Source organism: Lactuca serriola, chromosome 1 (assembly GCF_051521515.1).
Source record: "Lactuca serriola cultivar US96UC23 chromosome 1, Lser_US96UC23_V15, whole genome shotgun sequence".
NCBI lineage: Eukaryota > Viridiplantae > Streptophyta > Magnoliopsida > Asterales > Asteraceae > Lactuca > Lactuca serriola.
Genome location: NC_136408.1, coordinates 249,152,175 through 249,224,263, shown reverse-complemented (window position 1 = coordinate 249,224,263; position 72,089 = coordinate 249,152,175). Strand labels below are relative to the sequence as shown.

Genomic DNA, 72,089 nt, shown 5'->3' with positions numbered 1-72,089 from the left:
GCATTCAAGTAATCATATTAACATGAGAATAGGTTTATAATGTTACCTTGATTGTTATGTAGCAATAACAATCCCAAATCTCCTTGTATTGACTTTGGAAGGCTTAGAGTCACAAGTGTCACTCCTCTAATGGTTCACAAACACCATAAGCAAGAGGATGAAGAGGAGAGAGGATGGAGGCTGCCCAAAACGTGTTCTAACCCTAGAAAACAAGTTCCCCACGTTTTTGAGCCTTAAGGGTTCTTTATATAGTGAGGCTATTAGGGTTATCTAACAAGGAAACCCTAATTTGGTTGCTTAAGCCCTAAGCAACCTATAGACTCCTTTAATCAAGCCCTTGGACGATTTCCTTATGGGCTTCACATAAGAATTCGTCCACCTCTTGATTTAAGACAATCCATGGCCCAAATTGCAATTATCTTATAATTACAATTCCAATCCCTTAAGTTTAATTAATCTCTTTTAGTCACAAAACTAATTACAAATTAATTCTTGACTAATATTAATTAAACAATATGACTTCTCCTTTAATATATTATTCCCATAATATAATAATAAATCATATTTAATCCTTTCTCTCCATAATTCATCCTATCAAGTTGCTTTGGTGAAGGCAACCCAAAAGGACCATGCACCATCGGGTCAAGTACATACCAAAATAGTTATGGACTTAGACACTAATCCAACACTTACATGGTGGCTTTTGGTTCTTTGAAGTGGAAGAATGCTCTTGTGGTGCTCCATTTTGGCAATCTAGCTTCTACCTAGTGGTCTTGCAGAGCTTTTGGACCTTAGTAAGTCATAAAGCTCTTACATTTTTGCCTCATGCATGCAAGATCTATGCTTTGGAGCCTTTCTTTTCATGGTTCGGTTGTGTAACATGCATGAGATCCATAAATTTGTCAACTTTATGGATCATCGAGACATTTCCTATATGTGAGGCCTTGGATATGAGTTTTGGTGTTGGTCGTGGACTCCAAGCATGAGTCTTGATCTTATTACCTTTCTTTTGATCTAGTTAGTGTCTAAGTCATGAATTGGACATGAATGACTAAAAACCTACGATTTTTATATTCCTTAGGGCCGAGGAAGGTGTTCTGGAAAGTCCTAAAGTATGTCTTAAAGGATTTAGAGCTTAATGCACAAAGTTAGTCAGAACTGATCTCACAACATGTGAAATTAAATCTCACAACATGAGCAAGGTGGTTGTCCCTATCTTAGGATTTTGTTGGATGAGTGTGACTGAGTCAACTCGTTGAGTGTAACTAGGTCGATTCTATCTCATGATGTGAGCCTTAGTGGTCACGATGTGAGGGTGAACTAAGGGGAAAGTTTGACCTTTAACCCTAGGTGTTGCCTTTTTATTAGAGTTGACTTTTGGTCAACACTTGGTTTTGAAGAGTAGATCTAAGGTTTGCCTTGCATGATTATCTAGGTGTGGAATAGCACTGGTGTATCTGAATGTGAGATCAACATTAATTGATTATCGATCGAGAAGTGAGTTTCCTTCACTGTATTTTTAGGTCGAAGGCACGAAGCCTACCCACTAGTTTATGTTGTAGTGTGATGATTGTCTTTGTGACAACTGTCAGTCATGCATATATTTTCTTGACGGCTTTGTGATTCTTTAGTTAGGATATTACGTGGTAGTGGTATGGGTGAAATAGACCTGGTATCCTATTGAAATGGGTCGAAGGGGTTGCAAGCACCCATATATGCTTGAGTATATCTGGTTGAAATAGAACAAAGAGGTTGCAAGCACCCAGATATGCTTGACTGTATCCAGTTGAAATAGACCTAAGGGGTTGCAAGTGATATGTGTATAATTAGCCATATGTTTAGTATAGATTTTTATTAATTTTTAGCTAATTATGTGTATAATATGGACAAAAGGTACTTAATAAGGTCTAAATTGTATTTTCAGTCCAGAAGACATGCTTGGAAGCAAAAAGAAATAAGGAGAAGCAGTTAGAAGCTAGAGAATGAAGAAAGTGGAGAAATGTTGGAGCTACTCGGCGAGTCCATGCACGTACTCAGCGAGTTCCGAAGAATGTTCGTGAAGTAATGTCCAGAATCCTTACCGCACACGGATTTAACGAAGGTACTCGGCGAGTTGGAGAGCTACTCGCCGAGTTGCCCCTGTTTTGAGATAATTATAAATAAAGGATCTTATTCCGAATTGGGGGACTTTCTAGCTTTTTGGGAGGATAACCTGCGATTGAAGAAACCTTTGGAGACCTGAAGAACCCTAATCTTTGATCTCTTGAAGACTCAAGGCGAATTCGGTTAAATTTTCCACTTAATCTTAGGATTGAATCATGTCTAGCTTAGCTAAATTCGTTTTTGAGCTTGTTCTTACTGTAATCATGAGCTGAATTTATGTAGTTTTTATTTAGGAAAAACCAAGTTACTCCTATGGTTTGATTTATACTTTTATTGATTGATTATTGGTGATTTTATTAAATTAAGTTTGTTAAAGAACCTTATGCATTAACCATAACTATTTTCTGTTAATTGGAAGACAATTAACATCTCTTAATTGTTAACCTCATATGTTTTATGTGAACACTTCATCATATGCCTAGGATTAGTGAATATGAAACTAGGATTAATTAGAGAATGGGTAAATTAATGTGTGAGCTTGTTTGAGAAACCAACAAACAAGAGGTTAGTTGAATTACGAATTTGATTAACCAATTACAAATTTTATTTAATCCAAATAATTGAACTATGGAGTTAATTAGTTTAAACGATTGGCCACTTCTTGAATTGATTAACTTTCTAAGGGTTAGTAATAGTGAGTGCGAACCTAAGCACTATAGTTGGTAACCAATATCAGTTAATTTATCACTTTATCATAATATTAACCATAGGAGTGAATTGGTTGGACCTAAACAGATACCCTTTATTAAATTTGGTGAATTTTTACTTGTTTTTAGTTGTTTAGTTAATTACTTGTTAGGTGGTGTGTTTAAGTTTCCAGTCTTGTAAAACTAGAGAAAAACCCTTTACTTTTATTACTTGTTTAGTTAAAATTAGTTATTAGTTTAATTTCCGTTCCTTGAGTTTGACACCCTACGTATCCAACTATACCACTAAAAGACAGGTTCACTCCTTTGTGTGCTAAATTTATATTTTTAAAGTAGGAATAAAACTAGTGCATTTTACACACATCAAGTTTTTGGCGCCGTTGCCGAGGAACGGTTCAAAAATTAAATCTAATTCCTAATTTTATCTGTAACACCGTAAAAAAAATTGAAACAATTTTTCACTTTGAAAACCATAAATTAACATTCACATTCATTTTAAAAGCATTGTATCTGATGGGTTTTGGTCATAAGACATCCTATGTGCTCATACAAACCCTAATGCTCGGATCTAGGTTTCTCTATTGTACATGCAAGTTATCCAAGACTATAAACCCTAATTCTAACATATGGGAATCGATATTAACATATAATTAGGTTTAAGATATTACCTTGATTGTTATGTAGTAATAACAATCCCAATTCCTCCTTGTATTGACTTTTGGAAAGATGAGAGTCACAAGTGTCACTCCTCTAATGGCTTACAGACACCAAGAGCAAATGGAGAAGATATAAAGAGATAGGAGAGGTATAAGAATTCGTCCCTAAGAAGCCTTGGGAAGGTCTGGACGAAATCATGAGTCAAAGGGGTGTTTATATAGGTGTAGAGATAGGGTTTCAGTCCTTATCCTTATCTAGTTGCTTACTCACCAAGCAACCCATAAGATAAGCCTTGAATCCTTATCATGGTCGAATTCTAAGGCCTTATCATCTTAAATTCGTCCAACATATCCTTAGGATAATCCTTACCCTATTTTGTAACTATCACATAATTACAATTCAGCCCCTCTAGTTTAATTAATTACATTTGATCACAAAATTAATTCTTAATTAATTATTGACCAATATTAATTAAACAAATATGATTTCTCCTTTAATATATTATTCTTATAACATACTAATAAATCATAATAACCTCTCTCTCTCTATTTATTTCTCCAATCAAGTTGCTTTGGTGAAGGCAACCCAAAAGGACCATGCACAATCGGGTCAAGTACATACCAAAATAGTTATGGACTTAGACACTAATCCAATAGTCTCCCACTTGGATAAGTCTAATAACTATTATGCGTATGACTTCAGATCCTGATCCGTAATCGTAGCTTTCCAAAACCGTTGTCAACTCTGATCATATCAGATACGTGTGTCCTTTAGATAAGGGATCATATATTCCTCCATTCTAGATATCATATGAGATATGATTTCAAATCATTCTCTTTATACTATATCTCGATTCCCGATTTATGACGACTGACTAATTGAACAAATCAAATTAGCCCTAGCCTGACCGAGCATTTACATTAGTCATCACTAAATCATCGAGGGGCCCAAAGATATCGCTTTTATCCTACTTTGGATGAAAGGAACGGATAAACTTTGATACAATGCTTGCTTGCACTCACTCACCGAATCGTACACAACAATATATTTTATAACACCAAGTTACTAGTGCATTTACATATTATCAATGTGCAACCGATTTGCAAGATACAACTCACACATCTCGGTTTCAAGAATATAAGATGTTATCGTCTCACCAATCACTCATGATACAATTCATGGAGTGATCCAAGTGAGCATGGGTTTAATCCAATGCTCAAATCATATTCATAAGCACTCATGAACGTTGCAGCAAACATTTGCTTATGTCTAATACTCTTTTAGACAATCCACACACCAATTCACGACAGTCTTCATTCATACCTACTTCCAACATATGAATGACTGTGGCCCGTTCGAATAATTTGACTGTTCTTAACCAATTAAATTATTCTGGAAGTCAAAACATGCAAATGTGAAACACAAGAATAATACTAATACCATATGGCCTCAAACCTTTGAGTAAAAATAAAACACCTTTTATTTATCACCATATCGATTACTCATTATTTGTCGTTTCGGGTAATAAACTTCTTACTTGAATTATTACACTTGTCCCAAGCTCTTAGCATGCACACAATGTTTACCTATGGTTCTTACTTTGTGAAATAGATCACATTGAACACATTTCCAATCATACTCATTTCACAACTCCAAATCCTTTTTCATAAGTGAAAGAATATCAAATTCTTGCTACATATAAGATATGCTAGATTCTAACATTTTTATGTAATGATACTTTCGTAATGTCACTGCACCAAAGTCACAAAGACTATTGCCAATGATATTACAAAGTCCTCTATCGGAGATTGTTACAAGACAATTCCTTAGATATGATGTCTCTCATTCAAAGTACATTCCTTTGAACATCCTTTTGCATAAAAGTTTCTAATCTAGACATAGATTTTCAATATTCAATTCCCAATATGGACACGCTTCCATATTTTCCATATGACAAGTCATTCTTAATAGAATCTTATCTATTCATAATAACGTCGATATGGTCCATCCAATATCATGCTTCCAACTACTCACAAGCAACCAATCCTCGTCGAATTTTCGATTGTCCTTTGATAGTTGTTTAATTATTTTAGTCAAAACCAATTCTAGTCCTTTTTCCCTCTAAATGCGCTGTACATTTGGAAAATTTTAGAATGGTCAAATGTTATAGCATTTGCAATCAATCCTATACCCGAAGCGTATGGGACACGATGCATAATAAAGATTTGATACTTTATCAATCTTCTGCCATAATGTTTTATTTTCTATGTTCTCAAAATTCGAATTGTGAAGAGGAATGTCGTAATCATAATCGAAATTTTAAGAACACACTATGTACCTTTGACTAAATTTATTAACATTTCTCAACCTAAGGCTTTAGATTTGAAATGAAGCATAATATTCTCTCCCTTAATTATAGCAAAACGACTTTATAACCCTTACTACTTTGCAAGGTATAACTCTTGTTTTCTATAATTAATATTTCCAACTTGCAATACGTGCCTTAATAATCATACAATCATAACATTTATGCTCCCACTATCATGATGATTATTATAAAACATAACACTTATGCTCCCAATAGCTTCAACATGTATTCATAAACATCTTAACTTTCAGAAAAACAATGCTTATTGAATTTCTTAAGTTCATGTTTCTAATAGTTAGTGCTTTGATAATCTTTTATCAAGGCTTCTTGAACTTATACACCTTTGCCTTCGATAGTTCATATGTGTGTCTAAAAAATTAAGACTAATTGCCAAACCTCACAATTCAAATCATGGAAAGGGATACGGTAACCATAATTGAATTTGAGAATGCAATTTTACAATTACTATCTTCTTAAAATCTCTTTTAGTGAAAGCATTTCCTCACAGTCATTTTCATGAAGGAGGAAATCTTATGACACTTAGATTTAAACGGTGTATGTGTTCCTATCCATGTGAATTTGTTAAAACCAAAGTTTACGACAAATTCAAACTCATATGGACCGAACTTTCATAATCTTGATTTCTTGCCTTATCCTAGCACAACTGCCCACCATGTCTTCCAAGTAGTTAAGCAGCTCACCCTTTCCTATCAATGTACCTTTCATTGATTAAGGTGCTTTGCCTTTTATGCGTTCAAAATGAGAACTCATTGAACTCACATGCATAATTAACTCGATTGGATTGGCACAGAAACAAAATAATGTCATCACGATAGGTTGTAAACCTCAACTCGTGTGCTAGTGATGATCGATAAGGTTTATTTGATTTGTTCTTGAAACCTTTCAAGACCATTAAGACTCCCACTGACTCCTTGACATATAAGATTCTCTTGTCAATAATCATTTCTTGACAAACAAATATTCAAGAGTTAGTGTAGTTTTTATCAAAACACTTCATAAATTGGTCCTAGTTGGTCTTTGTCTTATCCAAGACATCACAACTTTCCACATTTAATGAATGTTATAAACCTTCTTTATACTTATCAATCAATGTCACAATCTTAACTCTGAGACTTGTTTTGGAACGAAGTATGATTGACTTTTTGATTTAACCATTTCTTCAATTCTTGATTCCTCTTCTTAGACATATAATTGTACTAAGACTTACTTAGAGTATCAATTGATACATGGTAATTAATCATTAAGACCTATCATAAAGCATAAAAGGTACTCTCCCTTCTTCTTAGAATGGAGAAACTTTTATCTTTCTGCCTTCTTGATTCTTCTTATTCGTTCTGCTATTGATTTAAACTTTTTCAATCAACTAAGAATTACACCTAATCTTATAAGTATAATCATATTTACTAATCCTTTAGTAAATCATGATGAATATCTTTGTTACCCTTGTGGTGGACTTGATCAACACACAACTTTGTTTACTCGATCTCCTAGTCTTTCACTTGACGCTTTGTCAACGAATTAGTCTAATTTCCAAATATGAAATTTCTCATTCATCGTGCAGCCACGTTGCATGATTCCAAGTTTCTGTCCAATTTGAAACTTGGGTGATGAGAAATTTTCCCTATTTGGTAAATTCCTGACATTTCCACTATTAACATAATTAAGAATCTTATCCATTTGTTGTAGGAATATGCAAACACCAATTTTCATAACGATTTCATTGCAAGGAAATAAATAAACAAAATTTATTTTATTCTATAAAAGCAGCAGAAAACATTTGTCCTTACAATGCAAAATCCATTGAAAACTATGTATTTCAAAAGAAAATTTTCTAACAACTCTATCATAATTATCTAAGCTTAAAATCTAATCTTCAAGTCCATGTGATCAAGATCCATTCCTTGTGATTAGATTCATCTTGCTCTTTCACCAAGCTTCCTTTCTTTTCACCGATCCTGCAAAACATTCAAATGCAATCTTATCACATTATGTATTAAGAATCAATGAATAAGAACTTAATGGAGTTAGATAGTGGATTTTACCTGAAGCGCAGCCATACTCTTTGACTCTCCCATCTTCTGGACTCTTCAGGCTCTTTGGGCAGACTTGTATCCAACGCCCTTTCTTTTGGCAGCAAACGCAGGTCGGTTCTCCTAGAACGTCCTCGGAAGCATGGTTGGTTGACTTTCCCAACAAATACGCTCCATTGCTTCGCCAAATCATTTCTGATTCAGCAGCAATGAGCATGTAAGTTAGGTCAATCAGGTTTTCGTCATGATCCATCATATAATACTTTCTTTTGAACTCATTATATGATTTAGGAAGTGATTGCAAAACCCAATTCACAGCCAACTCATCTGGGAATGACACACCCAACATTATCAACCTATCAATGTGTGATTTCATTCCTAGAACGTGGGCACACACGGGTTTACCATCTTCATGTTTCATTTCCAATAGGGCTTTAGTGATATTGAACCTTTCAATTCTTCGATCTTGTGGGTTAGGGAGAACAATAGGAGGAGGAGGAGGAAGTGAAGCATGATTTCTCGTTCCTCGATTGAATCATGGAATACAATCTTCATGTGGAATGCTTGTTCCACAGGATTTGGGAAGACCATAATTGTCGAACTTTGACATCTACAAAACAGGAGAAAACAAATTCAAGTTAGTTGATTTATTGAGTCCTTAGTAAATCACCCAAATGAAATACTAAGGCTAGGACCCAACACAATATTCCACAACTCGGGAGAGGCATGTCGTAACCCTAATTGTAGAACATTTGAAGGTAAGTGAATGACGATTCACTAATTTTCCACCATCAAAACGAAAAAGAAATTTAAGTTTTAAATCTATGAAAACTCCTAGATCCTTTGAGATTCATTGAACTTTCAATGGCATGTTTAAATCTCGATATGCCCATCATGTTTGTGACTGGGATGCCAAGGATCACAACGCCGGTGTGAATAACCATGCAAACTTTCATGGTGCCCTCACATGTTACATTCACCTATTCGATTTGCCGGTAAACCACACACGCTCCACCGAACTATGACAAACATTGAGTCACCCTTTGCTACCTTTGCTTAGAACCATTTAGTGTGCCAGTAAACCACATACGCTCCACTAACGTCTTCACAAGGGCACGAAGTGTAATTTCATGGAGTTGCATCAATTCACTTTTGCCTAAGTAACTAAGATTGGGAATTTTATGAAAACATTTAGTTACTTTTATACTTCATTATACTTATAATGGAAGGTTTCATCCTATCCTACCCGTTCGGCTAACGACCCTCCACTAGTCAAGAGTGCGGTGGGTAAGAGTGGATACCTATTCAATCGCCATTTTATAGGCAATTTCCTTAAACACCCCTTATAGACCAGCTTCGTGAATGAAGCCTACTAACGGTTAGACTGACTTTTACTCATACATATATATAATGTTAGACTTTTAATGTTATATATAGTATAGGGTGTATTTTATACTTTCAAAATACTAGGTGGTCTAATTTAACAATTATACTTTTAATTCAATTAAATTGTAAACCTAAACATTTATGGATTTATTAAACCTCTTTTAACTATACACCTTAATTAATTAATAAAACCATAAGGGTGTGATTTGAACTTTTTCAAAACAATACTAGAGTTTTAGAATTTAACATTCCTAATTATACTTTTAATCAACTTTTAAATTCCAAAACTTGAGGGCAAGTTTTCAAACATTTCAAAACATTAGGGTTTAGAATTTAAATATACATCAAATTAAACTATTAATCAAAATTTAAATTCCAAAACTCGAGGGCAAGTTTTGAAACCTTTTTTCAAAACATTAGGGTTTTAACTATTTAAATTTCAAAACAACAAAACTTTTGGGTTCAAATTTAAACTATAAAACCTAAAGGGGAAAATATGAAACATTTCATAACATAAGGATCAAATAACAAATAATCTAAATTAACAATTAATCACATAATTATCCATATTTGATTTATTTAATGATTTCTTGCAAAACAATTTACCAATTTAATCAAAATAATTAATCAATTATCACATAAGGAAACAAATATTTTATTAATTGATAGATATCTTCAATTAGATTAAGAATATAGTCAAATATATCATAAAATCGGATTTATATTGATCTAATATGATAACGTAACTATCCATAAACAGAAACAACAAGAAATCAGCTATGGACGCGGCGAGTCCAGCCTCCAGAAACCAAAAATTCGAATTTTTCAATCATATCAAGCATCAATACAATAGAAACCAGTCTAGGCTCTGATACCACTGATGGGTTTTGGTCATAAGACATCCTATGTGCTCATACAAACCGTAATGCTCGGATCTAGGTTTCTCTATTGTACATGCAAGTTATCCAAGACTATAAACCCTAATTCTAACATAAGGGAATCGATTTTAACATATAATTAGGTTTAAGATATTCCCTTGATTGTTATGTAGTAATAAAAATCCCAATTCCTCCTTGTATTGACTTTAGAAAGCTGAGAGTCACAAGTGTCACTCCTCTAATGGCTTACAAACACCAAGAGCAAATGGAGAAGATATAAAGAGAGAGGAGAGGTATAAGAATTCGTCCCTAAGAAGCCTTCGGAAGGTCTGGACGAAATCATGAGCCAAAGGGGTGTTTATATAGGTGTTGATGTAGGGTTTCAGTCCTTATCCTTATCTAGTTGCTTGCTCACCAAGCAACCCATAAGATAAGCCTTGAATCCTTATCATGGTCGAACTCTAAGGCCTTATCATCTTAAATTCGTCCAACCTATCCTTAGGATAATCCTTACCCTATTTTGTAACTATCACATAATTACAATTCAGCCCCTCTAGTTTAATTAATTACATTTGATCACAAAATTAATTTTTAATTAATTATTGACCTACATTAATTAAACAAATATGATTTCTCCTTTAATATATTATTATTATAACATACTAATAAATCATAATAACCTCTCTCTCTATTTATTTCTCCAATCAAGTTGCTTTGGTGAAGGCAACCCAAAAGGACCATGCACAATCGGGTCAAGTACATACCAAAATAATTATGGACTTAGACACTAATCCAACAGTATCAACATTGTATCAGTACAAAACCCCAAGATCAGAATATATATAACTCCAATGTGTGTGTGTACGAATCATGTCGGCGCCTTCCTGCACTCATCACTGGTACCTGAAACACATAACACAACAACTGTAAGCATAATTGCTTAGTGAGTTCCCCAAAATACCGCATACAACACATACGCCACTCGAGGCTATAATACAACCCTCTGGTCATTGTGTCTCAGCGGGACCCTCCAGTCCCGTAGCTCGTTGGACCCTCTGGTCCGGTCATAGCTCATTGGACCCTCTGGTCCGGTCTAAATCATCATACAACATACATATATCAAATAGCACATAATCTCATACATAACACATAAGACCCTCTGGTCAACACATAATACCACTCTAGGTAACGTTTAGTGAGAAGACTCACCTCGATGTCTCGGTAAATATCTGACTCGAAAGAAATGTGATCTAGCCTCCGCCTAATTACATAAAGTAATACTCTCATAAATACAACTGTACTCAACCCTAAAAGTCAACAAGGTCAACGGTCAAACTTTGACCCGAATCGTCGAGTGCACTAGGGCGACTCGGCGAGTCTACACGTGTCCACTGACTCTCTTAGTCCCTCTCTTGGCACGTCGAGTACTTCCCTTGACTCGACGAGTTCCACCTGGCATGAATCGTGGGGCCACCCTAACTCAACTCGCCGAGTCCCAAGAACAACTCGGGGAGTTCCGCCTTGAACTCCAGTCCCCCTGACTCTCCCTGAATCACCGAGTTATTTCTCAACTCGGCAAGTCCACTCACTGAGTGATTTACGGAAACCCTCATCCTACTCGCCGAGTCTGTTCCTCGGACTCGGCGAGTTCATGCCATGCACAAACTCCACAGGCCTCCTGAGGTCATATCTGTTCCATACATTCATAGATCTGGCCTTCCCAAGCATGATAATCACGTCAAGTTTAGACCTTGACACTCATATAACATCTAAATGGTCTAACTTGGTGATTTAGCCCCAAAAATGACATCCCAAGCTCATGGCTCCCAAAATAACTCATAAAGCTCCAAGGGTTAAGGTCTCTGGACCTCTTTAGGTCCAAATCTAGAACATAGACTCAAGAAGGGACCAAATGCTCCACTTATTCATCCTCTAAAAGGGTTAGAAAACCCTATCACTAAGAATCAACATCAAAACTGAAGAAGGTTCAAGCAAAATACCTCAATATGATCTCTAAGAACTTAGAAATCACCACAATCGCTCCTTCTTCAGCCTCCTGTTGCCTTGGTCACCTCCTTCTTGAAAAAACACCCACAAAAGGATCAAGAATGGCCTCTCCTTCCTCGCAAATGCTCTAGATCTCTTAGGGTTTCTCTCTAGGGGTTGGTGACCGCAAATGACGGCCCTAAGGGCCTTTAAATAGGTCTCAAACCCTGGAAATTAGGGTTTCATTAAACAGCATTGACTCGCCGAGTCCACTCATGAACTAGCCAAGTCCAGCTGTGAACTTGCATACAAATCCGCGACCATACTCAGCGAGTTTAGACGCCAACTCTCCGAGTCTCCTCACAATTCCCAAAACTAAAAGAACAAAATAGGATACTTGGGAATCCGGATGTTACAATTCTCCCCTACTAGAATCAGACTTCTCCCTCGAAGTCTCACTCTGCAAACAACTCTGAATGCTACTCCCGCATCTCACGCTCCGGTTCCCAAGTCAACTCTGACCCTTTTCGATGTTGCCACTGGACCTGAACCAGAGGCACCTCCTTGTTCCTCAAAACCTTGACCTTTCGATCCCTAATCGCTAGCGGTCTCTCAACATAATTCAAGCTCACATCCACCTGAATATCTTCTAATGGAACCACTGCCGACTCGTCGGCTATACACTTTCGCAGCTGCGACACGTGGAAAGTGTCATGAATCTGACCCAACTCTGTTGGTAACTCCAAACGGTAGGCTACCCTACCTACCCTCGCGATCACCCTGAAAGGACCAAAATATCGGGGCCCCAACTTGCCCCTCTTCCTGAATTGAATCACTCCTTTCCAAGGAGAGACCTTCAGGAGCACGAAGTCGCCGACCTGAAACTCGGGCTCGGACCGGCGTCTGTCCGCATAACTCTTCTGACGACTCTGAGCGGTCAACAACCTCTGTCTGCCCTGCTGAATCTGCTCCGCCGTCTGAAGTACGATCTCGGTACTACCCATCACACGCTGCCCTACCTCTCCCCAGCAAATGGGGGTCCGACAACTCCTCCCATACAACAACTCAAAGGGCGGCATACGAATGCTCGAATGATGGCTGTTGTTATCAGAAAACTCTGCCAAGGGCAAATACGTGTCCCAACTCCCGCCGAAATCCAACACACATGTTTGAAGCATGTCCTCGAGCGTCTGAATCGTTCGCTCACTCTGCCCATCAGTCTGTGGGTGGTATGCGGTACTAAAATGCAGTTTCATACCCAATTCATCATGAAACTTCTTCCAGAACCTGGAAGTGAAATGTACATCTCGATCTGAGACAATCGAGATTGGCACTCCATGCCGCGATACCACCTCTCTCACGTACAATTCTGTCAACCTCTCTGCGGAAGAGCTCTCACTGATGGCCCGGAAGTGAGCACTCTGCGTCAACCTGTCCACAATCACCCAAATTGCATCGACACCCATTGAGGTCCTTGGCAATTTGGTGATGAAATCCATTGTAACATGTTCCTATTTCCACTCGGGAATCTCTAATGGCTGCAACTTACCATGTGGACGTTGGTGCTCGTCCTTAACCTTGCGACAGGTCAAGCATCACTCTACAAACCATGCGACATCCCTCTTCATACAGGGCCACCAATATTCCTTTTTCAGCTCCAAATACATCTAAGTGGCCCCGGGATGGATTGAGAATTTCGATCGATGATCCTCTTCCATCAAAATGGTACGTGTTCCACCCACGGGCGGTACCCATATCTGACCCTGAAATGTCATAAGCCCCCGGCTATCAGTAACGAATTCCGATACCAGCCCAACAACTCGCTCTCTCTTTTGGCTTACTGGCCTCACAGCCTCAGCTTGGGCCCCACGAATAGAATCCGACACCGGGGTCATCACCGTCAATCTCATACAAACATCCTGCAATGGGGTGCCCTCCACCCTACGGCTCAGTGCATTGGCTACAATATTAGCCTTTCCCGGGTGGTACAGGATCTCACAATCATAATCCTTGACCATGTCCAACCACCTCCTCTAGCGCATATTCAGGTTGGGCTGATCCATCAAATACTTTAAGCTCTTGTGGTCCATGTATATCGTACACCGAACCCCATATAGATAACGTCGCCAGATCTTGAGGGCGAAAACTACCGCTCCCAAATCCAAATCATGAGTGGGATATCTCGACTCATGAGGGTTAAGCTGCCTCAATGCATATGCTATCACATGCCCCCTCTGCATAAGCACCGCTACCAATCCGGATATCGATGCATCACAATATACCACAAAATCCTACATCCCTTCCGGAAGCTCTAATACTGGGGCCTCGCATAATTTCTGGCGAAGTGTCTCGAACAAGGTCTGTTGCTCTGGACCCCAAGAAAACGCAGCACCCTTCTGGGTCAACTTGGTGAGTGGCACGGTGATCTCGGCACCTCCCACCTCATAATCGCCTCAATCTTGGCTGGATCAACTAAAATCCCATTCTGGTTAACAAGATGCACCAAAAATTAAACCTCTCGTAGCCAGAACTCACATTTGGAGAACTTGGCATAAAGCCTCTCCGCTCTCAGAACTCTGAGGATCTCCCTCAAATGCTCCTCATGTTGCTCTCTGGATCTCGAATACACCAATATGTCGTCAATGAACACGATCATTGATCGGTCCAACATCGGTCTGCACACCCTGTTCATGAGATCAATGAACACCACCGGTGCGTTGGTGAGTCCGAAAGGCATCACCACGAACTCGTAATGCCCATAACGAGTCTAGAATGTTGTCTTTTGGACATCCTCCTCCCGCACCCTCACCTGATGATACCCAGACCTCAAATCGATCTTTGAGAACCAAGATGCTCCTTGCAACTGATCGAACAAATTGTCGATCCTCGGCAACAGGTAACGGTTCTTGACCGTTAGCTTGTTCAACTCCCGGTAATCAATGCACATCTGGTGTGAACCATCCTTCTTCTTGACAAAAAGAATAGGCGCCCCCATGGCGAACTGCTCGGCCGAATAAACCCCTTCCCCAGCAGCTCCCGGAACCAATTCAATACCGAACTCCACTTGCCTCTCCGGAGGCACACCCGACAACTCCTCTGGAAACACATCCGGAAACTCACGTACTATCGGGACCTCATCAACTGACCTCGGTCTCTCTGAATCAACCCTCGTATCCATCACATATGCCACAAATCCCCTACAGCCCTGCTGTAGACTCTGTCTCGCTCTAGCGGCCAAACAAAATGCTGACCCAGCACGTGTACCCTCGTTGTACACCTTAAGAACTCCCCCCACTAGGGTCTCGAATCGTCACCAATTGATGCTCACAGTCTATCATAGCTCCATATCGGCTCAACCAATCCATACCCATTATAACACACATGTCCCCCATCGCGATCGGAACCAGATCTATCGGAAACTCCACACTGAAGATCTCAAGGACACATCCTCGAATCACATCTGAAGCATACACTGCTCGCTCATCAGCTATAGAAACTCGCAGAGGTCGATCCCACGCCTCTCGACAGATACTAATGTGCTGACTAAAAGCTACTGAAACGAATGACCGACTCACACCCGAGTCAAATAATACCAAATCAGGCACAGAACTCACAAGAAAAGTACCTACGCACATCATCATATAAGCATAAAAACCCAACTCAAATAAAAGATGAAAAGAGAATACATACCAGCCACAACATCGGGCGCTACGCGGACCTCCTCCGCAGTCAACTGGAATGCTCTCCCACGAGCCTTTGGTGCCTCAGCCTTCACCGGCCGAACCTCGGTAACCCTAGTAGCAGGCGCAGATCCCTGCGCTGATCCCTGAAGTAGCTGAGGGCACTCAGCCTTCCGATGGCCGGTCTGGTTGCAATGAAAGCAAACCAAAAATCCCTTAGGGAAATCCTTCGCGATACGCCCCTCCTTCCCGCACTTGTAACATACCCCAGCCCTGCACGACCCCTCGTGACCCTTGCCGCACATCCACCAAGTGCGGCCCTTCACGCCTCCAGATCTCGAATCAGCGGGTCTAGCCCGCTTGGCTGCCGGCTGAGACTGAGCCAGTCGCTGATCCGCCCTCTGTGACTCGGCCTCCTCCCTGGCCTGAGTCTCCAACTCAATCTCCCTAGTCCGGGTATTTGCCTGGAGCTCAGCAAATGTCCGGTATGTCAAGTTCGCCACGAACTCCCGAATTTCTCTCCTTGGCACACTCAGATAACGGCTCATACGAGCCTGCTCAGATGACACCTGCTAAGGCAAAACATTGCCCTCTCATGAAACTTCCTGGTGATCACTGCCACAGAATCAGTACCCTGCTTGAGGGTCAAGAACTCTTGAATCAACTGTTCCCTCTCCACCGGGGTAACATACTCCTCTCTGAACATAGCGATGAACCTCTCCCAGGTCACCTCGGAAATCTCAGCCAAAGTGAAGTTCGCCATCACGAACTTCCACCAATCCTTCGCTCCCAAGCGGAGCTGGTTCAGGGTGAACCGAACCCTCAAGTGCTCTATACAAGAACACGTATAGAAACATCCCTAGATGTCAGAGATCCATATCATAGCGGCAATCGGGTCCTGCGTCCCGTTTAACTCTGGTGGCTCCGTGTTGCTGAACTCCCGAAACAAGAACGAGTCACCTCCCTGAGGTCTGGCAGCAGCAACTGCAGCAGCCTCAGTCAGCGCGGCATACCGCTCATCAAAAGTCTCAATCAATGTGGTCTTGATGTCCCCAAACATCTTAGGAATCTCAGCCCGAATGGCAGCAGCCACCTCCTCGTGAATCAATCGACGGATCTCCTCATCGCTGACACCACTGCTCTCAGGTGTGTGTCGAGTCCCAACCATGATGCCTCTGAAATACAACAATAATTATCAGATACTCGATCGAGCATACTCATACTCGATGACGCAACCCTACTCGTCCTCCGTTGTCCAAAAGATTCTTACTTGGAATGCCCACTAATCCGGTGTCTTCAATAGTACGGGCCCAATACTACTGACCACCCCGCATCAACGTTCACTGCAAGTCCTCCTCCTTGGATCCTGGATTACGAGTACTCTACTCTCATGAGCTCCTAACTTCTATCTACTCGCTCTCAAAGCATCTCAGCAGCAGAAATCTCCTAGGCTAAGGCATCACAAATCAGGCCACTCTAGTCCTAATATGTATACCTAACCTACTCTAGCATGCATAATGTAACATAACATATCTCATAACACATAATGTAAGGGTACTTTTGGGGATTCACCGTTCGGGCGCTGGCTGATCGTACACACGGCTCTGCTCTGTTTGTCTCAAAACTCTTTTTACTCTTTTCAAAAATTTTACATCATTATCAAAAAAATTTCCTCAAATCCTCAGTTTGAGTTCAGATACGCCCGAAGATGCATCTGAATCCCTCAAACCAAGGCTCTGATACCAACTTGTAACACCGTAAAAAAATTGAAACAATTTTTCACTTTGAAAACCATAAAATGGCATTCACATTCATTTTAAAAACATTGTATCAGTACAAAACACCAAGATCAGAATATATATATATATATATATATATATATATATATATATATATATATATATATATATATATAACTCCAATGTGTGTGTGTACGAATCATGTCAGCGCCTTCACGCGCTCATCACTAGTACCTGAAACACATAACACAACAACCGTAAGCATAAATGCTTAGTGAGTTCCCCAAAATACCGTATACAACACATACGCCACTCGAGGCTATAATATGACCCTCTGGTTGATGTGTCTCAGCGGGACCCTCTAGTCCCATAGCTCGTTGGACCCTCTGGTCAGGTCATAGCTAGTTGGACCCTCCGGTCCGGTCTATATCATCATACAACATACATATATCACATAGCACATAATCTCATACATAACACATAAGACCCTCTGGTCAACACATAATACCACTCTAGGTAACGTATAGTGAGAAGACTCACCTTGGTGTCTCGGTAAATATCTGACTCGGAAGAAATGTGATCTAGCCTCCGCCTAATCACATAAAGTAATACTCTCACAAATACAACTGTACTCAACCCTAAAAGTCAACAAGTTCAACGGTCAAACTTTGACCCGACTCGTCGAGTGCACTAGGGCGACTCGACGAGTCTACACGTGTCCACTGACTCTTTTAGTCCCTCTCTTGGCACGTCGAGTACTTCCCCTGACTCGACGAGTTCCACCTGGCATGAATCGCGGGGCCACCCCGACTCAACTCAGCGAGTCCCAAGAACAACTCGGCGAGTTCCGCCTTGAACTCCAGTCCCCCTGACTCTCCCTGACTCACTGAGTTATTCCCCAACTTGGCAAGTGTCACACCCCGAAACCGAAGGCGGAAACGTTCTGGGGCGGAAGACGTCATGAATATCGCAACCAATGTACATAGTAAGCGTAGTAAACACAAAACATTACATTACATAGAATTATTACATTTGTTTGAAATCAAAATGTTATAAGTGTTATATATATATATATATATATATATATATATATATATATATATATATATATATATATATATATACATATATATATATATATATATATATATATATATATATATATCATATGAACAAAAGTTAAGACGATTCTGATAAGCGCTCCGTCTTCTCCAAAAGATCGCGGGTACCTGTCTAATGTGGACCAGAGAATACAATCAGTTTGAAAATCAACATAAAGCTGGTGAGTTCATAAGAGGTTTGTTTTCTGAAAATGTACAAATTTCCTTTAGTTTTTCCGAAAAAGTTTGTTATCCAAGAAAATCCCATATTTTCTTATAAGTATATTTTAGTTATCCATTGTTATACGATCCGGTTATGTACAGTTTGTTATCCCAGGAAAAACCCTTATTTTCCTTAAAAGTAAAGTTTAGTTATCCATTAGTTACACGGTCTAGTTAAGAACAGTTCAGTTATCCCAAGAAAAAACCTTATTTTCCTAAAAGTTTGTGTTTGGTTATCGAATCCAAAAGTAATGTACAAGTATCTACCATACTTAAAATGTTTGTGTGAAGTTCCTGAAAGCCTGGTTATCCTTGAAATGTATGTTAGTTTTAACACGTATATAAAACTATTGTGAGGAAAGTAAACTAATTCTTAAGGTTATTAGCTTACTAAATTCATTATTACCAACAAGTAAATCTCCCTTATCTAAATTGCGAGTTCCATAACCATACGATAGACTAAAAATGGCAAGAACATTACACCATCTAAAACAAGTTTTCAAGTACCAAAACAGTTTAGGGTAATGTTTCTAGTCCATTTCCAGCAACTAATGTCGAAAAACTACATTCTGAGGCTCCTACTCGCCGAGTGCACGAACCTTCTCGGCAAGTAGGATGAAGATATTACATGAACTCGGCGAGTCCCCCCATGGACTCGGCAAGTTCATCAGGCAGAATGCACAAAATCGACTTTTTTCAACTATTTAGCACAAATAACTAACAAACAAGCCTAGGCTCTGATACCACTGATAGGTTTTGAGCATTCTAACACTTCCTAAGTGTACATGCAACCCTAATAACCTTGGATCTATGTTTGTCTAATTATCATGCAAAGTTGAATTCCAGGGTTATATTCCTATCTAGCATACATGGGGAACAATCTTTAACTTGAATGAAAGATAGAATAACTTACCTTATTGTTGCTTATGTTCCTTGAAACCTTGTGAGTCTAGCACCCCAAGTGTGATGCCTCAAATGCTTCACACAACACTAAATGCTCTTGGAAAGACTTCTGAGAGAATACACACTTCTTAAAATCGGCCTATCCCTCTTGTTTCATATGTGTAACCGATTTTGGTGGAGAATGGGACTCTTATATAGTGTTGACACATCTTGGGTTACACCATGTAAACCCTAATGTGTCATGACTCTTCATTTCCATGACCCATGGGTTTGTAACTCCCATGGAGCATCCATGGAGCATCCTATGGGTGGAACCCAACTTGATAATCCATGGAGCCTCTTAGCCCACTATACAAGATATGGATGATTTACATAATGAACTCATATATTTAATTAGTTATCTTTTGATCACTTAATTAATTCTTGATCAAAATAATCAAATAATATTATTAATATATTAGAACTTACAATATATTAATAATCTCCAAGTGTTATTTCTCTCATTTAGTCTATCCAATTGCATGGTGCCATGCAACCCAAATTGACCATGCTGGGTCGGGTCAAGTACTGACCAGAAATAGTTATGGACTTAGACACCTTATCCGACAGTAAAAACTTGTCTTTGGTCCTATTTCATGATTTAAACACGAATTTGAAGGCTAAAAATGTAATACTATGAGCTAGGATAGTTATCTTACCGATTTGGAGCTTGATTTGGATGATTTTGGCTCAATTTTGAGTTTTAGAGAGAGAGAGTAGAGAGAGGAAGTTATGAGGTGGTGGTAAAAAGCTAAATTGAAGTTCACTCATCCTTTATATAAGGCTTGAGTTTGTGGCCCGGTGGAATTCTACCCGATACTGACGTTAGACGAGGTTTTTGGTCGTACCCGATTTAATTGTTTATACCCCGATGGAATAAAACTAAAATTTTTCCAAATAATAATTTGGGGCTTTTTCATGAGTTTCTAACATGTTTGGATACCAATTAAGTCATAATAGAAGGCTCAAAAATAATGACTTAATTTAAAAGCTTAAACGGAAACAATTCGAAAAAGATGAATTTTATGGACGGAAACAGGTTACGGTGATGGAGCAAACTTCGAGTTGTCACATTATCCCCCCGTTATAGGGAATTTCGTCCCGAAATTCAAACTTTAAATACGACTCAAGGATATGGAAAGAGATACGGATGCTTACGTTTCATCGGATCTTCGCGCTCCCAAGTGAATTCGGATCCTTCACTTATCGGGATACGACTTTGTTTCGTACGTTTAAATCTCTCGATCTATGATTTTGATTGGTTCTTCCATGGGGTTCAGACTTTCTTTGATTTCAGTCTCATCAAAGGGATTATTAGGGTTTCATCGGGTAGGCACTTCTTAAGGACAGAGACGTGGAATACCGGATGAATGCTGCTAAGTTCTGAGGATAGTCGGAGTTTGTAGGCTACGGATCGATCCTAATGAGGATCTCGAAAAGTTCTATGTACCTCGGGTTTAATTTTATGCGTTTCAAAATGTATCATGCCTTCTTTATTTCTGATGGCGCTAATCAATACTGAGATTTAGATACAGGGTTAGCTCCAGCAATTTGATCGATACGAAAATTGGAATTATGTTTGTCACCGTAGATTATGAGAGTCGGGTCAGAGGGGAGACTGAGATGGATGGCCTTTTCGAAACCAATCATATCAATATGATTGGACTCAGCCAATCCATGCCAATGATAATATCAAAGCTCTTCATGAAAAATTGGCATTAGGTCGAATGGAAAGGAATAGTCGCCATGAGTAAGGATACAACCTATGGATATGTCGTTAACATTCTCTTACTCACAGTTAGCTATCTCGATGGTAAATGTTTCGGTTACTAACGAAGAACTAAGTTTAGGAAGGTATTTGAATGAATAATAACAAATTTTCTTTCAACACTAGAATTGAAAAGGATTACAGGCATAAGATTTATTGAGGAGGAATATACCTGTGGCAACGGTGGGGTCGACGGCTGCCTCATTTTGTCCAATAGCTAGGACTCTCCCGGTGTTGCCATTTGTTACTGTTTTGGGGCAGTTTCTCTTGTAATGACCAACTTCACCACAACCATAATAGGTCTGGCCGATACCTGCTTCAGAAGCTTGGCTGGTTGATTGGGCTGGCGCCTTGCACTATCGAATCGTATGCCCCTTTTTACCACAGTTGGAGCATGATAGTTCACGGCAAGGTTCGGGGTTATGGTGGTATTTACACTTGTCGCATAAGGGAAGGTTACCAGCATACCTACTAGTAGGTGTTTGAGCTGTGGATCCTACTATAGAAGCAGCAGCAGCAGGAATAGTAGCAGCATGGACTGCTACAATTTGTTGCTTCTTCGAGGACTCTTGAGAAGGCTGACTCTTCTTCTTCCTCCAAAGCTTTCTTTTCTCACAGCTCCTCTCTGTCGGCTCAAGAGTGGTGGTTGCTTCCTCTAAGTCATCGCTATGGTCGATCAGGATTTGTGCTAGGCATTTGGCACTGTCGTATGTATCCGGATTCGCAGCTAAAACATTCCCTTTGGTTGGTTGGGTCAACCCCCAGATGAACCTCTCAATCTTCTTACTCTCCGGAGTAACCATCCCCGGACAAAGAAGCGCCAAGTCATCAAACCTTGAAGTGTAAGCTGCGATATCGGAACCCTTCATCTTTAGGTTCCAAAGTTCGTGTTCTAGCTTCTGCATTTCGCCCCGAGGGCAGTACTCTGCAAGCAGAAGTTCCTTCATGGCCTCCCAACCCATGGCATTGGCTACAGGTAGGGTTAGGGATTTGACTCGGCCATTCCACCAAGTTAGGGCTTTATCGGTGAACGTGCAGGCAGCGAACTTCACCTTATCCAATTTAGAGCAGGCACAGATTTCGAAAATAGATTCGATTTTTTCAATCCATCGGGTTAGAGCAATGACACCTCCAGTGCCATTGAAAGATGTGGGTTTCGTGTTCATAAAGTCCTTATAGGAACACTCCTTCCGGTGTCCCTGGCTACCTTCTTGGTTTTGGGGCTGGGGACCACCGGGGCCACCGGGGTTCATTTGAGACATGGCGGCTGCCACTACGGCAGCAACAGCTACCTAGAACATCATGGGATCACATTGGGGAGGAGGTGGTGGTGGAGGGTTGTTGTTGTTCTTTGAGCTGGGTCTCTTTCTTGGAGGCATCTTGATCTAAAATGGCCAGGAAGAGAGGATCATAAGTCCTCTGAATTGAATCAAGAGATATGGAACAGGGAATATCTCAATATGACAGATATAGGATTCTATAAGTGAATAGCAGGAAAGAGTTATCAAAGCAACTAAACTATTGCTAAAGGGATGATTGAGGAGCAGTGCTGGAATGAGGATTTCTATAATGGATTTTATTCGAGAAATACTCCCATAGTATTTCATGATTCGCTGTGACGACGACTCGTTGTTTGGGTATTGGGTAAGTTTTAGGCAAGCCGCATACCACAGTCACTCCCAAGCACATGTTGGTCGTGTCTCGAATGAATATAGTTGGCCAGGCTATATTGATCCTAGACACGACTACATAACTGCCCAGGTTTAACCGTAGCGTACAAAACCCATTTACTTATGTTTTGTTCTACTTGTAGTTACGGATTTCGACGGTTAGGTATACTTGTATACTTTTGAAAATACTTATATTTTAAGGTATACTTTTAGTTCAGAGCACTTAGGCCCTTTAGTGTTTATAGTCTTATACCATGTAAGGTTTGGTATACTAGTTCACTATAAACAAGGGCTCTGATACCAATCTATCACACCCCGAAACCGAAGGCGGAAACGTTCCGGGGCGGAGGACGTCATGAATATCGCAACCAATATACATAGTAAGTGTAGTAAACACAAAACATTACATTACATAGAATTATTACATTTGTTTGAAATCAAAATGTTACAAGTGTTATACATATATATCATATGAACAAAAGTTAAGACGAGTCTGATAAGCGCTCCGTCTTCTCCAAAAGATCATGGGTACCTGTCTAATATGGACCTGAGAATACAAGCAGTTTGAAAATCAGCATAAAGCTGGTGAGTTCATAAGAGGTTTGTTTTCTGAAAATGTACAAGTTTCCATTAGTTATTCTGAAAAAGTTTGTTATCCAAGAAAATCCCATATTTTCTTATAAGTATATTTTAGTTATTCGTTGTTATACGATCCGGTTATGTACAGTTTCTTATCCCAGGAAAAACACTTATTTTCCTAAAAGTTTGTGTTTGGTTATCGAATCCAAATGTAATATACAAGTATCTACCATACTTAAAATGTTTGTGTGAAGTTCATGAAAGCCTGGTTATCCTTGAAATGTATGTTAGTTTTAACACGTATATAAAACTATTGTGAGGAGAGTAAACTAATTCTTAAGGTTATTAGCTTACTAAATTCATTATTACCAACAAGTAAATCTCCATTATCTAAATTGCGAGTTCCATAACCATACGATAGACTAAAAATGGCAATAAGTAGTCCATTATCCATTTATGACTTTCGTCAGCCTTAAACCTTTCGGTTCGGCTGTAGCTAGCAGCCAGGTGCGGGGTAGTCAGCCCCGTATAGATCTATACACTCAAGTCACGCTCTCCCTCCAGGAGATTCTGGTTACGGGAGCGGTCCTCCAATCGCTTATCTCTGTGGAGTGTTTATAAAGGACGTGCCTCCAATTATTAAGATTAACGAATTTACAAGTAATAATGCGGAAAATCCTGTTTTAAATCCTAATTACAAGGGCAGTCCTCCACTCGCGTATCTTTGTGGAGTGTTACTGAGGACAAAATAAATGTACTAAACTAATGCTTTTAATAGTAATAAAGTGGAAAAATCATGTAAGAAACATATATTATAACAATATATAGTAAGATTTGAAAACTAATTCTACAAGTCAAACAGTTGGTTAATACGGTTTTGATTGTTAAAAGCATGTGGAATATGAAACATTTCAAATGAAATAATAAGTTTGAGTACAAGCTATCCTTGTACCTTTGCTTGTATCCCCCCCCTGAAAACATTGAAAAACGCGGAAAAAGGTGTAGGGGTATGAACTCACCAGTTGAGAAGCATGTCGGTTTGGGTGCTAAGTGTCAGTTCGGGGCTTGATAGCGCGCGAGGTTCCTATGTAATATGAAATGATATATAATTGTATCTAATTAGACTTCAAACCACTAATTAGATAAGAGTAAACACCTCTAGACGCGAAAACACTTCAATTCAAGTATTTGGAGTGACCCGGGTAGCATCTATGGATGAGTATGGCTTGGATATGGAGTTTACTCTTCAAGAGTAAACTCCTTTAGGAGTTTATGTTCCAAATGACCCACTCCCCATGATTTTATGGCCGTAAAATCATGGTGGGGTGTTCTTGGTTGCTAAATACCCTTATAACTCATGAGGGGTGATGCTAGGCTTGGTTTCAATGCATTTGAATGAGGTTTGAACATCCTAAGGACCATTGAAGGAGTTTACGGCAGTAAACTATGAGTTTACGGTTTTAGACTCTTATGTGTCATGTATTAAGGTGTGTTGGTGGTCATAGGTCACTACAATGCACAAAGGAAGGTTAGAGGGTTGATTCCATGGCTTAGGAAGTGATTGGGACTTGAATTGACCTTGGAAAAGTAGTTTACGGTCTATGAAGATGTTCTTGGGAGTTTACTACCTTAAACACATGATTTTACAACCGTAAACTCATGTTTGTCCATGATTCATGGGTTTTAGTGGTTGTAGGTTAAGCATACAAAGTTCTAGGTCCAATTCCAAGCCATACAAGGTGTTAAAAGCACTTTAGCACCCATTGGAGGAGTTTATGGTCTAAGGAGGTGTGTTCACAGTCCAAGAATGTTCTTGGGCCATAAACTCAAGTTTGTCCCTTTTGTGTATGTTTTGGTGCATTTCTTGAAGTATTATAAGGTTCTATGCACTCATGGAAGTTCATGGAGGCTTTTGGAGGTGTTTAGGGGCAATTTAACACCTTAAAAAGGTGTTTATGATCCATGAATGAGGGTTTATGGTCCAAGCATGTTCTTGGGCTGTAAACTCATGTCCATACCTCAAATGGTAAGATTTTGGGGTCCTAAGCTCATGCATGCAAGTTTCTAAGCCATATCTAAGCACTAGAAGGGGTTTGGAGTGTTTTTGGGGCTTCAAAACCCTCTTTAGGGGTGTTCATGGTTTTGGGAGGGTTACCAAACTGTAAACACTTGTCTTTGGTCCTATTTCATGATTTAAACACGAATTTGAAGGCTAAAGATGTTATACTATGAGCTAGGATAATTATCTTACCGATTCGGAGCTTGATTTGGATGATTTTGGCTCAATTTCGAGTTTTAGAGAGAGATTAGAGAGAGGAAGTTATGAGGTGGTGGTAAAAAGCTAAATTGAAGTTCACTCATCCTTTATATAAGGCTTGAGTTTGTGGCCCGGTGGAATTCTACCCGATACTGACGTTAGACGCGGTTTTTGGTCGTACCCGATTTAATTGTTTATAACCCGACGGAATAAAACTAAAATTTTTCCAAATAATAATTTGGGGCGTTTTCATGAGTTTCTAACATGTTTGGATACCAATTAAGTCATAATAGAAGCCTCAAAAATAATGACTTAATTTAAAAGCTTAAACGGAAACAATCCGAAAAAGATGAATTTTATGGACCGAAACGGGTTACGGCGATGGAGTCCACTCACTGAGTGATTTACGGGAAACCCTCATCCTACTCGCCGAGTCTATTCTTCGGACTCGGCGAGTTCATGCCATGCACAAACTCCACAGGCTTCCTGAGGTCAGATATGTTCCATACATTCATAGATCTGGCCTTCCCAAGCATGATAATCACGTAAAGTTCAGACCTTGACACTCATATAACATCTAAATGTTCTAACTTGGTGATTTAGCCCCAAAAATGACATCCCAAGCTCATGGATCCCAAAATAACTCATAAAGCTCCAAGGGTTAAGGTCTCTGGACCTCTTTGGGTCCAGATCTTGAACATAGACTCGAGAAGGGACCAAATGCTCCACTTATTCATCCTCTAAAAGGGTTAGAAAACCCTAACACTAAGAATCAACATCAAAAATGAAGAAGGTCCAAGCAAAATACCTCAATATGATCTCGAAGAACTCAGAAATCACCACAATCGCTCCTCCTTCAGCCTCCTCTTGCCTTGGTCACCTCCTTCTTGCAAAAACACCCACAAAAGGCTCAAGAATGGCCTGTCCTTCCTCACAAACGCTCTAGATCTCTTAGGGTTTCTCTCTTGGCGTTGGTGGCCACAAATGACGGCCCTAAGGGCCTTTAAATAGGTCTCAAACCCTGGAAATTAGGGTTTCATTAAACAGCGTGGACTTGCCGAGTCCACTCATGAACTAGCCGAGTCCAGCTGTGAACTCGCATACGAATCCGCGACCATACTCGGCGATTTTAGACGCCAACTCGCCGAGTCTCCTCACAATTCCCAAAACTAAAAGAACAAAATAGGATACCTGGGAATCCGGATGTTACATTATCGATCCTTTGTGTGAGTTTTTCTTGCACAAAGTTAAATTTTTAGTAATTCAGTAAGTAGGTTAGGTTTTAGTATTTATTAGTTCTTTGTCGTTTTATTTAATTATGTCTAATTTTTTTGTTTCATACAGTCTACTCGCCGAGTGCACTCAACCCTACTCGGCGAGATCCCTGATGTTGACAGTTTAATTTTTATTTTCGTTCAGTTTCATCTTTTATTCTTTTTATGCGTTTTTCTTGTTCTGTTGCAGGCTTTTTATGACCAGAGGATCCAGCACTCCACTGATTCCCCCTTTTGAAGACCCAGAATCCGCGTTGAGGAAAAACAAAGGCAAAGACGTTGAAAGCTTGAATACACACAAGAAATCGCCTTTGTCTAGCTTGAAGACGGTTTTTGGGAAGAAGAAGAGCAGCAAATCAAGAGCATCCAGCGCCTCTTTAGCAAGCGAAGACCTAATCAAAGAGGATACCAAGTACGAAACCGAAGGACAAGATGACCCTACATTCGGGCATGTTTCCGATTCCAACGACGAATTAGTTGTTCTCATGGCTAACATCGATGAAGTCCCCATGAGGGAATGGAAGAAGAGGATATGCGATGATACCGGCTTGGGACTTGTGCAACCCGCAATACCCGCAACTGCCACTTTTGAGCTTAAGGGTCACATTCTTGCTCTACTCAAGGAGATCCTCTTCTACGGAAAAGACCACGAAGATGCTTACAAACACTTGGATGAAGTCAATGATGTAGCTGATTATTTTAATGTTCCAAACGTGCCTCGCGAAACTCAGCTACTTCTCATGCTTCCGGTTACATTGAAGGGTGCTGTAAAGGATTGGCTCAAGTCACTTCCCCCCGGATCCATCACTACACGGGCCAAGATGAAAAAGAGTTTATGGATCAATTCTGCCCACCCTCCAAGATATCTAAGTTAAAGAAATCCATAGCCAACTTTGAACAACAAGCTGGAGAGTCACTTTATGAAGCTTGGGAGAGGTACAAGAGTTTACTAAGGAATTTCCCACATCATGACCTTAATAGTCAACAAGAAGTCTCCATTTTCTACGATGGAGTGAATGTTACAACAAGGCAATTACTTGACTCGCAAGGTCCACTCACAAAGTGTCACACCCCCGAACCAGACGGCGGAAACGTCTGGGGGCTGTCGTGACTTAATTGAATACCATAACATTGAATATATATGAAACATAACAACATTCGTCACCATTCATCAACATAGTACAACCAGTAGTGTTTACATATCATACATTGTTTAACATTACATTCCCCAAAAATTAATTTGTTCAATTCGTACAAAAATAAACTGCAACCGTCACTGAATATGGTTTCCCTTGATTCACTGGTTCCCTGAGAATACAAGTATTTTGAAAAACTTCAACATATAAAATGTTGGTGAGTTCATAAGTTGTATTTGAAAACAATGCTTCGTATCATTTGAAAACCACCAGAAAATCCGATATTTTCTGAAAATAGTATAGTCAAAAAGGTGTGAAGATCCATAAGTATGCCTGTTTGTTTTCTATACTTGTAAAATATTGTTTATTGAAATCGTATGTGTTCCGAATTTGTATGTATTTGAAAACCCTAGGAAAACCCGATGTCTTCCTAATTCTTTGAATTCCATGAAAATTACTTGTGACCATTGCAACGCATGAAGTTGTTATTCCAGACGACATTGGATCATTGATGAGCATGACTATCCGCCACAGACACGCGTTACACAAACGACTAGTCTATAGCAATACCAACGATCCCGAAGGCGTCGTCCGTACTAGTCACGCTATCCAACCGTCCTGTTGTCCCACATCCGAAGAGAAGGAGGACACGAAGGCCTCGACGACTCCGTTAGTCGGTTAGGGATAAAAGGTACGAGGGGTCCCAGACCCGCCTCGCAAAAAGGCAGACTTTACTAGCGACACTAAAGGACCCTTGGGGACCAGTAGTCTACAGCCATTGAAAGTCCGGTTACGTTGTGTCGGGATGGTAAAACCCAGCACCTCGTAAGATGAAGTCTTTGGGCCTTAAGATCAGGTCGTCGGGCTAGCTAGGCTCAACGAACAAGATTTTACACTTGTGGGGCCCAAAGATAGTGCGTAGACGTCTGTGCACATGTATAATGTATTCCGAATCGTTAATTGTATGAATCATAGTATTGTAGTATCATAGTATCGTTGTATTTGTGGTTTCGGATTTCCATTGGTTCGAGACCGAACCAATTCGTTTGACAACGACTTTTGGTATTGTAGTGTATTGTATTTTGTCGATAGTAGTAGCACCATTATTTGATCATATTGCATGTATAGAATTAGTCTTGGAAATTTTCTGTTTTCGGCCCCTCCTCTTTTGTAAAATTTACCTTTTCAACCCTTTATTTAAAATATTTTCCGGTTTGGTATTTAAATCAATTTTCTTGACATTTTAACACCAAAAATTGTTGAAATAATCATTTTCCAGCATATTTTCCATAGAAAACAGCTTAAGACCCTGAAAATGCAGTTTTCTTGGTTTTAATCCCTTCTTTTCGCAAATTTGACAATTTTGGCCCAAATAGAAAATTTTTTGCAACTTTGGTCCTTTTTAAATTTAAAAAGCATTTTAAACCTTTGAAAAGGAATTGGAACACTTATAGTCCACTGTTTTACAGAAAGTTACAGTTTTGGCCCTCCAAAACAGAAAAATTCGCATAATGGGCCTTATTGGGCCGAAATTTTCATTTTTAGCCCATTAAGCTTGAAATTCATATTTTTAGTCCTCTAATTAAGTGTAATTCCAGAAATAGTTTTATGGAAACTGTTTTGGCACACTTCATCCATCAGAATCTGTGAAATGTCAATTTGGGCCCTTATTTTTGTATTTTTCACATTTTAGGCCCAAAATTTGTGTTTTTAACCCAAAGAAAATTATTACTAAACCACTTAGCCATTTTTCTTGAAACACTTTGTGTTTAGAAATATATTTGAAGCTAAAATCATTTAACACAAGATATCTCTCGGTTTTGATGGGTTTTAAGGCTAGATCCAACATTAAAACACATAAAAGCATACATATAAGCATGGAAATCATACAAGGCATACAAACACATATAGATCTACACTTTCACTTGTATTCCCCCCCCCCCCCCCCACAAAACTCATAAAAATAGAAAATAGGGGTATGAATCTCACCTTGGGGTGTTGATTCGGTTTTGCAAGGAAGAATGGAAGGAAAAATGAAGTGTTTTTGGCCTTGGCTCCCTTTGATGAAGATCTCGAGTTTTGAGATGGTTCTAGGGTGTAAGATCACGATTTTTGCATAGGTTAGGAAAGGATTTTGATAACAAAAGAATTTAAACCATAGATCTATGCATAATCTTACCTTAGATGAAGAATTTTGTGGAGATTTCTTCTTGAATGCTTCCTAGAACTCGAGATTTTTGAGTGGAGAGGGAGAGTTGTTCTTGAGTGATCTAGAGAGTGTTTGAGAGATTTTTGGTGTGTGTAGGTGTGTATGGCCGAGAGTGAGAGAGGAGAGAAGAAGAGATGTGATCTTGAAGTGATATGCATGGAAGAATGGGAAATAATGCATGGAAGTCCTATGGGTAATAGTGAGGTGGCACACTTAAGTCAACTATCTTCAAATCCTCTTGGGCTTGGGTATTGGGCCGAAACATGGAGGAAAAAAAAAAGAAATTTGGGCCTTTTGCTCCTAAGCCCAATATTAGAGTTAGCCTTAGGTATGTTTTTAGTCTAAAAGAATGTAGTAGGATTTTTATATTTTTATTGGACTAGTTTAGGTTATTCATGTATCAAGGCTTTTAATTTATTTAATTCTGGGCCCAATATGGCCCAAAATGTTAAAATAAATAAGTGTGGGTCCAATTAGAGCCCAATTAGGGTTCTAAGCCCATGTTAGTCAAATTGGAAGCTTATTGGTCCGTTTGGATCCAATAAGGAAGTTCTAGTCTAAAATAGACTTAACAATAACTTCTAGGGTCTCCAATTGTTTGCTGACTATTTGTGGTACTTGCATAATGTATTTGATTGAAGTTTTTGATTCATATTTACTTGAATGTATAGATTACATAGCTCAAAATTTTCAGTTGTGACATCATCCCCCCGTTAGAGGGAATTTCGTCCCGAAATTCTGTTTGAAAGCTAGATTTGAGAATGCTAAAATAGGTGAGGGTACTTCTGCTTCATTTGATCTTCGCGTTCCCACGTGAATTCTGGCCCACGCCTTGCGTTCCACCGTACCTTCACGATCGGGATGCGACTCTGCTTAGTACGCTTCACCTCCCTGTCCATGATTTCGATTGGCTCCTCGACGAACAGGAGATTTTCGTTGATTTCGATTTCGTCAAGAGGAATGACAAGGGTTTCATCTGATAGGCACTTTTTCAGATTAGAAACATGAAACACGGGGTGTACACCGTTTAGCTCCGTGGGTAGTTGTAGTCTGTATGCTACTGGACCTATTCGGGCGACGATTTCGAAAGGTCCAATGTATCGCGGGTTCAGCTTTCCCCGTTTTCCGAAACGTATAACCCCTTTCCAGGGTGAGACCTTTAACAATAAGCGATCACCGACCTGGAATTCTAAGGGCTTTCGCCGTTTATCAGCATAGCTCTTTTGCCGGTCACGCGATGCTTGTAATCGAGCTTTGATCTGGACAATCTTTTTTGTGGTCTCGCGAATGATTTCCGGTCCTGTCATTGCCCTATCCGACGTATGTGTTCTTGCTAGCTGGGTGTCACCTACTTCAGCCCAACATAACGGTGATCTACATTTACGCCCGTACAGTGCTTCGAAAGGAGCCACCTTAATGCTCGAATGATAACTATTGTTATATGAAAACTCGATCAACGGTAGGTGGGTATCCCAAGACTTTCCGAAGTCTATCACGCATGCACGAAGCATGTCTTCAAGCGTCTGAATGGTTCGTTCGCTTTGACCGTCCGTTTGTGGGTGATATGCGGTGCTCATATCAAGATGAGTTCCCATGGCCTTGTGGAGCGACTGCCAAAAGCGTGACGTGAACCTACTGTCCCTATCCGAGATGATAGATTTTGGCACTCCATGAAGTCTTACAATCTCTCGTAGGTACAAACGCGTCAGCCTCTCCATCTTGTAGGACTCTTTGATTGGCAGGAAATGGGCAGATTTCGTCAGTCGGTCGATTATTACCCATATGGTGTCCAATCCGTCCGACGTCTTGGGCAGCTTGGTCACGAAGTCCATAGAAATCCCCTCCCATTTCCACTCAGGGATTGCCGGTTGTTGTAACAATCCGGAAGGTTTCTGGTACTCCACTTTCACTTTGGCACACGTAAGGCACTTACTAACATAAGTTGCGATTTCCGCCTTCATGTTAGGCCACCAATAGTGCTGCTTAATGTCCAAATACATCTTGTCCGAACCAGGATGAATGGAGTATCGTGTCTTGTGGGCTTCCTTCATAACGGTCTCCCTGAATCCTCCGATTTTTGGAACCCAAATACGGTTCATGAAGTAGTATACCCCATTCTCTTTGACTTCCAGGTTCTTCTCCATTCCGCGTAATGCCTCGCTAGTTTTATTTTCCGCCTTCATAGCCTCTGACTGGACTGATGCAATTTGAGTGGCCAGATGAGACTGAATGGTTATCGAGTGTGTTTTCGTACGGCGATTTGTGTACTCCTTCCGACTTAATGCGTCAGCTACCACGTTGGCCTTGCCTGGGTGGTACTTGATCTCGCATTCATAGTCATTTAATAATTCCACCCATCGCCGCTGTCTCATGTTCAGCTCCTTTTGATTCAAGATGTGTTGGAGACTCTTGTGGTCCGTGAAGATGGTGCACTTTGTACCGTACAGGTAGTGCCTCCAAATTTTTAGGGCGAAAACCACGGCTCCCAGTTCTAGGTCATGGGTTGTGTAATTTACTTCGTGCGTCTTTAGTTGACGGGACGCATATGCTATCACTCTTCCACGTTGCATGAGAACGCAACCTAAGCCTTGATTTGACGCGTCACAGTATACTACAAAATCTTCCGTTCCTTCGGGTAGCGATAGCACAGGAGCACTACAAAGAGCTTGCTTCAAGGCTCGAAACGCAATTTCTTGTCGGTCTGTCCACTTGAATGGCACGCTCTTTTGTGTAAGCAAGGTAAGTGGCTTGGCGATTTTAGAGAAGTTTTGGATGAATCTCCTATAGTAGCCTGCTAGGCCTAAGAACTGACGAATTTCTGTGGGCGTAGTCGGAGTTGCCCATCCTTCCACAGCTTTGACCTTAGAGGGATCCACATGAATTCCATCTTGGCTAACTACGTGACCTAGAAAATTCACGCTCCGTAGCCAAAACTCACACTTAGAGAGTTTGGCGTAAAGTTTTTCCGATCGCAGCGTCTCTAGGACTTGCCGGAGATGTTGGCCATGTTCCTCTTTGCTTCGAGAATAGACGAGGATGTCATCGATAAACACAATGACGAAGTTGTCCAGGAACGGTCGACAGATTCGATTCATTAGGTCCATAAATGCGGCAGGTGCATTTGTTAGACCGAAGGGCATTACAACGAATTCATAATGTCCGTAGCGGGTTCGAAAAGCGGTTTTAGGAATATCTTCTTCTCGGACTTTGAGTTGGTGATATCCAGACCGTAAATCTATTTTAGAAAAATAGCTAGCTCCTTGGAGCTGGTCGAATAGATCATCGATTCGCGGGAGTGGGTAGCGGTTTTTGACAGTGAGTTTATTCAACTCTCTGTAGTGGATGCACATTCTGAAAGATCCGTCCTTCTTTTTGACAAAGAGCACCGGGGCTCCCCATGGCGAGTAGCTAGGTCGGATAAATCCCTTGTCCAGAAGCTCACCGAGTTGGCTGGACAATTCCTGCATTTCAGCAGGTGCCAACCGATATGGTGATTTAGCGAGAGGAGTTGCTCCTGGAACTAGGTCGATTCGGAACTCAACCTGTCTCTCTGGGGGTACTCCCGGAAGGTCTTCAGGAAACACGTCCGGGAATTCACACGCTACCGGAATGTCTTGGATGTTAATTTCTTCTTTGGCCTTGTCCACTATGTGGGCCAAGAACGCTAAGTTGTTCTTTCGCAGATGTTTTTGTGCTTTGATGCACGAGATAAGACGAAGATTCGTGCTAGGTTTGTCTCCGTAAATTACTAGGGTTTCGTGATTCGGGAGACGAAGGCGAACGGCCTTCTCATGGCACATAATCTCAGCATGGTGGGGGCTTAACCAATCCATGCCGATAATCACATCGAAACTCCTAATTGACACTGGCATCAGATCTATTCGTAAGACGTGTTGGTTGAGGGTTAGGGTACATCCGACATAGATCTCCCTAGTGGATTCGGTTTTCCCATTGGCCATTTCCACCGTATAGGTTTCATTTAGCTTCTGGGGTTGTTGTTTTAGTAAATGTTTAAACTTCTCGCTCACGAAACTTCGCTCCGCTCCAGTATCAAATAAGATGCACGCATAAGTGTGGTTTAGGAGGAACGTACCGGTCACAACTGCGGGGTCCTGAACTGCATCACTCTGACCCATAGTCAGCATTCTTCCTGCTCCTCTGTTTCCTGAGTTGTTGTTGTTAGGGCAATCTCGACGGAAATGTCCCGTCCTTTCACACCCAAAACAGGTGTGGCTAGGTCCTGCATTGATGCTGCCGGCATTGGTGTTGTTGGTATTGCGGTGGTTGTTGTTGTTGTTCTGGTTGTTTCCCTGACTCTGGTTCTGAGAAGGATAAGTCCTGCAGAACCTTGCAGTGTGTCCCCTTCGGTTGCAACTGGTGCAATGGAGTTCCCTGCATTCGCCGTGATGGTGGAGGCCGCACTTATTGCAACTAGGAAGAGTGCCGGAGTAGGGTCTTGAAGTATTCGAAGCAGCTGAGGCTGGAGCATGTGATGTGACTGGTACCGGCGCGGTGACAGCGTGAACTGCCATCGTTTGCTGCTTTTTAGAGGTCTCGGGACCCTGACGCCCCTTCCTCTTGTTGTTCCATCCTTTCTTACCATCACTCTCCTTCTTCTTCTCAGTCTCTGCCGGTTTCTCGCCCTTTTTGTGGTTATGATCATATAGCCTCTTTGCCAATCTCTTCGCACTGTCAAAAGTTTCAGGGTTCGCAGCGATCACATTCCCTTGAATGGGGGATGTCAGTCCCCAAATGAATCGTTCAATTTTCTTTCCCTCTGATGTGATCATACCCGGGCACAACAGAGATAGTTCGCTGAATCTCGATATGTAAGCATCGATGTTCCCATTCTGCACCGTGAGATTCCATAATTCCTGCTCCATCTTCTGTATTTCGCCTCGGGGGCAGTACTCAGCCGTCAACATCTCTTTCATTTCTGCCCAGGGAATAGAGTTGGCGACAGGGAGTGTCATAGCTTCCACATGACCATTCCACCAAGTGAGTGCTTGGTCCACAAAAGTGCAGGCCGCGAACTTCACTTTCATCTGCTCGGGGCACTCGCATATCTCGAATACCGACTCTAACTTCTCGATCCATCGCTTTAGGGCGATCACTCCTCCGGTACCGTTGAAAGTTCGGGGTTTAGCGTTCGCAAAATCCTTGTAGGTGCACGTTTTAGTGAGTCCTTGGTTCGTCCCGTTGTTCGAACTTCCGGAGCCTTGACCATTGCCTCCTGCATTGTTTCCTCGGTGAAGTTGTGCCATAGCTGTTGTGACCGCAGCAGACACGGTTGCCTGGAAAGCAGTGGAGTCAACTTCGGGCGGGATTGGTTCAGGATTTCCGCGAGTAGCTGGGCGAGGCATCTTTCTGTCATGAAACGGAAAGATGTTGAGTGTACGTGGTTTCTGTGAGGTTGTGATCCTACTAACTAGGTGTATGGTGCTAACCTAAACATTACTACCATCAAGCATACAATCATAACGTCTCAACACATAACAACTGAGAATATTATAGCAAAACACACAATAGTTTATTAATATTATCCGCATTTAGTACAAGAAAATTTGCTCGTAGGAGCATACATAAGTAACACTAATCCGACAGCATAACGGCTCCATGAGTAGTGTAGTCACTTAAACATAGAGCCGGAGTACATAACATAGTTCCTAATAATCTACTACGATAAGTCTATTCCTAACCGCGATGAGCTGCGTCAGGAGGTGGTGCTGAAGTCATATGCCGAAATGTTGTGCCAATAGCTGCGCCATCTCTGCCATGTCTCCTATAACCTCATCCCTCTCATGCTCTGCTTGCACTGCCCGAGCCTCCATAGCATACAGCTGTTGTCGCAGTGCGGCGATCTCAGCTTCGAGGGAACGGTTCTCTCTTGGGGGGTTCGCTGGTGGAGCAGGGTGATCTGGTTGTGCCTCGTCCTCGGATGGCGGGACGGGGTCCTGGTCCCTGACCTGGCCGTCTTCGTCGTCATCGTCGAGCTCTCCAAATTCGTAGTCAGTGTCTACGTATTCGTCGGGTCCGACATCGTGTGCTTCACCTGGATTCTCTCCTGGCTCATCCACAAGCATCCCGTGAGCTACTAAGGCCTGATGAAACTGGATACCCTGCTGCTCCTCCTCAGGCTCCTCCTCCTCCTGTAGCCAGCCGTTGTTTCCCTGATTAGGGAAGTAGGGGTCTCCCGGGTGATGAAAGCCAGCCATGTTGTCTGCGCGAGTACGTAAATATGCTACATCATCCTAGGATGCTATGTCTATTATACATACTAAGCAAACATTCTCTTTTTGGGTGATAAAAGGTATAGTGTTAGGTTCCCTGGCTATCCCGATCTCATCAAGACGTGTGTTAATCTTACCTTGGAGAGAATGTAGTTGATCAGGCTACATTCACTCCTTGGTATTACTAAGAACAGTCCCGAATTAACCGAGATACCAGTGTTATTGTGTTTGATTCAGCGTTGGATCTTTATTCCTAATGCAAGCAAGTGTGTTTTATTTACTTGTTCTGCTCAGAGTTATGTTAGTCCCTCTTTTTGGTTTATAGTTGCATATCAATGTATGGTTCGACATGCTAGTTCACTATAAACAAAGCTCTGATACCAACCTGTCACACCCCCGAACCAGACGGCGGAAACGTCCGGGGGCTGTCGTGACTTAATTGAATACCATAACATTGAATATATATGAAACATAACAACATTCGTCACCATTCATCAACATAGTACAACCAGTAGTGTTTACATATCATACATTGTTTAACATTACATTCCCCAAAAATTAATTTGTTCAATTCGTACAAAAATAAACTGCAACCGTCACTGAATATGGTTTCCCTTGATTCACTGGTTCCCTGAGAATACAAGTATTTTGAAAAACTTCAACATATAAAATGTTGGTGAGTTCATAAGTTGTATTTGAAAACAATGCTTCGTATCGTTTGAAAACCACCAGAAAATCCGATATTTTCTGAAAATAGTATAGTCAAAAAGGTGTGAAGATCCATAAGTATGCCTGTTTGTTTTCTATACTTGTAAAATATTGTTTATTGAAATCGTATGTGTTCCGAATTTGTATGTATTTGAAAACCCTAGGAAAACCCGATGTCTTCCTAATTCTTTGAATTCCATGAAAATTACTTGTGACCATTGCAACGCATGAAGTTGTTATTCCAGACGACATTGGATCATTGATGAGCATGACTATCCGCCACAGACACGCGTTACACAAACGACTAGTCTATAGCAATACCAACGATCCCGAAGGCGTCGTCCGTACTAGTCACGCTATCCAACCGTCCTGTTGTCCCACATCCGAAGAGAAGGAGGACACGAAGGCCTCGACGACTCCGTTAGTCGGTTAGGGATAAAAGGTACGAGGGGTCCCAGACCCGCCTCGCAAAAAGGCAGACTTTACTAGCGACACTAAAGGACCCTTGGGGACCAGTAGTCTACAGCCATTGAAAGTCCGGTTACGTTGTGTCGGGATGGTAAAACCCAGCACCTCGTAAGATGAAGTCTTTGGGCCTTAAGATCAGGTCGTCGGGCTAGCTAGGCTCAACGAACAAGATTTTACACTTGTGGGGCCCAAAGATAGTGCGTAGGCGTCTGTGCACATGTATAATGTATTCCGAATCGTTAATTGTATGAATCATAGTATTGTAGTATCATAGTATCGTTGTATTTGTGGTTTCGGATTTCCATTGGTTCGAGACCGAACCAATTCGTTTGACAACGACTTTTGGTATTGTAGTGTATTGTATTTTGTCGATAGTAGTAGCACCATTATTTGATCATATTGCATGTATAGAATTAGTCTTGGAAATTTTCTGTTTTCGGCCCCTCCTCTTTTGTAAAATTTACCTTTTCAACCCTTTATTTAAAATATTTTCCGGTTTGGTATTTAAATCAATTTTCTTGACATTTTAACACCAAAAATTGTTGAAATAATCATTTTCCAGCATATTTTCCATAGAAAACAGCTTAAGACCCTGAAAATGCAGTTTTCTTGGTTTTAATCCCTTCTTTTCGCAAATTTGACAATTTTGGCCCAAATAGAAAATTTTTTGCAACTTTGGTCCTTTTTAAATTTAAAAAGCATTTTAAACCTTTGAAAAGGAATTGGAACACTTATAGTCCACTGTTTTACAGAAAGTTACAGTTTTGGCCCTCCAAAACAGAAAAATTCGCATAATGGGCCTTATTGGGCCGAAATTTTCATTTTTAGCCCATTAAGCTTGAAATTCATATTTTTAGTCCTCTAATTAAGTGTAATTCCAGAAATAGTTTTATGGAAACTGTTTTGGCACACTTCATCCATCAGAATCTGTGAAATGTCAATTTGGGCCCTTATTTTTGTATTTTTCACATTTTAGGCCCAAAATTTGTGTTTTTAACCCAAAGAAAATTATTACTAAACCACTTAGCCATTTTTCTTGAAACACTTTGTGTTTAGAAATATATTTGAAGCTAAAATCATTTAACACAAGATATCTCTCGGTTTTGATGGGTTTTAAGGCTAGATCCAACATTAAAACACATAAAAGCATACATATAAGCATGGAAATCATACAAGGCATACAAACACATATAGATCTACACTTTCACTTGTATTCCCCCCCCCCCCCCCCCCCACAAAACTCATAAAAATAGAAAATAGGGGTATGAATCTCACCTTGGGGTGTTGATTCGGTTTTGCAAGGAAGAATGGAAGGAAAAATGAAGTGTTTTTGGCCTTGGCTCCCTTTGATGAAGATCTCGAGTTTTGAGATGGTTCTAGGGTGTAAGATCACGATTTTTGCATAGGTTAGGAAAGGATTTTGATAACAAAAGAATTTAAACCATAGATCTATGCATAATCTTACCTTAGATGAAGAATTTTGTGGAGATTTCTTCTTGAATGCTTCCTAGAACTCGAGATTTTTGAGTGGAGAGGGAGAGTTGTTCTTGAGTGATCTAGAGAGTGTTTGAGAGATTTTTGGTGTGTGTAGGTGTGTATGGCCGAGAGTGAGAGAGGAGAGAAGAAGAGATGTGATCTTGAAGTGATATGCATGGAAGAATGGGAAATAATGCATGGAAGTCCTATGGGTAATAGTGAGGTGGCACACTTAAGTCAACTATCTTCAAATCCTCTTGGGCTTGGGTATTGGGCCGAAACATGGAGGAAAAAAAAAAAATTTGGGCCTTTTGCTCCTAAGCCCAATATTAGATTTAGCCTTAGGTATGTTTTTAGTCTAAAAGAATGTAGTAGGATTTTTATATTTTTATTGGACTAGTTTAGGTTATTCATGTATCAAGGCTTTTAATTTATTTAATTCTAGGCCCAATATGGCCCAAAATGTTAAAATAAATAAGTGTGGGTCCAATTAGAGCCCAATTAGGGTTCTAAGCCCATGTTAGTCAAATTGGAAGCTTATTGGTCCGTTTGGATCCAATAAGGAAGTTCTAGTCTAAAATAGACTTAACAAGAACTTCTAGGGTCTCCAATTGTTTGCTGACTATTTGTGGTACTTTCATAATGTATTTGATTGAAGTTTTTGATTCATATTTACTTGAATGTATAGATTACATAGCTCAAAATTTTCAGTTGTGACACAAAGAAAGCACCCCCGGTGATAAAGCAACTAATTGAAGAATTCTCTAGGCATTCTAGAAAATACTACAATCCAAGGAATGATGTGACAAGGGGATTAGCTTATGCAGCTTCAGAAGATTTGTCAACAGTCATGGCTATGTTGAAAACCATGGATAGGAGGATGGATAAAATGGATCAAATGATACATGCTATTCGGGTGGGGTTGTGAGAATTGCAATGGACCTCATCTTACTAGAGATTGCGACTTGGATGAGAATTGGAATAAGAAGGTGCAAGTATGTTACTCAAGTGGTGACCGATATGATGAAGATTGGCGGAAACCCAAGAAAGAGTGGCTTCCTTATGATGAATACAAGAGGGCTAAGTAGGAGAAGTTTAAACAAAAAGGAAGAGGTTTTTACCAAAAGGAGGAGCCGGCACAAGAAAGGAAACCAACTTTGGAAGAGATGCTTACTAAGTTTGTAGCTGCTTCAGAAAAGAGACATAATGATCATGATGTTGCAATCCAAGAAACAAGAACAATGCTTAGAAATCAACAAGCATCTATCCACAAATTTGAGACACAGCTGGGGCAACTTGCTCAACAAATTAATCAAAGATCACCGGGAGAACTTCCTAGTAAAACCGAAAAAAACCCACGAGGCGCACATATAAATATCATGACAACAAGAAGTGGAAAGGTAATTACTCCTCTGGACCCTATTCAGTCTGAAGAACCCAAGCAGTTAAAAAATGAAGATGCAGAAAAACAAAGCGAAAACCAAAATCTGCATGACACAGACCCTACTCGCCGAGTCCATAATATGGACTCGACGAGTCCATGCCTAATCAGAAAAGTCAGATTCCAGCAAAACCAGTTCATCCTCCAATGCCATATCCAGCCCGAGCTAAACAAGAAAAGAAGGAAGAAGACTACCAGAAGTTTCTAGATAACATAAAAGCTCTTCAAGTCAATATACCATTCATTGAAGCAATTGCACTAATGCGAAAATATGCCAAATTCCTCAAGGAGCTTCTAACCAATAGAAGGAAGATGGAGGAAGTGAAGGAAGTAGTTCTTAATGAGAATTGCTCAGCCGCCATGTTAAACAAACTACCAAAGAAGAAGGGTGACCCGGGAAGCTTAAATTTGCCTTGCCAATTTGGGAATTAGGCCACCATTCATGCTTTGGCTTATTTGGGAGCAAGTGTGAATCTCATGCCTTATTCATTTTTCAAGAAATTGGATCTCCCGAAACCAAGGCCAATTCGAATGGCAATCCACTTAGGAAACAAAACTGTTACATTACCAAGAGGAATATGTGAAGATCTATTGGTGAAGGTAGATAAGTCCGTGTTTCCCACAGACTTTATAATTCTAGACATGGAAGCGGATCCTCAAGTCCCGATCATCCTTGGAAGACCTTTCCTTAACACCGCAAGTGCTATAGTTGACATGCAAGATTCAAAACTTACTCTACGGGTGAGGGATGATTTAGTCACTTTTGGGGTTGATCAAGCCATGAAGCATGCAAGGCATAGTGATGACACGAAATTTTCAATTGATATGTTGGATGAATTGATGGAGGAATGGCATAATGAAGATCCAAACAAGTCCACCATCACCTTTAATGAAAAACTTGATGCTGAAAAAGACCTACTGAAAATAGAGAGACTGCTGGAAGAAGCTGATTATGATGAGTTAATGAAGACCATGGAGCAACCTACTCGCCGAGTAGACTCGACCTACTCATCGAGTTCATTTGTAGAATCCCGAGGAATCACGAATTTTGCACCGGACTCGACGAGTCCCTTAACTGTACTCGACGTGTTCAGCATGCAGAACGTAAAAACTGAGCTCAAGGCACTACCAAATCACTAGGAGTACACATTCCTTGAAGATGGTCAACAAAAACCAGTTATAATAGCTTCTTACCTCTCTAAATCTGAAAAAGAAGAATTAGTTCAAGTCTTGAAGAAGAGGAAGAGTGCCATTGCATGGAGTATCACCGATATCAAGGGAATAAGCCCCTCTTATTGCTCTCACAAGATCAACCTGGAAGAAGCAGCAAATCCGGTAGTGCAACATCAAAGAAGATTGAATCCGCACATGCAAGAAGTGGTCAAGAAGGAAGTAGTCAAGCTTTTAGATGCGGGTATCATTTATTCTATTTCTGATAGTCCATGGGTTAGTCCTGTCCAAGTGGTGCCCAAGAAAGGAGGGATGACGGTCATATCAAACGAGAAGAACGAGCTTATTCCGACAGGAACGGTAACCGGTTGGCGAGTGTGCATCGATTATCGAAAGCTAAATGATGTCACTCGTAAAGACCATTTTCCTTTGCCTTTTATTGATCAAATGCTTGAAAGATTGTCCGGCCATAGTTATTATTGTTTTTAGACGGATTTTCGGGTTACTTCCAAATACCCATAGACCCAATGGACCAACAAAAGACCACTTTCACTTGCCCAAGTGGAACTTTTGGCTAGCGTCGCATGCCCTTTGGGTTATGCAATGCACTTGCGACATTTCAAAGGTGTATGACATCCATATTCCACGACATGGTAGAGAAGTTCATGGAAGTATTTACGGATGATTTTTCTGTTTTTGGATCTGCTTTCCATAATTGTCTTGCTAACCTTGATTTAATGCTTGAAAGGTGTGAAAAGACCGATTTGGTCCTTAATTAGGAGAAATGTCACTTTATGGTTAAAGAGGGTATAGTTTTGGGCCACAAACTTTCCGAATCGGGAATTGAGGTGGATCGGGCAAAAATAGATACAATTGCCAAATTACCTCCACCGACTAATGTGAAGGGCATTAGGAGTTTTTTAGGACACGCAGGTTTTTACCGTCGTTTCATAAAAGATTTTTCCAATATAGCTAGACCTCTAACACAATTGCTTTTAAAAGATGCACCATTTAATTTCACTAAAGAGTGTCTAGATGCCTTTGAATTTTTGAAAGAAAAGTTAACTAATGCTCCAATCATTATTGCCCCGAATTGGAATTTACCTTTTGAAATAATGTGTGGTGCAAGTGACTTTGCATTAGGACATGTCCTTGGTCAAAGGGTTGATAAGCACTTTCGACCCATTTATTATGCAAGTAAGACTTTGAATCCGGCCCAAGAAAATTACACCACAACTTAAAAAGAATTACTAGCAGTGGTGTATGCTTTTCACAAGTTTCGCCCTTATCTTGTTTTATCTAAAACCGTTGTTTTTACTGACCACTCTGCTATTAAGTACTTGTTTGCCAAGCAGGATACAAAGCCAAGATTGATACGTTGGGTTCTACTTCTACAAGAATTTGACATCGAGATACGCGATAAGAAAGGAATGGAGAATGTAGCGGCCGACCACTTATCAAGGCTAGAAAACCCGCATTTGGAAGCATTGGAAGAAGATAAAATTGGAGACGATTTTCCGGACGAGTACATTTTGGTGACCACGAGGGAAGAGCCATGGTTTGCGGACATAGCTAATTACTTAGCTACCAAGTACATCCCAAAAGACTTTACCCGCCAACAAAAGAAGAAATTGTTTTCAGAAATCAAATACTACTTTTGGGATGACCCATATCTTTTCCGAAGCTGCGCAGATGGGATCATAAGGAGATGCGTATTCGGGAATGAAAGCCGAGAAATTTTGGAGCATTGCCATAGCGGGCCCACCAGTGCACATCATGGAGCACATTACACGGCAAAGAAGATATTTGATATTAGGTTTTATTGGCCCGTAATTTTTAAAGATGCTACCCAATATGTCAAAGAGTGTGATGCATGTCAAAGAGCGGGAAACATCTCCTCCCGAAACGAAATGCCACAACATAGTATTCAAGTGTGTGAAGTATTTGACGTATGGGGGATCGATTTCATGGGACCATTTCCAATCTCAAAGGGCAACAAATATATTTTGGTGGCGGTTTATTATGTATCCAAGTGGGCAGAGGCACAAGCTTTACCAACTAATGATGCTCGGGTGGTGGTGCACTTTTTGAAGAAATTATTCTCAAGATTTGGAGTTCCTAAAGCCCTTATAAGTGACCGAGGCACTCACTTTGACAATGATCAATTAGAAAAGGTGTTAAGGATGTTGGATATAGTGTCTAAGTCCATAACTATATTTGGTATGTACTAGACCCGACCCGGCATGGTCCATTTGGGTTGCACTTCACCCGAACAATTTATGGATAATATTTGAGAATAGTACAGGTTATGATTTATTAATGTGACAACCCGATATTTCGAGTCAGTGTAATGTAAAACCGATCAAATTTAGGTCAAAATGTAACCTTCCTAAAATCTTGTTCGGATTAAATAAAGTAGTAGGGATCATATCAAGGTTTGCGTACATAAAAAGAACGTCCAAATCTGACTTCGGATGAGGAAGTTATGAATTTTTGAAGAAATTCCTTAATCACGTCATTTTAATAAATAAATAATAAAAATAATTTCGGAATTTGCCAACGGAATCTAAACGAAAGTTGTAGATCATGGTCTCACCTTCGCGTGGATATAAAGAACGTCAAAAATGGAGTTCGTATGAGGGAGATATGAATTTTTGAAGTTTATTTATAATAAATATAAATTTAATTATAAATTCCCGGTAATATCCGAAGGGGAGTCATCGGATTGGACCGAAGTATGCCCTGCGTACCTTCGTACGCCCCGCGTACTGAGATTGAGGGTCTCGGATCGTCCACGTCGCACTATCCGAAGAATTCTAAACCGTCCGACCCGTCCGAAGCTCCGACCCGTCCGACCCGCTGTCCCGTCCGACCCGCCGTCCCATCCGACCCGCGTACCCAGCAACCCGTCCCATCCGAACCGAGGCAGTCGAGGCTTCGGTCATGCATGACGTACGCGTACGCGCTGCGTACGAGCGTACGCCCCGCGTACGGAGGCGGTTCAGCCTTCCTATAAATAGGATGCGAGGCTTTCCAAAAATGTTGCTCATTTCTCTCCTCTCTCTCACAACCTTGCCTCGTTTTCCGTGCCCGTTATAACCCGAAGCTCAGGTCTTTTTGCTCAAGTCCCGAGGGTCGATTTTACTCCCGAGATTCCCGAGAATCTCGAGAAAAATCCGTTTTCCGAGACGAAACTCTGCCCGGTTTTCCATCTCACTTTCTTCAATCAATCAAGTGAGTTTCATACCCCTTAATCAACCTTTTAAATATTCTAAATGCTTTTATATGCTTTCAAAGGGGGGGGGGGGAATACAAGTTAAATACTTATAGTTATTGTTTCAATCACATGTGATTGCATTAATCACATGTGATTAGTAACTAGGGAAACCAGTGATTTTACCACTATTCAAACTATCTATCAAACTGTTTTACTTCTAAATGTTTTCCAAACCCATTTACTTTTCGAATTTACACTGCAACTGTGACTTAAACAAATGTTCCTTATACTTAATCTGTTTTAACCAAATCTACGCCTTCAAATTGTTTTATAGATTGACATCAAGTCAATCTTTCTTTAAAAATAATACTTATGTTTCAAATGTCTTATAAATACTTATTTATGTTTTTATATTATAAATTGCATGCCCATATATGTATAGACGTATAAATAATGTTTAAAAGACTTAGGAAGGCTATCCACCCTATTTCCTTTTCGCGCCTTGAGATGTGGTCTGGTGGGATTTTGGGTGACCATCCGAAGGTCGTTTCCATATTAATTATATATCAAATATACATATATAGACATAAAAGTACTTCCATAATCATACGTACTAGACGCATTGTTAACAAGTTACCATCAGGGTAACACAGAATCATACTATTACAACTGCTAGATCAATGAGTCAGTTCATTCATGAGTCTATACTAGGAAGAGGATATATACAACTATACTATGAGAACATATACATCTATACTAGAACAAGAAACATTTCATCACATATGCAAGAATACGAAAACAAATGTGATCCACTGTATCGGAGCATGCCTTAAATGTCATGGCCCGAGTTATAGCCAGAATTCTCTTGGAGGGAGAGCGTTGAGTTTGCGTATAGATCTATACTGGATTGACTATCCTACACCTTGCTGCTAGCTACAGCCGGACTTGCAGGTCTGCGGGTGCCAAACGTCATTCCGTTATTACGACCGTTCTTTATGTCGTTGTTATCAGTCGATAGTATGGTGCAATTATCACATTATACCTTAATATAAATCCGGTTTAAGGTAGTAGTAATTAGTAAAACAGTAGTTCTTATTATACAAAGCTACAGTACTACAATGATTTACCCATTACATATTTTGGTGATAATCTCACTTAAGCATTAATGTACAAACTATATTTTAAAAAATGATAGTTATACTTGGGTAATTACACACTTTTACAATAGACGAGTTTTCAAAACAGTTTAGCCTTGATAGAAGGTTACTTTTATAGAAAATATAGGATTTTCTGAGAGATTCAAACTTTTACAAACTTATACATTGAGACAGGTTCAAACGTTTTTGACAACAAACATTTGTACTAAAATGCTTATGAACTCACCAGCTTAATGCTGATAAACTCTTTCAAAATAACTTGTATTCTCAGGTCATCAGTAGACAGGTACCGATGCCAGCTTTTGAGATGATGGAGCGTACTCAAGACTCATCATTTTATTATTTTGATTTACGTTATATTTTTGGTGTCTAAAACTGTATAGAACACGCATGTATTAAATTTATATACTTAATGCAATGGATGATGTTGTTTACCTATTTACATTTACTGTGTTGTGATTACCTTACATGACGTCCTCCGCCCCAGAACGTTTCCGCCGTTCTTGGTTTTGGGGTGTGACAGATTGGTATTAGAGCATTGTTTATAGTGAATTGAGTATATCAACCCATAAAAGATATACTAAACTATAAGCCCATTAGGGATTAAACTCAGACCAAGAGTCTATACTTTAAATAATAAAATATTTAACTAAGTATACTAGTCTGCATTCATACTAAAATAAGTGTCACAATGACAAGAACAAAAGTATTACGATTGTTAAATATCACAAGTGAGCTCGGGGATGTATGGTCAGTCCTGGGAATGGCATAGCCTGATCAACTATGTTGATCCTAGGAGTGATTAGCACATGCCTTAGAATGGTTGTGATAGGTTAACAAGTCTAAAAACTTACCAACAATACCACAAGAAGATCAATAGAACTTAAACTTAAAATACTATAGGAGTATTTTGCGCTACTAGTTACACGTATACTATATTCTTATACCTCTATTCTCGCGTAGATCTTGATGGCTAGATATCCGTCATGGCGACCCGTACTTTCCCAATGAAGGCAATGACCGGGTGGATCGATGAAGAGCCCGAAGTTGATCATCCAATCCCTTTGGATGATCACCTCGCAGAAGGCTTTTCAGATGGATCCGACTCCGAGCCTGAAGTCAACAACCTACCGATTGTAGGTCAAGCCCCGAACAACAACCCTCAACCGGCATTTCCAGGTCCTACACCCATGTGGGCAAACAACCTGAACCGCTGGAGTGATAATCAGGGTCAACCCTTACCATACTTTGGGGACCGAACCTTTTACAACGTCAGCGATGGTGGCTCTACTGACCGAGCTCTGCCTGTCTTTATCCGCAGAATAGCTAGTATTGTCGAGCAAGGTGGAGCAGCCGTCGACCGGGTCATAGAGATTGATGCCGACTCAGGTGTCAACACAGTCAGCATCCGCCGTCTTGAAGAAGACATGGAACGGACCCAGAGGACAAATAAAACCCTGCAGTAGCAGTTGACTGCCTCACGAGCTGAAATCTTAGAGCTTCGAGCTCGTCAGAGGACTCAGGATCGACACCTTCAAGAGGTGTTTCGTCAAGTGTCCGACCGCAGTACTCGCCCGGGATTTTCCCATCGCCGTTGGTTGATGTCTAGTACATCTCCGTCTTTTAATTAAAGGGTAGCCTTTAACATCTGTGCTCCAAGTAGCACTTGTGTGTAAAATGTTTCTAACTTTCTTTACTCAAAATTTGAAATCTAAGGACTATCAAACTTTTCTATATGGTATGATGTATGACCTACTGTTAGGTCGATTTTCCATGAACTTATTACATCAGTAATACCAGTATTTTTTGAGATCTATCTATCTGGGAAAAATCTATACACTTGTGTTTTCCTACTAATATTTCTTATTATGGTTTCAAACACTCTTTCAACTGTTGGACTATGGTTAGTTAGTCCATGTGTCACTCTCACGTTGCTTACAAATTGATTCTTACCATCTTTCTTATCTTTATAAACTTTTAGCTGAAGGATGCCTCCTCGCAAGTCTCCCAGGAATAGGAATAATCCTGCACCTCCACCACCTCCTCCGCCTCCGGTCATCGATACTATAGCCCTGAATGCTGTCGTAGCTGCGGTAGTGGCAACTGCCATGGCTCAGTATCACTCTTCTGATGCCAGCAGAGGTGGAACCCCTGTGGAATCTATTCCGATCGAAATCCCTGTGCGCTCAAGGGAGTGCTCTTACAAGGATTTTACAAACTGCAAGCCGAAGCCTTTCTATGGCACCAGCGGAGTCATTGCTCTCTCACAATGGTTCGAGAAGACTGAATCAGTCTTCGAAATCTGTTCATGCCCTGCTGCGTGCAAAGTGAAATATGCCGCATGCACCTTTGAGGGTAAAGCCCTAACGTGGTGGAACGGCCACGTCAAAGCCCTAACTCTCTTCGTAGCTAACGACATGGGCTGGGAAACAATGAAAGACCTCATGACTGAGGAATACTGCCCGAGGGGCGAGATCCAGAAACTGGAGCAGGAACTCTGGAACCTGTCAATGAAGGGCACCAATGTGGTCGCTTATACTGCCCGCTTCAGCGAGCTGGTGGCCCTCTGCCCCAATATGGTTCCCACCGAGGGGAAGAAGATCGAGAGGTACATATAGGGGCTAGTGCCTCCGTATCAAGGGAATGTGCTAGCGTCAAACCCCGCTACCTTCAACAGTGCCAAACGATTGGCACAACGACTCATTGACCATGGAGTCAAAACCCCTGCAACCACAACCACCCTATCCATCCCGGAACCCTCCAAACCCGCCGATACTAAGCGGAAATTCTAGGATGAAAGGAAGAAGCATCAGGCTGCCAAAAAGCAGCAATTGGTGGCAATTCATGTCGCAGTATCCCCTACTGCTGCTACTACTGCTCCGGTGAGTCGGTGTGCTGGGAGTTCACCCAAGTGCAACAAATGCAGCTACCACCACAACGGCCCCTACCGTGAATTGCAGTGCTCTAACTGCAACAAGAAAGGACACACCGTCCGATTCTGTAAGTTCCCGGCACAACCTATCAACCAAGTCCCTGGCTCTGGCGCGAGCCCAACTTGCTATGGATGTGGCGAAGCAGGCCACTTTAAGAGGGACTACCCCAAAGCGAGGAATGCTGGAGGAGCAGGGAGGGTACTGGCTATAGGCCACGGGGAAGCAGTTGCTGACCCGACAGTGGTGACCGGTACGTTCCTCCTCGATAACTCCTATGCATGCATTCTGTTCGATAGTGGAGCGGAGCGAAGCTTCGTAAACCATAAATTTGCTCGCATGCTTAATCAACCACCGCACGCACTCAAAGAACTATTCACAGTAGAAATGGCTAATGGAAAAACTGAAAATACGAGTAGCATATACTTAGGTTGTACCCTAACTCTAGATAACCATTCATTTCCAATCGACCTCATGCCAGTCTCAATAAAAAGTTTCGACGTCATCATTGGCATGGACTGGTTAAGCCTTCATCGTGCCGACATCATGTGCTTCGAGAAACCAGTCTGTCTAAACCTTCTGTCTAACGAAACTCTTATAGTCTATGGCGACAAACCCAGTGCAAATCTTCGCATCATATCAAGTATTCAAGCACATAAATACCTGCGTAAGGAATACCACGCATTCCTTGCTCACGTCGTCGACACGAACCTAGAAACTGTTGGATATTATTCCTTTTATATATCAGCTCAGATACCGATTGTTGGAAATATAAAAATCTGATCACTGCGACAAAAGGCTCGGTTACCGGTCACTGTGTGATAGATATATAAGTTTAAGATATAAGATGTAAATATATATAAAGAATAATAATTGCGGAATAAGTATAAATATGAAAGCTATAAATGACTGAAAGCTATAATAATATAAATGACTATATTTAAATGACGTAAAGCTATAAATAATATAAATAACTGTATTTAAATGACATAAAGCTATAATAAAATATATATATATATATATATATATATATATATATATATATATATATATATAAGTATATAAATATATATCAAGTAGGTTCGTCAATAAATTGACTGAACTGGACTCGTGGAACGACTGGTCGATATTTGTTCTCTTGGAAGGACCGGTCGATATTGGGACTCTTGGAACGACTGGTCGATATTTGTTCAAAGATCAATCCGGTATTTGATAAGTAGTAAAAAGTTCATTTTCATGTAAAATGGATTGTTTACAAAACAGTGCAAAGTACACGAGTCATGTATTTGTATATGGGTATCGGGTGTTTTGAGGTGATTTGATGAGGTTGGAGTGGGTATTTGGAGGGTGTTAGGAGGTGGAATAAGGTTGTAATTTTGGTGGTGTAAGGCAGCAAAGATGGTGAAGTTGAAGGAGCTTTGGGTGGTGATGGATGTAGATTTTCGGAGTAAATCTCTCTGGATAGCCAATTCTCTCTCGCGTCTCTTTGGGGTTTCCCGTGGTCAAAATCGTCCACGAAAATTTCTAGATGTAGGTAATGTCCTGAAGAATTGATGGTGAAAATCTCCCTAGTAGTATTTTGGCTGTGTTGTTCTCGCTTTTTTGTTTTCTAACATGAAGATTCTGAACTCAAAAACAGAAATCTCTCTGGATAGCCAATTCTCTCTCGCGTCTCTTTGGGGTTTCCCGTGGTCAAAATCGTCCACGAAAATTTCTAGATGTAGGTAAGGTCCTGAAGAATTGATGGTGAAAATCTCCCTAGTCTTTTTGTGCTTGTACCGAGCCCAGTTGTCTTCGTTTCTGACTTGAAGATTCTGCTGTCGAAAAACAGCAAGTGGTGATGGTTGTGGTTATTTGAAAGGGGTTTTTTTTGGAGGAGGTTTAAGGATGGTATTTGGAGGGTGTTAGGAGAGTATTTTGAGGTTGTTTGGAGGTTGGAATGAGGTTGATATAAGGTGGTGAAAGTTTATGAAGATGATGATGTTTGATGGGTTGAAGATGAACACCTTGAGTTTGAATGAAGAAGATGAAGATGGTTGATGATGTTCTTCATTTTTGGTTGTTGTTGATCTTGATGTTCTTGGTTATCTCCAGGGATGAAGATTGAGAGGGTGTGGTTTTACAAAGGAAAATTCACTATAACATATGAATCTCTCTTAGTCTCTTATATTCTCACTAACTCTAAACACACACTACATACACATGTATATATATGAGAAACAAATATCTAGTAGTAGTACACTTGAGTGTAAGTTGAAAGATGCAAGTTGATGTAGAGCTAGGAGCAAAGAACGTGGGAAGGTTTTAGGCTTCTTCATCCTTGACTTTTCTTGACTTCCTCCTTTGTTTGACTTATTCAACACATATACATATCTATATATATAATACATATATATATAACACATACATATATATAATACATATATATACATACGTATATATATATATATATATATATATATATATATATATATATATATATATATATATATTGGTGAAACTTTTTAGTCACACAGCTAATTTTCTCGTCTATGCGCGTGCTTTCGTATTTTCCGTTTTATCACGCATTCATGCAACCTGAAATAACTGATAATATTTGTTAGATTGTATAAAAACAGTTCATCTTATTTCAGTTATGGTCACATACAAGGTTACATAAGAACATTTTTCAACAATTTCCCCCTATGTGATCATTGCTGAAATAAGGACAGGTATGATATAATCATATTGACAGTTTAACTTTTGAAGATTCGAGATAAAAGATTTGTCAATAGATAAGATATATATAAAACCATAGCAATTGATTTGAAAGTTTGTGACTTGGTTTAACATATCTTATGTAAAAGATTTTCAGAAATTTGTTTCCGAATCAAAGTCTCAGGTTCGGTTATCAAAGGGTAGCCATATATGTATCTAAAGAAATTTCTTAAGATTTTATAGCATTATTAATGACGACAAGTGGTTTAACAGGTCGATTCAGATGAACGCTCATAGGTATAGCTCACACTTCACTTGGGTGTTTAGTTGTTCTGGCAGCAGAACAAGTTAATGATCACTAAAAATGAGTGATATCTCTCTCTGACGACTCACACTCATATTGGAGGTGTTCAACTATGCTTTTCTTGAAAGGTCACTTAGTCTCATTATTAGATAATCAATCACATAAGACTGGTTTCGGCATTACTCAGCGGGTTTCTTCATTCATGCCATTAACTTTCTCTCTCTCTCCGTCGGGAAATACATGTAGAGGGGTTTAGCAATTTTCATAGTGCAGTTTGCAACTAAGAACTTTCATTGATGAAGGCTACAGTATCCCGGGAAATCCTTTGTTGTTGCAGCTTTTTCTTTGATGGTATCCTTTTTGTTGATCAATATCCTTTTTGTTGTAAAAGGATATTTTGTTTTAGCATCGAGAATTTGCTACATTTGAGAAAATTGAGATTTTTGAGAGTATCTATCTTGCGGGATTAAGATATCCCTTTTTGTGAAAAATGGTTAAAAACAGATCACGAGATCTTTTGATGTTTGCTTTGAAATAACCATTTGATTGAACTTTGTTTGAAAATACCAAATGTAGAGTTTTTTTTTTTGTTTTGTTTGGTATTTCTTCGGTGAATGATTTGGCTTTCTTGTTGATTCCTTTTTATCTTGTTTCGTCTTTTCTTGTTGATGGATCACGGGATCTCAAGACATCATTTTTGGTTGGCTTATATCTAGGTAGGGATTAGTGGCATAAAAGACAGTTTGTCTAGTATGTATGAAATGAATGTATCGTCCCTGGTCATTTTGATATCTAAGCAAAAATGAGACCGTGACAAGGTATAATCGGATATACCTTATAAGCAATAGTGACACACCTAAGCTCACAAGAAATGAATTCCACAATGATTCAGATTGATGAGGCACAAATTCTCACATGGGTTTTTGTTTTCATCTGAACCTCCTAACCTTATGTCCCTTTTTGAAATCATCAATAATGAAATAAAATTGAAGGAAATAAAGTTATGTACATTATGAAAAGTAGGAGATTTGAACCTTCACTCCAATTGAGAATCAATATGACTTAATATCTTCATCGAGCATAAGCATCTGAAAATTAAGTCAAAAGACGATTAATCACAAGGTTCTATAAAAGCTTATTATGGCAAGTCTTTTATAATATTTTTGAAGATTTGTTTTTCTGAATGTTTTTGGAAATATTGGTTATTTCAATGTTTTTGGTTTTTTTGAAAAGAAAGCAGTTTTCAAATGTTTTTGAATTTTCTTTTTGAATGAAAGTAAACACACTTTTGTACAAACAAAAATTAAAAGTTTAAGGATGGATGTTATCTGGATTTAACATTCCTAGACGGCCTAGGAAGTATTGAAACTTCGTTTCATCGAGAGCCTTAGTGAAGACATCGGCAATTTGATCTTCGGAGTTGATGAAGTGTAGTTCGATATGACCCTTTTGAATGTTGTCTTTGATAAAGTGATATCGAATGTCGATGTGCTTTGTCATGGAATGGTGAACGGGATTGTGAGAAATGGCAATTGCACTAGTTGAGTCACAAAATATGGGAATTTGTGAGATTTTGAAGCCATAGTCACGCAGTTGAGTTTGCATCCATATGACTTGTGAACAACAGCTGGCGGCAGTGACATATTCAGCTTCTGCTGTTGATGTGGATACACACGTCTGTTTCTTTGAAGTCCAACTCACTAGTCTACCTCCTAGGAATTGACAGCTACCAGATGTACTCTTCCTATCTAGCTTGCATCCTCCGTAGTCTGAGTCGGTGAAAGCGTTCAGCTGAAAATCGGATTTAGCTGGATACCAAAGGCCAAGTTTGGGAGTGCCTTTAAGGTATTTGAAGATGCGTTTCACAGCAACTACATGGGATTCCATAGGATTTGCTTGGTATCTAGCACAAACACATGTAGAAAACATGATGTCAGGTCTGCTGGCAATGAGGTACAAGAGTGATCCGATCATTCCACGATATCTTTTCTGGTCAACGGGTTTGCCATTTAAGTCTGCATCAATTTTGTATCCAAAAGCCATTGGGGTTTTTGCGGTATTGGATTTTTCCATTGAAAAACGAGTGAGTAGGTTTTTGACATAATTCTCTTGGTTGATGAAAATGCCATCAGTTGACTGTTTGATTTGAAGTCCGAGAAATGTAGTCATCTCCCCAATCATGCTCATTTCGAATTTGCTCTTCATTAGATCTGCAAACTTAACACTTAAAGATTCATCAGTAGAACCGAAAATAATGTCATCAACATATATTTGTACGATTAACAGATGTTTATTAAATATTTTACGAAAGAGGGTTTGATCGATTGAACCTCTTTTAAAACCTGATTCTTCGAGAAAGGTTGACAACGTGGCATACCAGGCTCGAGGTGCTTGTTTCATGCCATAGACAGCTTTCTGTAATTTAAAGCTGTGATCTGGAAATTTGGGATCTTCAAAACCTGGTGGTTGTTGGATGTATACTTCGCGATCTATCTCTCCGTGTAGGAATGCGCATTTAACGTCCATTTGGAATACTTTGAAGTTCTTATGCGCAGCATATGCAAGAAAGATACGAATTGCTTCAATTCGAGCAACTGGAGCATATGTTTCATCGTAGTCGATTCCCTCTTGTTGTGAATATCCTTTGACTACAAGACGTGCCTTGTTTCGACAAATGATTCCTTGATCGTCAGTCTTGTTTCTGTATACCCATCTTGAACCTATAACAGTAACATCGGGTGGAGTAGGAACAAGATTCCATACGTCGTTTCTTTCAAATTCTGCTAGCTCTTCTTGCATAGCTTTTACCCAATCTGGATCTTTTATAGCAGAATGTATGGTTTTGGGTTCGGTCGTGGATAAGAAGGCTCCAAATAAACATTCATTTGTGGATGCGCCTCTAGTCTGAATGCCTATGTTGGGATCTCCGATGATTTGGTCTGTTGGATGATTTCTGGTCCACTTTATTAAGCGATTCTCTTCCGCTATAATAATTGGAGTTTCAGTATCCCATTGTTCTTCTCCGGGCGTTTCATCTTGGAATAGGTTTGAAGGTTCCCCCATAAATGATGCATCGGGATTGTTTTGGCTATTTGGGGTTCGGGTGTTTAAAGGAGGATTTGGTGTTTGTTCCAAAGAGGAAGTATGTGTTGGTGGTTCCCCCTCGAATTGATTTGCATCATTTTGGTTTGTTTGTGGAATTACTTCACTGGGTGTTCCTGTAGGGTCAATTAAAGTAGTTAGAAGTTCAGAATTGTAAGCGGTTTTTGGTTGTTCAAAAAGCAAATCAAGATCGATTTCAATGTCTATGTCAGGAGAAGGTGTTTGTTGAATTGGATTTTGAAAAATATTTTCAATCATTTTTGAACCAAAATGTTCACGATCCAATTTCCTAACATAAAATTCATCGAAATGAACATCGGTACTTTCTTCAATTACTCTAGTACGTTTATTCAGTACTCGATAAGCAGCTGAAGAAAAAGAGTAACCAAGGAAAATTCCTTCGTCCGACCTTGATTCAAATTTTGAAAGGTGATCTTTATTATTCTTTACGAAGCATCGACAACCGAAAATATGGAAAAATTTGATGTTTGGTTTTCGGTTGTTAATGACTTCATATGGTGTTTTATGAAGATGTTTATGGATTAAGGAACGATTTTGAGTATAGCAAGCTGTGGCTATTGCTTCTGCCCAGAAGTATTGTGGCAGATCAGCGAAGATAAGCATTGATCTTGCAGCTTCACATAGAGTTCGGTTCCTTCTTTCGACAACACCGTTCTGTTGTGGAGTGTATGGGGCTGAGAAGTTGTGTTCAATTCCTTTGTCTTTGAGAAATGAATCTAGAGTATTGTTTTTGAACTCTAAACCATTATCACTTCGGATTCTTCGAACAGGTCGTTTCAACTTCAGCTCGATTTGTTTGATGAAGTTGATCATCTCTGCAGGTGCTTCTGATTTTAGTCTTAAGAAAAAGACCCAAGTAAAGCGCGAGAAACCATCAACGACAACAAGAATGTACTTCTTCCCTTGAATGGTTTGGGTTTTGGCAGGGCCACAAAGGTCTATGTGCAACAACTCTAGTGGTTCGGACACACTAGATTCTGAGATGCTTTTGTGAGTGGATTTGGAAAGTTTTCCTTTTTCACATGCGGCACAAAGAGTTTCGTTATCAAGCTTCAGAAGTGGTAGCCCTCGAACAAGATCATCGCCGATTAATTTGTTGATGTACCCAAAGTTTAGATGGGAAAGGCGGCGGTGCCATAACCAACTAATATCTGTTGGGGCTTTAGATAGCAGACATATATCGGGTTTACCATAGATAAGATCCATGTCAAGTGGATACATATTTCCGGCACGGTCAGAATCAACTATAACATCTTTGGTTTTGGCGTCCATGATCAAGCTTCGTTGTTTGGTGAAAAGAACTTCAAGATTGTTATCACACAGTTGAGAAACACTGATGAGGTTGTGTTTCAGGTCATCGACGAAGGCAACTTTCTTTATGGTAAAATTACCATTTGTTATGTTTCCATAACCTTTGATTTTTGCTTTCATGTTGTTGCCGAAGGTAACATCTTGATTGGTTTGTATAGGTTTGAAGTCACGTAAGTAGTTCCGGTTTCCTGTCATATGCTTGGAGCAGCCACTATCAATATACCATGTATCATCATTGGGTTCTCCAGCATTAAGTACCTACAATCAGACAGAAACTTTAGGTACCCAAATCTGAATGGGTCCTGGTTTGTCAGTTGTTATTTTGGGTGCTTTTCTTAATGAATTTCTTTTATCATTTGACTTCACATTATTGTAATGGTTTGGTTTATAACGATGGAATGGTTGAGGTTTGATTTGATCTATCAATTTTACCCAAAATGCGATTTGTTTTTGAAAACCTGTGGGTTGATAAGATCTGTGATTTGGTGAAAGATATCCTAGATGTGAAGGTTTGTTTGAAAAGTTTTCTTCATATCTGGGATGTGATGGGCGGTTTTGAAAAGCTTTTTGAGGATGATGGTTTGAAACTTTCGGATGTGATGGTTTTTGAAAGTTCCTTGAATGATTAAAAGTAATATCTTGAAAGCGGTTTTCAAAAGGTTTTTGAAAAGATTTTGGTTTTTGTTTGGAAACCTGTTTATGAGGTATGACGTTTGGTTTCTTTGGTTGTTTTTCAAAAAGGTTTGGTTTGATTAGTGGGGTTTTGGTGACTTGAATGGATTTTTTGCTTGTTTGTTGTTTCTTGGAGTATTTTTGTCCCAGACTAGTTTTTCCAACAATTGATGAAGTCATTGTAGGAAAAGCAGTTGGTATAGAAGTACTACCATCCTTATAAGAGGAATTTTCTCCATTCAAAAAGTTTTTGAGTTTAGTGGTTCCATCAGTATTTTTGATTTGGTGAGTTAAAGAACTTGCAGAGTCTGTTTCAGAATTTACAACTCTTTTGAAAGACTTTTTGGAAACACTGAAAGCAGTATCATCTGGACTACAGTTGATAACTGTTTCGTCATCTGAATCTTCCTCATTAACAGATGTGAAAAGATTATGTAGAGTAGATTCAGAGTTTTCACAATTCGTCATGTTTTTCTGTTTTGCTTGTTCAATTTCAAAGGATTCTCTTCCAATTCCTGGTCTATAATTCGTATCAATTTTGCCAGTTCCCAAGGTGTTTGCCTTGGTGAAAATATCATCACTTAGTTTTCTGGCAACTTTGATAGAATCCATATTCCATATCAGTCTTTTATTCTCGGTTTCAAGAGAATTGATTTGTTTTAAAGAATCAGTCAGCTTTTCATTTAAAACATTGTATTTGTCAGTTGATTCTTGAAAGTCTTGTTTCAACTGAAGGATTTCCATTTCTAAAACATCTTTTATTTCAGAAGAAATGACTGACTGATTTTTTAGTTCCAAATCCCTTTTCTGAATTAGGGACTGATTTAATTGTTCCAAGACGTGATTATAATCTTCTGATTTTCTTTCAACGTCTCTTTCCAATTTGCTTTTCGTTCTTGTTGATTCTCCAAATTTGAGTTGCAAGGTTTGTAACTCAGATTTGCAAATATCATAATTGACCATTGTGTCATGATATGTTTTGAGATCAACTTCCAGACTAGTCTCAATTTTGGTTATGTGGGACTCAAAAATTGTTTTGGAAAAACCAAGTTCAGAGATCATAGACCATACCTGTTCTATGACGTTTGGAGCTCTTGAAGGTATTTCAACACCAGCTACGAAGCAGAAGTTTGATTGTGTTGGTTCGTGTTCAGCTTCGTCATCAGAAGTTGGCCAGTATTCCACACTTGGTTCATGGATTGCCATCAATGCTCTTTGCTTTTCTTGGTTTTCCAGTTTCTTCAATTCATCGGCTCTTTGAGCATAGTATGCTGAGTCTTTGATTTTGGTTTTGTTTTTGGCTCGACATTCTCTGGCATAGTGATTTGTTCCTTTGCAGTTGTGACAAATGATCACTTCTTCATCACTATCATCCTTTTGACTTTTAATCGGAAGTCTTTCAGGTGTTTGAGTTTGGGCTTGTTGGGAAGGTTGAGAATGGTTTTGTTGGAATCTTAAATTTTGGTTGTTTTGAAAACCATTGTTTTGATTGTTGTAACCTTGATTTTGGAAACCTCTGTTTTGATTTTGAAAACTGTTGTTTGGATTGTGATTATGACCTGAGTTGGGATCGTTTTGAAATCCCTGGTTTTGAAAACCTTGGTTTGAGTTATTTTGGAAAGACGGTCTTTGAGAATTTTGTCCAAAGTAAGGTCTTGGTTGAAAACCTGAGTTATTTTGTCCAAAAGACGGTCTTGGTTGAAAACTTGAGTTATTTTGTCCAAAAGATGGTCTTGTTTGAAAATTTGGTTTAAAATTTGATTGACCATGATTTGGGATAAATCTCTGGAGATTTGTGTTTGCAACCAAAGCACACAGTTGTTGATAATCTGCTTCATCATTTGAATCAGACTGGAAGGATTGGTTTTGAAAAGATGTAGTCTGATTAAAATGATTAAAGTTTTGATCATTGTAAGGTGTTTGGTTTTGAGAAGTTGTGGACACAAGAGCAAGTGGTCCTCCAAAAGCTGCAATGGTTGGTGGGTCAATCGAGGATTCATACGATTGAAGTTCTCCATACAAATTGTACAAAGATTCGGTATGAATAGCTGGATTTCCCTGAATAATGAGTTTAACCATTTTCCAGCTTTCGAAAAGATTGTTTAAAAACTTGAGATTTATCTCGTGTTGTGTCTTTTTGATACCCAAATTGTTCATTTTAACCATAATCAAATTGAACCTATCATGAGCATCATGGATAGTTTCTGATGAAAGCATTTTGAAATTATCGAATTCATTCAAAACAGATGTTCTTTTGTTTCCGATAATTCTTTTATTTCCACAAAAACGATTTTTCAAATTTTCCCAAATTTGATTTGCGGTTAACATCATAATGTCATCCATTTGACTTAGAATACTGTGAGGTATTCCAGACACAAGTTCCTTTTTGGCTTGGAGTTCCAACTTTCTTATGATATCGGTTTGAGTGGCTTGATTCGTAGCAAGAGTAGCCATATTTTCTGGAGTAACATATGTTCCTTCTACACACTTCCAGATATCTTCATTTATAGCGTTAAGATGAAGATTCATACGGCCAACCCACGAATTATACTCTTCAGGAATAAGTATGGGTGCCCGTGAACCAGATCCTAAGCTATTTGCAATGGACACAGAGTTCATGTTGGAGTAATTTGTCAAAGACATTTTTTTTGAATTTTTTTTTTTTTTTTTTTTTTTTTAAAGGATTTCGAACAAGTGATATTAAAATGAAAAAATTTTAAAGAAAAACTTATGGAAGGTTTATAAACGCTATAACCAAAAGTTTTTCGACAAAAATTTCAAGGTAAATCACACAAGCTCTGATACCAATTGTTGGATATTATTCCTTTTATATATCAGCTCAGATACCGATTGTTGGAAATATAAAAATCTGATCACTGCGACAAAAGGCTCGGTTACCGGTCACTGTGTGATAGATATATAAGTTTAAGATATAAGATGTAAATATATATAAAGAATAATAATTGCGGAATAAGTATAAATATGAAAGCTATAAATGACTGAAAGCTATAATAATATAAATGACTATATTTAAATGACGTAAAGCTATAAATAATATAAATAACTGTATTTAAATGACATAAAGCTATAATAAAATATATATATATATATATATATATATATATATATATATATATATATATATAAGTATATAAATATATATCAAGTAGGTTCGTCAATAAATTGACTGAACTGGACTCGTGGAACGACTGGTCGATATTTGTTCTCTTGGAAGGACCGGTCGATATTGGGACTCTTGGAACGACTGGTCGATATTTGTTCAAAGATCAATCCGGTATTTGATAAGTAGTAAAAAGTTCATTTTCATGTAAAATGGATTGTTTACAAAACAGTGCAAAGTACACGAGTCATGTATTTGTATACGGGTATCGGGTGTTTTGAGGAGATTTGATGAGGTTGGAGTGGGTATTTGGAGGGTGTTAGGAGGTGGAATAAGGTTGTAATTTTGGTGGTGTAAGGCAGCAAAGATGGTGAAGTTGAAGGAGCTTTGGGTGGTGATGGATGTAGATTTTCGGAGTAAATCTCTCTGGATAGCCAATTCTCTCTCGCGTCTCTTTGGGGTTTCCCGTGGTCAAAATCGTCCACGAAAATTTCTAGATGTAGGTAATGTCCTGAAGAATTGATGGTGAAAATCTCCCTAGTAGTATTTTGGCTGTGTTGTTCTCGCTTTTTTGTTTTCTAACATGAAGATTCTGAACTCAAAAACAGAAATCTCTCTGGATAGCCAATTCTCTCTCGCGTCTCTTTGGGGTTTCCCGTGGTCAAAATCATCCACAAAAATTTCTAGATGTAGGTAAGGTCCTGAAGAATTGATGGTGAAAATCTCCCTAGTCTTTTTGTGCTTGTACCGAGCCCAGTTGTCTTCGTTTCTGACTTGAAGATTCTGCTGTCGAAAAACAGCAAGTGGTGATGGTTGTGGTTATTTGAAAGGGGTTTTTTTTGGAGGAGGTTTAAGGATGGTATTTGGAGGGTGTTAGGAGAGTATTTTGAGGTTGTTTGGAGGTTGGAATGAGGTTGATATAAGGTGGTGAAAGTTTATGAAGATGATGATGTTTGATGGGTTGAAGATGAACACCTTGAGTTTGAATGAAGAAGATGAAGATGGTTGATGATGTTCTTCATTTTTGGTTGTTGTTGATCTTGATGTTCTTGGTTATCTCCAGGGATGAAGATTGAGAGGGTGTGGTTTTACAAAGGAAAATTCACTATAACATATGAATCTCTCTTAGTCTCTTATATTCTCACTAACTCTAAACACACACTACATACACATGTATATATATGAGAAACAAATATCTAGTAGTAGTACACTTGAGTGTAAGTTGAAAGATGCAAGTTGATGTAGAGCTAGGAGCAAAGAACGTGGGAAGGTTTTAGGCTTCTTCATCCTTGACTTTTCTTGACTTCCTCCTTTGTTTGACTTATTCAACACATATACATATCTATATATATAATACATATATATATAACACATACATATATATAATACATATATATACATACGTATATATATATATATATATATATATATATATATATATATATATATATATATATATATATATTGGTGAAACTTTTTAGTCACACAGCTAATTTTCTCGTCTATGCGCGTGCTTTCGTATTTTCCGTTTTATCACGCATTCATGCAACCTGAAATAACTGATAATATTTGTTAGATTGTATAAAAACAGTTCATCTTATTTCAGTTATGGTCACATACAAGGTTACATAAGAACATTTTTCAACAGAAACGAAAGAACTAAAGAACCTCCCAGTAGTGAGCGACTTCCCCGACATTTTCCCAGAAGAACTACCCGGGTTGCCTCCGCAACGACAAGTCGAGTTCAGAATCAACTTAGTCCCAGGAGCTACCCCAGTAGCCAAATCGCCCTACCGTTTAGCACCAACTGAGATGCAGGAACTCTCTGGTCAACTTAACGAACTGCTCAGCAAGGGCTTTATAAGACCGAGTTTCTCACCTTGGGGAGCACCGGTCTTGTTCGTTAAGAAGAAGGACGGATCCTTCTGTATGTGTATTGACTACAGAGAACTCAACAAACTGACGGTCAAGAATCGTTATCCTCTACCACGCATAGATGATCTATTCGACCAACTACAAGGGGCGAACTATTTTTCTAAGATTGATCTGAGATCCGGATATCACCAGTTACGAGTGCTAGAGGAGGATGTGCCGAAGACCGCCTTCCGAACTCGTTACGGACATTACGAGTTCGTGGTGATGCCATTTGGATTGACCAATGCGCCCGCAGTCTTCATGGATCTGATGAATAGAGTATGCCGACCTTACTTAGATCAGTTCGTCATCGTTTTCATTGACGACATCCTGATCTACTCCCGAAGTAAGAAAGAGCATGGCGATCATCTGCGACAAGTTCTAGGGACATTACGAAAGGAGAAACTTTATGCGAAGTTCTCGAAATGTGAATTTTGGATCCGAAGAGTCGAATTCTTAGGACACGTGGTAAGCGAAGAGGGAATCCACGTGGACCCATCCAAAATTAAAGCCATTGAGAACTGGTCAGCACCGAAGACGCCTACAGAAATTCGACAATTTCTAGGTCTCGCTGGTTACTACCGCAGGTTCATTCAGAACTTCTCACGAATAGCGAAGCCTCTTAAAACCCTAACCCAGAAAGGCGTGGCCTTTGACTGGGAAGAGAAACAAGAAAGAGCTTTCCAAACGCTCAAACGAGCCTTGTGCACCGCACCAATACTATCCCTTCCCGAAGGAATAGAAGACTTCGTAGTTTATTGCGATGCATCGAATCAAGGGCTCGGATGTGTTCTGATGCAGCGAGGTAAGGTCATCGCCTACGCCTCGAGACAGTTGAAGACACACGAGGTTAACTACACGACCCACGATCTTGAACTAGGAGCAGTAGTGTTTGCTCTGAAGATCTGGAGACATTACTTGTATGGAACGAAGAGCACTATCTTTACCGACCACAAGAGTTTACAACACATTTTCGATCAGAAGGAGCTCAACATGAGACAACGACGGTGGGTCGAGCTACTCAGTGATTACGAATGCGATATTCGTTATCATCCGGGTAAAGCCAACGTAGTAGCAGACGCCCTAAGTCGGAAGGAATATTCTAGTTGCAAAGTCAAGTCATTATCGATAACCATCCATTCACACCTGACTAAGCAAATTCAGGCGGCTCAACTTGAGGCCATGAAACCTGAAAATGTGTCAAGTGAATCCTTTAGAGGAATGGACAAGAATTTAGAAGCCAAGGGTGACGGAGCTTTATATTTCATGAACCGGATCTGGACACCGAAACATGGTGGTTTCCGAGACTTGGTCATGACCGAGGCGCACAACACTCGGTATTCCGTCCACCCAGGTTCAGATAAGATGTATCTGGATCTTAAGAAGCTATACTGGTGGCCTAATATGAAAGCAGAGATTGCTACCTTCGTAAGTAAATGCCTTACTTGCGCAAAGGTTAAGGTCGAGTACCAGAAGCCCTCTGGTTTATTGCAGCAACCAGAGATCCCAGAATGGAAGTGGGAGTGGATCACTATGGATTTCATAACCAAGTTGCCCAAGACAACGGGTGGACTTGACACCATATGGGTCATCGTTGATAGATTGACCAAGTCTGCACACTTCCTGCCTATCAAAGAAACCGACAAGATGGAGAAACTTACGAGAACATACATTAGGGAAATCGTACGGCTACATGGTGTACCTATGTCTATTATCTCCGATAGAGATAGTAGGTTCACCTCAAGATTTTGGCAATCACTACAACATTCCCTAGGAACAAGGCTGGACATGAGCACAGCCTACCATCCTCAGACCGACGGACAGAGTGAGAGGACCATCCAAACTCTGGAAGATATGTTGCGAGCCTGCGTAATTGACTTTGGGAAGGCATGGGATACTCATTTACCCCTTGTCGAGTTTTCCTATAATAACAGTTATCACGCGAGCATCAAGGCTGCTCCATTTGAAGCTCTCTACGGTCGTAAGTGCAGATCCCCTCTGTGCTGGGCTGAGGTGGGTGATACCCAATTAGCCAGGGGGCAAACTTCCGACAGTACTCTCACCGGTCCGGAGATCATTCGGGAAACAACAGAGAAAATCGTTCAGATCCGTGAACGATTGAAAGCCTCTAGAGACCGACAGAAGAGCTACGCTGATAAACGAAGGAAACCTTTGGAATTTCAGGTGGGAGACCGAGTCCTCCTCAAAGTCTCACCCTGGAAGGGCTTGATACGCTTCGGCAAGCGTGGAAAGCTTAATCCGAGGTACATAGGGCCTTTCGAGATTCTTGCAAGAGTCGGCCCCGTAGCTTACAAACTCGAACTACCAGACGCACTTCGTAACGTACATTCTACATTCCACGTATCTAACTTGAAAAAGTATCTATCCGACGAGACTCTTGTAATCCCACTCGACGAGGTCGAAATCAACGAGAGCCTCAACTTCGTGGAAGAACCTGTAGAGATCATGGACCGTGAGGTCAAGCAGACAAAGCAAAGTCGTATCCCTATCGTGAAGGTTCGCTGGAATGCCAAGCGAGGAACGGAATTCACTTGGGAACGTGAGGATCAGATGAAACTGAAATACCCTCACCTTTTTGCTTAGTTATTTGTAATTTCTAACTTGCTTAAAATTCTAATTTCGGGACAAAATTCCTTCTAACGGGGGGATGATGTGACAACCTGATATTTCGAGTCAATGTAATGTAAAACCGATCAAATTTAGGTCAAAATGTAACCTTCCTAAAATCTTGTTCGGATTAAATAAAGTAGTAGGAATCATATCAAGGTTTGCGTACATGAAAAGAACGTCCAAATCTGACTTCGGATGAGGAAGTTATGAATTTTTGAAGAAATTCCTTAATCACATCATTTTAATAAATAAATAATAAAAATAATTTCGGAATTTGCCAACGGAATCTAAACGAAAGTTGTAGATCATGGTCTCACCTTCGCGTGGATATAAAGAACGTCAAAAACGGAGTTCGTATGAGGGAGATATGAATTTTTGAAGTTTATTTATAATAAATATAAATTTAATTATAAATTCCCGGTAATATCCGAAGGGGAGTCATCGGATTGGACCGAAGTACGCCCTGCGTACCTTCGTACACCCCGCGTACTGAGATCGAGGGTCTCGGATCGTCCACGTCGCACTATCCAAAGAATTCTAAACCGTCCGACCCGTACGAAGCTCCGACCCGTCCGGCCCGCTGTCCCGTCCGACCCGCCGTCCCATCCGACCCGCGTACCCAGCAACCCGTCCCATCCGAACCGAGGCAGTCGAGGCTTCGGTCATGCATGGCGTACTTTTACGCGCTGCGTACGACCGTACGCCCCGCGTACGGAGGCGGTTCAGCCTTCCTATAAATAGGATGCGAGGCTTTCCAAAAATGTTGCTCATTTCTCTCCTCTCTCTCACAACCTTGCCTCGTTTTCCGTGCCCATTATAACCCGAAGCTCTGGTCTTTTTGCTCAAGTCCCGAGGGTCGATTTTACTCCCGAGATTCCCGAGAATCCCGAGAAAAATCCGTTTTCCGAGACGAAACTCTGCCCGGTTTTCCATCTCACTTTCTTCAATCAATCAAGTGAGTTTCATACCCCTTAATCAACCTTTTAAATATTCTAAATGCTTTTATATGCTTTCAAAGGGGGGGGGGGGGGGGGGGAAATACAAGTTAAATACTTATAGTTATTGTTTCAATCACACGTGATTGCATTAATCACATGTGATTAGTAACTAGGGAAACCAGTGATTTTACCACTATTCAAACTATCTATCAAACTGTTTTACTTCTAAATGTTTTCCAAACCCATTTACTTTTCAAATTTACACTGCAACTGTGACTTAAACAAATGTTCCTTATACTTAATCTGTTTTAATCAAATCTACGCCTTCAAATTGTTTTATAGATTGACATCAAGTCAATCTTTCTTTAAAAATAATACTTATGTTTCAAATGTCTTATAAATACTTATTTATGTTTTTATATTATAAATTGCATGCCCATATATGTATAGACGTATAAATAATGTTTAAAAGACTTAGGAAGGCTATCCACCCTATTTCCTTTTCGCGCCTTGAGATGTGGTCTGGTGGGATTTTGGGTGACCATCCGAAGGTCGTTTCCATATTAATTATATATCAAATATACATATATAGACATAAAAGTACTTCCATAATCATACGTACTAGACGCACTGTTAACAAGTTACCATCGGGGTAACACAGAATCATACTATTACAACTGCTAGATCAATGAGTCAGTTCATTCATGAGTCTATACTAGGAAGAGGATATATAGAACTATACTATGAGATATATATACAACTATACTAGAACAAGAAACATTTCATCACATATGCAAGAATACGAAAACAAATGTGATCTACTGTATCGGAGCATGCCTTAAATGTCATGGCCCGAGTTGTAGCCAGAATTCTCTTGGAGGGAGAGCGTTGAGTTTGCGTATAGATCTATACTGGATTGACTATCCTACACCTTGCTGCTAGCTACAACCGGACTTGCAGGTATGCGGGTGCCAAACGTCATTCCGTTATTACGACCGTTCTTTATGTCGTTGTTATCAGTCGATAGTATGGTGCAATTATCACATTATACCTTAATATAAATCCGGTTTAAGGTAGTAGTAATTAGTACAATAGTAGTTCTTATTATACAAAGCTACAGTACTACAATGATTTACCCATTACATATTTTGGTGATAATCTCACTTAAGCATTAATGTACAAACTATATTTTAACAAATGATAGTTATACTTGGGTAATTACACACTTTTACAACAGACGAGTTTACAAAACAGTTTAGCCTTGGTAGAAGGTTACTTTTATAGAAAATATAGGATTTTCTGAGAGATTCAAACTTTTACAAACTTATACATTGAGATAGGTTAAAACGTTTTTGACAACAAACATTGACACTAAAATGCTTATGAACTCACCAGCTTAATGCTGATAAACTCTTTCAAAATAACTTGTATTCTCAGGTCATCAGTAGACAGGTACCGATGCCAGCTTTTGAGATGATGGAGCGTACTCAAGACTCACCATTTTATTATTTTGATTTACGTTATATTTTTGGTGTCTAAAACTGTACAGAACACGCATGTATTAAATTTATATATTTAATGCAATGGATGATGTTGTTTACCTATTTACATTTACTGTGTTGTGATTACCTTACATGACGTCCTCCGCCCCAGAACGTTTCCGCCGTTCTTGGTTTTGGGGTGTGACAATTAATATATTATAAGTTCTAATATATTAATATAAGATCATATTATTTAATTAGTATTGATCTATAATTAATCTAGGATTAATTTAGAGATCAAAGATATTACTAATTAAATATGGGCTTCTATATTTATATAGTGTGGGCTAATGCTTATTTGGAACGGGCTAGGCTTGCATGGAAAAGTCCATGGATACTCCATGGAGCTCTAACCCCTGGATCTCAAGGAAATGAAGAGACATGGGTATTAGGGTTTACATGGATGTAACCCTAATCCATCACACTATATAAAGGAGGCTTTGGTTCTTGAAATCATACTAGTTGACACTTGTTGAGGTGAGGGCCAATTTCAAGATAGTAGTGACTATTCTCTCAAAGTTCCAAGTTTGTGGTGATTTGTGATTTCCATTTGAGGCATCCACACTATTGGTGCTAGGCTCTAAATCTCCAAGGAATCAACTACAACTACAAGGTAAGTGTTTCTACTAGCTTTATTTGATTGAAGTTCCCCATGCCATGCTAGTTAGGATATGAATCTTGGAAAAATAATTATTTGCATGTATCTTAGACAAACATAGATCCAAGGTTTATTAGGGTTGCATGTACACTTAGGAAGTGTTAGAATGCTCAAAACCCATATGTGGTATCAGAGACTATGCTTGTTTGTTTTATACTTGATGCAAAATAGTTGAAAAAGTCGAAAAACTTGTTGTCTGCCTGATGAAATCGCCGAGTCCATGGGGGGACTCGCCGAGTTCATGTGTATATTCAACCTACTCGCCGAGTAGGTTCATGCACTCGGCGAGTAGAAGCCACAGAGTGCAGATTTTCGACTTTAGTTGCTGGAAATGGACTAGAAACATTACCCTAAACTGTTTTGGTACTTGAAAACTTGTTTTAGATTGTGTAATGTCTTTGCTAATCCATTTACAACCACTTGTTATCAAAATTACAAAGTTTTATGTGTAATTTTTGATTCATGAAAGTGTTCATATTCATGTTCTTGATCTTATGATGTTTAGATGATCATAGGAATTATTTGTAACCTATGTGGTAGTTTAATTCTTGATCATAATGTGTTTTAATGGAGTCCATAACTGGTCCTCAAGTTATGGAAAACCAAAAGTCACTTGAATTAAAAAAAACCATTAAAAGAACACAAGAGTTAGAAAAATGAAGAGTCTTCATTTTTATTACTCTATTAAACTCATAAGTTACAAGAAATGAAAAGTTTTGAAAGTTTACAAAACTTGCCCTCAAGTTTTGGAACAAGTAAAGTCATATTAAAAACTTTAGTTCCAACCCTTAGAATTTTAAAAGTTAAAAGTCAACCCTTATACTTATAATATTATAAGTTAATAATATATATATGTGTATATATATATATATATATATATATATATATATATATATATGTATAAGATTAAAGTCGTCTTACCGCTAGTACGCCTCATTCACGAAGCCGGTCTATAAGGTGGGTATAAATTTGTTGCCTATAAAATGGAAACTTAATGGGTGTCCACTCTCACCTACCGCTTGATTGACTGGTGGAGGGTCGTTAGCCGAACGGGTAAGACAAGGACTTATAAATTCTCATTAAAAGTATGATGAATATTATAATGTAACTAAATGTTTTATTAAATTCCCAATCTTAGTTACTTTAGGAAAAATGTGAATAAGGTGCTAATCCATGAAATTACACTTTACACTTTGTCTAAGTCGTTAGTCGAGTGTGTGTGGTTAACCGGCACACTAACTTGGACTTAACAAGGTAGGTAAAGGGTGACTTAATATTTATCATAGTATCGATGGAGCGTGTGTGGTTAACCGGCACATCGATTGAGGGGTAATTTATTAAGGGTACCAAGTAATTTGCATGGTTACTTCACACCTCGTTTTGTGATCCTCGGCATCCCAGTCACAAAACATGGAGGGCACACTCGAGATTGAAACATGCCTTTGAAAAGTTCATTGAATCTCAAAAGAATCTAGGAGTTTCTAAGAACCAAATTAAATATTCTAATATTTTGACTTTGGTGGAAATTGGTGAATCGTCATTCACCTACCTTTCAAATATGTTATTACTTAGATTACGGCATACCTCTTCTAAGTATAATATATTGTGATTGGGTCCTAGCCTTAATATTACATTTGGGTGTTTTATTAAGGACTATCTCTATATCTAAACTAATTCTTTCTTTCTTCTATTACTAGATGTCTGCAAACAACGCTACTTCTGGCTCTAATCCTAGTGGCTCCTTTTCTCTTATGAACTTGCATGGGAAAGTCACTTTTGATGGATCCAACTTTAATGAATGGATCAGAAACATCAGAATGATTACTCGCTACGAGGACAAGGAATATGTCCTTGATAAGGAGCTTAAGGACGAGGGAAGAAGAGAAAGAGTTCTTCGAAGGGTACCAAGGTTAGGACCCTTGATGGCTCTTCTTCAAGTGGAACCAAGAAAGGTTTCATCACTCCTTCTTCTGACCCAAAAGAGGCTGAATGATTCTATTGCCATGAAAAGGCACATTGGAAGCGGAACTGCCCAAAGTACCAGCAAGATGTAAAGCATGGGAAAGTTACTACTCCTACTCCTACCAACTCCGCCCCTGTCTTAGCAATCGAGAAAGGACGAGGGAAGAAGAGAAAGAGTTCTTCGAAGGGTACCAAGGTTAGGACCCTTGATGGCTCTTCTTCAAGTGGAACCAAGAAAGGTTTCATCACTCCTTCTTCTGACCCAAAAGAGGCTGAATGATTCTATTGCCATGAAAAGGCACATTGGAAGCGGAACTGCCCAAAGTACCAGCAAGATGTAAAGCATGGGAAAGTTAAACCCAACCATGCATGTATTTACACTATCTTATCTAATAACTCACCCCATTCTAATTCTTGGGTCCTTGATACCGGTTGTGGTATTCATATATGTTCTGATTTACAGGGACTAAGAAGAAGTGAGAATGTGGAGCAAGGAAGAATAAACTTGATCATGGGAAACAGGAAAGCTTCACCTGTCACCTAGATTGGAGTTTATACTTTATCGCTAAGTAGTGGGTTTAGTTTAGATTTGAATAAGTGTTGTTATTCGCCAGAAATGGCAAGAAATATTATTTCCTTTCATGCATTGTATAAACAAGGTTTCACCTTTTCATTTGATAGAGAAGTTGGTTCGATTAATGCTTTCTTTAATAATGTTCTTTATTTTAAAGCATTACCTTGTGATGGCGTGTATGAAACAGTATCTGTGGTTGATAACTTAGGAAATAATGTATTGTGTATTGATTCTGTTAATAATAATAACTTGGATAAAGCATCATTATGGCATTGTCGTCTTGGACATATAAGCAAGAAACGCATAGACCAACTCCAAAAGGATGGAGTCTTGGAGTCATTTGACCTAAAGTCAGATGATAGTTGTGAATCATGCTTACTTGGGAAAATGACAAAGTCACCCTTCACAGGTTCTTGTGAGAGGGGTGAAGGTTTGTTGGACCTTGTACACACAGATGTGTGTGGACCATTCAAACATGCCACAAGGGATGCTAATCATTATTATTTGACTTTTACTGATGATTACAGTAGATATGGATATGTCTATTTAATCAAGCATAAGTCAGAGACTTTCAAAAGGTTTAAGGAATTTAAACAGGAAGTCGAGAATCAATTGGGCAGGAACATTAAGATGCTTCGATCCGATCGAGGTGGTGAGACTCATGACAAGCTAGAACCCCGAAGCGAGAGGTGTATTTTTATCGGCTACCCACAAAGATCCTTTGGTTACCTCTTCTACAGACCTAGTGATAATGTGGTCTTTGTAGCAAGAAGAGGAGTCTTGAGAGAGAGAGAGAGAGAGAGTTTATAAGCCAAGGAGACAGTGGGAGGCAATTTGATCTTGAAGAAATTCAAGAGTCAAGTGGTGAAGGAACTTCAAACGCTAGCCCTCAACTTGAGGAGGAAACTCATGTTGAGCCAATTGACGATTATGTACCTCTGAGACGTTCCATGAGAGTTAGGAATGCACCTGAGCACTACTATGGTTTTCATATTACTGCGGAAGGTGATACACTTATTAGTGATGAGACACTAGTAGGTCTGGATGAACCTAACAGTTACGCGGAAGCCATGGCAGGCCCCGAGTCTGCGAAATGGAAAGAGGCTATGGATAGCGAGATACAATCCATGTATG

General features: G+C 39.6%; 1 protein-coding gene and 1 non-coding gene across 2 annotated transcripts; one reads left to right on the top strand and one right to left on the bottom strand.

The window, feature by feature from the left end:
* Positions 1 to 28,235: 28,235 nt before the first annotated feature.
* Positions 28,236 to 28,342, bottom strand: LOC145080760 (small nucleolar RNA R71). Its single transcript, XR_013695346.1, has one exon. It is a non-coding gene; the product is annotated as a small nucleolar RNA R71 (small nucleolar RNA).
* Positions 28,343 to 41,566: 13,224 nt separating this feature from the next.
* LOC145067093 (uncharacterized) lies at positions 41,567 to 52,997 on the top strand. Its single transcript, XM_079014305.1, has 4 exons — positions 41,567 to 42,028; positions 42,176 to 42,565; positions 43,561 to 44,379; positions 52,917 to 52,997. Exons 1-4 carry the CDS (start codon positions 41,567 to 41,569, stop codon positions 52,995 to 52,997), a joined length of 1,752 nt encoding a protein of 583 aa, XP_078870431.1.
* Positions 52,998 to 72,089: the final 19,092 nt, after the last annotated feature.

Coding starts and splice junctions, on each gene's coding strand:
- LOC145067093 (XM_079014305.1), top strand. CDS start 41,567: ATGGCAATCCACTTAGGAAACAAAACTGTTACATTACCAAGAGGAATA. Junction 42,029..42,175: donor TGGAGCAACCTACTCGCCGA/GTAGACTCGACC, acceptor CCAAATCACTAG/GAGTACACATTCCTTGAAGA. Junction 42,566..43,560: donor AGCTTATTCCGACAGGAACG/GTAACCGGTTGG, acceptor TTTGCCAAGCAG/GATACAAAGCCAAGATTGAT.